This window comes from Calonectris borealis, chromosome 2 (genome assembly GCF_964195595.1).
Source record: "Calonectris borealis chromosome 2, bCalBor7.hap1.2, whole genome shotgun sequence".
NCBI lineage: Eukaryota > Metazoa > Chordata > Aves > Procellariiformes > Procellariidae > Calonectris > Calonectris borealis.
In genome coordinates, this window is record NC_134313.1 from 136,257,040 (window position 1) to 136,329,128 (window position 72,089).

Consider the following 72,089-nt stretch of genomic DNA (forward strand, 5'->3'; position numbering starts at 1 on the left):
AGAAGTCCATAAAGTCAAAGCTTTCATGGTAGAAGCAGATGAACAGGGACTATATCAGGCTTGTCCTTGGCATTTTACACCTTGAGATTTTAACATTTTTTCAATAACAAGCTTCCAGACTTACTACCACGAAACCCCCAATATTAGTTAAATACTGGTAAGTGCACAGCCTAGATCTGAAGTGAAGGCATATGCTAATGAGTTGCATCAGGCAACAGCTTTATATCTGTTAAAAATACTCCCACTCTCCCCCAGTAGAACCTTCTTATTGCAGAAGGTATTGCAGAAGGTATTGCAGAAAATGTTGTTTCTTTGAAATATTTTTGAAAAACTGCAGGGATAATGTTTTTTTTTCTATTTTCAACCCTCCTCACAAGTTACCGTTTCTCAGTGTAGTCCACTGTGATTTATTGAGCCTTACCCCTTTTTTTGTTTTCAGTGTAAGGTCTGGAAGAGGAAAGAGAGGACTGAAAAAAGGAAAGAAAGACTGAAAGTGCAGAAACCTTGAAGAAATTAAGTTTCAAAATTTCTCAAAAGAGGTTGGGTCAGCTTTAGTAATAGAGGTAATGTTCTAAATTCACATATGAATCCAAACCACTAAGAGATACTCTGTCATTTGCTTTCTGATTGAGGGCCAGAAACTGCTCATTTTGTAAGAACTTTTTAAAAAGCTATTCATATGTACAATGCAGATAAGACTGTTGCCCTTTTTATTTGCTTGCCCTTAATTATCTAAACCAGAGAGGTTTAGAAACTGCATGTGATAGTAGGTATGTCTCAAACTCTTCCTAATGCTTTTGATTTCACATAAAGGTATCCGTCTACAAAGGCAGATATTAAATGATTATATAGTGGTCTATATTAAAATGTCTACAATTCTTTCTTCTTTTTTTTTTTTTTTTGTATTTCTAGTATTCCCTATGCAAATGAGTGTAATACCACAGGAATACAACAATTGTTATCTGCAAGTAATTAAAGGGTGCCTTGGTGACTGATGTTGTATCTTCAGGATACTGTAGAATATCCCAAATCCTCTATCCACAAAATGGTGCATAGTTTTCATGTGCGATTACAAAGTGAGCTAATAATTTATATTTTACAATATTTACTGAGTAAAAGGGGTCATGCTACACTTTTCCCATTCACAAGCTTCAGCCCCAGACTTTCCAACCCTTTATTTATGAAAAATGAAATATTATGCTAACCATGACCTTTTAACAACAGCCTATTCACAGTGGCCAAAGGTTTTTATTGCTGACCTATTAATCTATTATAAAACAATAATTTCCATGGGTCTCCTTTTTTTAAGGAGAAGCAAAACAAAACCACAAAGATTAAAAGAGTAAGGATTAAAATTCCCTGAAACATTCACCGAACGCAGAATTTCTTCTTGTTTCTCTGCCAGAACACATCAAGCAAATACTATAATTTATAGCTTTCCCCCCATATAAATCAGGAATCTACACAGAAAAAAATTCAGTTCTGTACATACCTCTCTTCTAGTAATTTTAAGTTTTCCCATGTCCATTAGGCCCTTACAACCTAATCTTGCTCTGCCAATTGCTCCCATGGTGAGATCATTAAGTAAATTATTTAAAGATCAAACAGCCTGCAGTGACAATGGAGTTCCATGTAAGGTAAATGCTTCAAAGCCCCCCTCCCCCCTTCTCAAATTATAGCTCTACAGGCTATTCATCACCTCTGGATGGGGCATGCCCCACCATTACTTGGCTTTTTGCTGCAGGCTAAGGTAGCACCACTAATTGGCCTTTGTAACAAAACTGACCTGTGGACAGGATAAAACTTGTTTGGAGCTTTAGAGACAACAATTATTCAAGGTTAAAAACACATCAATGCCACAGCTACGTCACTATAATAAGGGTGAATGAATTTCTTCCTCTTGGGTCTTAATGTGAAAGAATGCGTTCATGTTGTGCCCATGCCAAACAAAAGCTCCTTCAGGTAGTTGAACTAGTCCACTTTTCTTTCTTTCCCCCACCCCTTCTTTTTTAGCTCAAGGACAAGTAGGTCTATCATTTTCTTTATTTCTTCAGAGCCCCTCACAGTGAGGGCCCTTTGATCTCCGAGAATAATGGTAGATGGAACAATTTAACTGCTTCATACAGGTGCAGGAGTTTATTTGACAGGTTGCGGCTTTTATTTCTAGCACATTAGCTGCGTGCATACAAATGGGCTCTTGACAGATTCAAGCAGGTAGATCAGAATTTTATGTTTTTTTAAGAAGCCTCAACAAAAGCCTGGCCACACCTGCAATGATGGCATGATTTAAAATGCTGCATAAATTAAAGACAGGTAAGGCCACTGCGTTCCCTGCTGTGAATGAATTTTACAACTCGGGAAGACAGCATGTAGGAAGAAAAGCAGCTCAATCAAGTAAACAAAATGGGATCTGGTCACTTGCCTCTTATTAAAGAGCCTCTACTTGATCTGAGTTATTTTAAAATAAATAATTCCGCTAGACAAGCACTTACATTGTATTGCCTATAACAGAGAACTGAATGCAGGATAGAAGCAAAGTGAAGGAAAACATGTTCAAATCACATTTACTCAGACCAGCACTTTTTTCCCAGAGGAAGATTATCTGTATGAATTATCTTACATTTGCAGTTACTCATGATTATAACTAGTGCAGTGAAAATCTGTCCTTAGAAGCTTTGTAAACTAAGGGGTTTTTCACTCTTTTTTTGGCTTTTCACTTAGTTTAAGTGTTGTTGAAATGGCTTGTGTAAGGAGACACTATTCAATAGCCTACCAGCTAATAATAAGTCTGCCTAAAGATTGCTTCTTCAGACTGTTACCACTTAATGGAAGCGACACATGCATTTTACATTTATTTGCCTTCCCTGTCCTGTTTTGAGCTTGACGTTGGTTTTTCAGTGCATTGCAGTTCTTTAAAGAATATCCTGCCCTTAATGTCATGTATTCAAGAAAAATAAGGCCTGGGAATGCACAGATCTTGTGCTGGCATAAATAATTTGTTTGGAAGTGTTATATCAAAACTGGTAGTACAGACGCAGTTATGCTAGCGTCAAGATATTTTATACTGGTTTAGCTTATTTGACTTGTGGGAATATTTACTCTAGACTAAATGTCTTTATGGCAATATAAGTGCTTTGGCACTGCAGGACTATATAAATGTAAGTGTGCCACCGTATTTAAAATGATAAACCTCGAGGTCACATTTACATTACTCTCCATCTCCGCTGACACGGCTGTGACAGAGTGGGATGTGAAGAGGTAAGACAGGCAGGTAGCGCCGAGAAAAACCCTGCGTAGCAGAGTACCAGTGATGGTTCATCCTCTTCAGTCTGAACTACGGCATCCTTAGCAAGTGCTGTGTGGTTGCAGCATGCTGGTAATGTGCTGCTTCATAGCTAACATGCACCTGGGGGACATGTGGCCCATTTTTCACCTGTATGGTAACTATAGTAGCTGTTAAACAGATTGGGTGAAAATTACACCCCAGTTCTCCAGGCAAAATAATGTTCTCAGGGAGGTAACAGAAGCACAAGACTGCACCGAGGAATGAGTGCTGAGGATAACTATTAGTCAGTTTAACTGTTTCAAACTTGTGCATAGTGAGTCACATTTGAATGTAATTTAAACATGGGGTATTTATTCGGGTAAGCTGGTGTTTTACCCATTCCAGAAGAAAGCTTGAGCCACACTTAAATGTTTTAGAGGAGAAGTCCTAAATGAAGGTGAGGTTCCTAGAGTGAATTTTTCACTGATAGAGTACAGAATATTGAAGTTCTGAATGGGATGTAAGCCACGATTTTTTGCTGGCAAAGTATAAGGCCCTTGGACGATGTAACTCTCCTGGGAAGATTTCTGCTATTGGCACATCCCTAGAGGACTTTTGGAATCAGCTGTTGGGAGAGGTAGTTTAACCACGCTGTTTCATGCTCCTTTTGGCTATTGCAGTTCCTCTGCTTACCTCATTGCTGTGATGCTGCAGGGTGAGCAACGGTCTTGCGTAGGTCAGTGTAACTGCCTGCAGTTATGCCTCCTGACAGTTTTCTAAGATGCTCTGCCGCTCACAAGTTGGATTACAAATGGCTGCTGTAAGGCATGCCAACACAGCTCCTGCTGTGGCCACTTCACCATGGGAAGACGCCACCTGGTAGCAGAGCAGAAGGGACGTGTCCTACCCTGCAGAGCAGCAGATCGCTGGAGACCTCACAGTTTCCACGTCGCTGTGGAAAATGCTGCCAAAAGCCCGTAATGCAGAGGCAGGCAGCTCCCCCAGGCCAGCCCGCAGGCTCTGCCGTGGCCGGCTGTCCTGTGGAGGGACTCACTGAGAGATCGATATCTGAAAGCAAACTCAATTCCGTATTAAATTCTTTCTTCTCCACCCTGCACCAGCTGTCCTAGGATGCTGACCAACAGGCACTCCTTGTTCTAGAACAAACAGCCTCCTTCTTTGTTTGTTTGCCTGTTAATTAAAAAGCAAATTCTCATTTGGAAAAAGACGAACATCAGGATGTGGGAAAGACTGGCTCTGAGACACAGCAATGAGTCCTCTCGGCAGTCTGCTCCTCTAGCTCCCACAGCCAGAGTCCAAGAAATAAATGTGAGGTGTTCCAGCTGCCAAAATAGTTTCAATAAAAAAGGGGACGTGAAATGCATTAATGATCAGATATTTCAGAATATCTAATGAAAAAAAAATCAAAGACTTACCCTGCTCTGCCTGCTTTGCCTTTTCTATTTTAACATTGGAAATAAAATACGCTGCTGCTGATTGTATTTCTGTTAAAGACATTACAGGTTTATGACAGTGCTAAAACAGTGCAACAAACATGGAAATTAGTGTTACAGTTTTTTGGGTTCTTTATTGCTCTTAATTAACCAAATATACTAGCTTTGTGGCACTTAAATGTAAGTAAGTAGGTTTGTTTTTCAAAAATATGAATTTGTGTCTGGTAGCCGATCAATCAAACTTCATTTCCAAGTATTTTTCATATAGAAATCTTAAAGGACTCTGGAGCACCAGTTTCCTAATATCCAGTGGATTAGAAGCTGGGCTACAAAACCCACAACTTCCAAAAGAAGTTGGTATATGATGAGTTACAACAGGGGTCTGTGATAAATACTTTCTCAATGCTTCATTTTTTCTGAGGAAGCTTGTAATTTTAAATGAGTGCTGGTGCAATATGGCAGTCAGAGATGACATCAGATAATTTTTTTCATTATTCTGGGTTTCTTTGCAACGGATTTAAAAAAAAAAGATTGGTTCTTCAGTGGGCAGCATTTGCCCCTTCAGCAGATAATTAGTCAACAGCATGGCTTCATGTTTTGCATCACTGGCCAAGTGAAATGGGACTCTCTTTCACACCATGGCACTGGCCGTGGAAACATCCATGAATTGTTCTCGTGGTCTTAATGGTCTGTCCAAATGCTGACTGTGACAAATATCTGCAGTGGCTGTCCCTGGAATGACCCTGACTGAGTGATTTCAGCTGGATTAGTATTCTTCTGCAGTGATTTCCGTGCATGTGTAGGAGCTACTGTATTTCCATGCAGAAATCCATTAAGAAATATGGAGAGTAAATAATTGCAATCATTATTTCTAGCAGAGATAGGTTCATATCGCAGAGCGTACAGGTGCCTTACACAGCCATCTCCACACAGTTCAGCTGCACACTCTTGCAGGGTCATGCTGCAACTACCTGTGGTTCCCAGAAAACATGACAGCTCCACAGTGCTGCTGACTGTACCACTTTTCTCTGTAATTTTTGCACCTCATCTCAGTATGGATCCTGGCTGGACAAAGCACTTTGCTGCACTTCTGGAGAGCTCTACTTTCAGGACAAGGAATAATTGATTCAGCAGGTCTTTTTCTTTCTAAATTCCCCATCTCTGCCAGCTGATTCCCTATAGAGAACTCTGGGAAATAGCCCAATGCTCCAGTTTTCAGTTTCACTGTTGAAGGTTGAAAAGTTGTCTCCCTTCTATGTTTTTCATAAATCTGGGTTTATTCTGCTATTTAAATAAGATATTTAAATGAGAACTGAAATTTATACTGGCCCTATCAATTAAATTCTGTAATCTTTGCTTTCTAATTCCAGTTGAGGATGTAACCCTCTTAACCCATAGTAAACAAAGCTGTGTTTGAAGTTTGAGAGAAAGTAAGAGAGACAGAAAGCTGTTACCTCTCAAATGACCAGTGGAGAACTGTATGACTTGCCTGTCATAAGACAATGCTCCAGATGAATTTCAGGGATAAAGGACCAAAACTGGATTTGGCATGAATGGTTCCCCTCAAGCAATCAGCTAAAATGGTAAAGACTTTGGCTTGCTATGATCAGTATAGCCATAGTAAAAGAATTATTAGGGCTATTATTAATTAATTTTCAATACATATCTCCCATAAATTATATACTGTATTCAGTTCCTACATCTAAAGATGACAGGTTAGCATATCTAGTGTGTCTTTTAAGTTATGATTTTGTCATCAAAATTAATATAATAATTATGCATTGCTCTAGAGTATTTACATATAGAATATTAAGCAGCACCGAAACAAGATTTTTCTCACCTATACTGAATAACAGAGATTTTTTGGGTTTACAGCTCTTTGGGTGTCTATTTACTGCATTAAAGGCAATGTGTCTTTAAGCCAAAACCTTCTTCATAATATTCCAGATCAGGATCACAAAGTTTTTCTATGAATAATTCAAAAAAAGTGAATGCATTGCTCACAGTTAAGGTATAATCAGTTGACCATCCTATAGCCCATCGCACACACACCCACATCTAGCACAGAATGGCAGCGTGTTACTACACCGCCGTCACAAACACAATTGCAGTTTGAATATTGCTGATTGATGCAATGCTCATTTTGTTCTCTTAGAGCTGTGATAAAAAATCTTGCCCTATTCCTGAACAGACCTATAGTCATCAATTATACTTGAAAAAGTTTATAAAGCCCAGATGTTTTGCATATCTCTTTATGAAAAATCATGCATCTCATCAGTTTTAAAAATGGCACAGTGTATGACAGGTACTTGCAATGCTAAAAGATACCCAACATGTTGGATCCTGCAGTTCCTATTTCATGTTGCAATACTTTTCCGTTGAGCGGTTTTTTCAATCGAATTCAAAGTCAATGAAATCAATGAGAATCCTTTTAGTGACTTCAAGGGCTTCAAATCTGAGTTCTAACTGAGCTTGCAATTTTCCAGATGTTTGGATTCGCATACATATTCAGCCAATTCACATAACTTGGCAGTCTTCATTTCTCAAAACTCTTACCTGTCCTGTATTTGGTTTTGTGTGCCAAATAACTTGAGTAGCTTTTTTTCCCATTTGTTTCCTTCCTCTTTCGCAAGTCTCCTCCAAGGGGCTTTTGTGTTAGGTTAGCTGTATTGTCAACCTGCTCCTGAAATTTGTTGTCTACTTTCAGCAAATTTTGTCTTGCAGACCCAACTGTTAATTCTGGTAGTAGAAGAACATTTTCTCTGGTGATTCCTTAAGGACAGAAACTTTGGATTTTGCAATAACCTTTACTGCTATTTTGTGTCCTTAAATGTGCAGTTACATCTTGTTATTTACTCTAGCTACACTTCTGCGTTCTTGAGTGCTGTCCAAAATCTCCTGGCAAAGTTGTAACAGATCATAAAGAAGATACGTGGGAATGTCTCCGCTCCTAACTGGTGATATGCATAGAAGGAAGGAGTAGGGTTTGATTTGCTGCAAGCCACTTTGAATCTAGGACCTCATGTCTGCCTCATAGCTTTACTGGCAGTGAAGTTTGCTTTGGCCACTGGTCCCAGGCATGCACTGTGCGTGCGTACAGGGCTAACTGCTGGAGGACATTGGCTCTACTTTGCAGGTTGGGTGCTCTGCATGGTGCCCCTGTGTGTGACTTCAGCCTTGCTTCCACCAAGGGGGAAATCATTTGGGTTGCATTAATGGTACATTCAAGCACATGTCACCAGACTCCTATACATACAAGGCAAATTTCCACTAAAAAAAGCCTGTCAGCTCACTATATCACTAGTGTAGCTGTACCTACTAGGTCCAGCAGTAAAGAGGTGTTGCCAAATTGTAGGATTTTCTATTGATGTCTCCAGGTGAAACTTGTCTTTGCAGGCATGAGCAAAATTTCTGTTGGCTTAAATGGGAAAAAATGTCACCTTCTGTGCAGCTTAGAATTCTTCCTTCTCTAACAGTTGTCTGCAAAGAACTGGCTGGCCGCAGAGATCTTGCTGTTCTCACTTCCAGTTGATAAGCTGCCCTAAAGAGCTGCCCTACAGCCCTGACACTCACCCTTAATTTAAAAAAAAAAAAAAGAAAGAAAAACGACAGAACAAATTAAATGGACTGGTTAGTCTTGCCAAGGTGATATCAATTTCTTAGCACTTTTAAACAAATTTTGATCCTGAGTCTTTCACTGCAAATTAATAGCAATTTAGGGTATTATACGAGCTGAAATATCATTGTTTTGGCATCTCCACATGGAAAACATTAGATTTTTTTAAAAACAGTTATATTCTTATTTCGCTGTTTTGACACAGTTTGGTTTGGCTAGCACTGATCACTGGCTGTGGTGAGTACAGTTGCAGGACTAACAGCGAGTCTTTTATTGCTAGTTGATTTCTTTAATAAAAACAATGCTATATTATTTATAGTGCTATAGGATTATGTAAGTAGCCTATTACAATTAATAGGAGGTACGTTTTCCTGAAAATATGGATTTTTCTCTTCTTAGCCTATGAATACTATGGAGTATTATCACTTTCACCCCTGTAGACTGAACCATAGCACTGCATAATGCTACTCCAGTCCATTTTGAGATGACTGCAAATTGTCATTTTTTTTGTTAGAGTAATGATCAAATATTGATATTTCTTCAGTTCATACAAATGGATACAACCTTTTTACATGCAACTTAGCCAATATATTCTGATGTTCACATTAGGGATTTGGAAATCAATGTAGTTTTCCTGTTATTCTTTTATGATTAAATCAATTGGAGTTATTTACTCATAGGAGAAAATATGGGTGATTGCCAACCCTTCGGCTTGGTGAATTGCTTTCTCACTACTGCTGCCCTGTAATGAGAAGGTACAGGTTCTCTTCAGGGGTTGACTAAACTTGCTCATGTATAGCAGCAATTTGAGGTGCAAAAATTGTTTGTTATTAAGGGCTAGCAATGTTTCCTGCCAAAGTGCATCTTCATCATTTGCCATTACATTAACATTGACAAAGCATGGTAATACTAAAACCCAGCAGTGCTGATCATATGGAGGAAAATAGCAGATACTTGGCAATTCAGCTTAAACCAGCACACTTCATACTCCTGGGGTTGAGAGACCAGTTAAAAGACAATGGAATAATCAAACAGATGCACAACAGGACTTTTGGAAATACTGTTCCTGAGATCTGGAGCTATAAAAAGACAGAAGATTGTGCATTAAACAGATTTGTATTAAAACTTCACATAAAAGCTGCAGTGGTGTAATCTGATATTCTAGACCTGGCAAACAGATTTTGTTTGTCTTTCAGAAGCAAGAGTAAATATTAGTTTGCATAGTAGGTTTCAGTAAAGCTACAGTTAATATGTTGGAATACAAAGCTTACATTGCTGGAGTCTAAGTTTCCATATTAATTTTATTTCTGTATGCATCACCCATACTTTTTTTTTGGAAGGGTAAGTGTGTGTATGCATGTAATGTATGTAATTGGCAGTTCCCTTGATGCATTTAGAGAAAAGCACCTCTCATTCATTAAAATTATGTGAATTCCACCTATATGATTAACCTAAAACCCAATTAAGCATGAAATCCCACTATTCTTATTTTGTGCAGCTCATTCCAGAACCTTAAATTTGGAAGCACTATGATCTAACAACAACTGTTATGGAAAAAAAAATCACCTAGAAATACTTTTTGCTATAGTGCCCTCTGCTTGAAATTAAGGCAAAGAAAATGACACGATGATCAAGGTGGTGAGCTTCCCAAGCCTTAAGCAAACCACCTTTTTAAAAATCATCATGACGCACACTCCTGTATCGCAGATACCATTACTTTTACACATGTGATTATGTAAGAGGGTTGCATATCATTGAGGAAATCAGTTTAGGTTCTTGTTCAAAAAATCTTATAAACATATAGGTGCCTGCTAAGCATACATTTCCATCTCACTAACTTCAGCAGTATTTAAGAATATACTTAACTAACTTCAAATTAAGGATACTCCTGTACTGCTACACCATGGAGATAGCTATTGGCCTTGCATTCATCTGCTCGCTTCTCCGCACCAGACATGTACAGTGCTACACATGTGCAGCTGTGGCCTTGCTCTGTACAACTTTGGGCTCACTCTAAAAACCTTACTATCCTAAAGATAACAAAATGTTTCAGCATTTTTTTTGGCTGGGCAGAGGTGGTGCTAATAGTAACCTAAGAAAGTTTAACTTTTTATGGGGGAGGGAATAGCAAGTCTCATACCTGATGGAAAAATAGGTTTTTCAGCATTTAAACCACAGAATATATAACAATTCACAGACAGTTTATCAGAATTTAAGAGCCCAAAACTTCCAGATCAGATTCTCTCCTGAAACAAAATGCTCTCCATAAGTGAAAAATGGAGGAACACAAGTAGGTGAGTCATAGTGCCTTGATTCACCAAACTTTTTGTAAGTTAGAACAGCACAAGTCTTCTCCAGGCCTCGCCAGCTGGAGGTCGTCCCTGTCTAGTTTTGTATGCAGGTGACTTTTTTTCTATTTGTATGTAGGTGAGTTTTATTGGATATGGAATACATCTCAAAAGGCAAAATTTGGATTTTAAAGAACAAAGGAAAACATAAAGGCTTTAACACTAAAACATAGTCTTGGTTTCGCATGAAGGAAGACAATGTCTGCTGTCCTCCCTGATGACTGTATAATAAGCATATAGTTCTGCCATTTAACAATCATTATTATGAATGCTTAGAAAATCTTCTGGTTAGTTATAATTTTGAGATAACCAAGTGAAGAGAAGGAAATCCCTGAAAAAAAGTAAGATTTTAAAAGTGAAATCCTGGAAAAAGATCATGTCTGCCAATTCTTAATCAAAAGTGATTTTTATGGCTGAGTTTTAAACTTCTTAAATCTGAGTCTGTAATGAAAGTGCTTACAGGCCTTTAATTATATCAATAAGAATGAGTGCCTCTACAATAAAAGTCAGGTACCAATTCATATTACTGCATCTTAAACTTAACACACAGCCAAACACGAATGTGAACAATTACAAACTTGACAAGGCAGCAGTGTATTTTGATCTCACTTGAAAATCAGAGGAGGTAATTTCTGTTCCTTGGCAGCCGTGATCCCATAAATTGAGCTCATTGATGAATGTTTTAAAACATATTTTCTCTTTCTTCCTCCTCTTTTGACCCAAACAGGCAAAGATTGAAATCTCCCATGCATTCAGCTACTGAAGCCAAACCTTCCCAAAGCACCACTGGAAAGCTTTCGTTCCAGTGGAAACTGGCCATCCAAGTCTCTTAGGTAGTTTTAGAAACTCAGTCAAGACCCAAGACCAGGAGGGACAATGAAAACGTATGGATTTTCATGCAGTTTATAACTCTGGATTCAACAGCACTTTAAAATTAAGAGCCAGATCTCAAAATCAATACCAGCATGAACTTAGGCATTGAAGGAATGACTTAAAAATGTGAGCGTTATGGCCAAAATATTTGAAATGGACAACAGTGAGTGACTGGCAGCATGTAGTGAAGTCTGCTCACAGGGGCTGCCAGGGCCCCTATTAGCAGGAATGGTAGTAATTCAGGCTGGAGGTAATGAAGGTATATGCAGGTGTCAAAACATCTGAATGCTTAAGGAGCAGTGCAAGTGTTTTTTAGCAATGGTAGAAAAGTGACTGTGTAATATACTGAGCTGATTCCTACCTTGACTTGTGCAACTGCAAATCTAGTGTAATTCCCCTGATTTCACCGTTGAACCAGAAAAGCAGAATGTGTCTCTTAAAAAAGTGATGTCAAAATTGACCACACTTCTGAAACAGGAGAACACTGCAAAATTCATTCATTTAATAAAACGACTTTTCACTCCTGCAGGTGACTCCTTAATTTCCTTCTCTCCTTCCCCTCTGTGAAATGACCTTGCATACCCTTACATCTCGCTAGACAGCGAAGGGAGGCTTCCCTCGCGGCTTGTGTATGTTCAGAGTCCCGTGTTAGCGGCGTGCTGGAAGAGGGCTGCTTCCCTCCTCCCCCAGTACCGTCAGCACCTCATCAGCATCCTCCTTCTTCACCAGCCTGAATCTGGCCAAGCATTCCAAGATCATTTCCAAACCTGGCTGTCCTTCAAGCCATCATCTTGGTACACGTTGCCAATAAAATGCCGGTGGCCAGCTCTCTCTGGGTAAGCAATCTTCCTAATGAAAATAGGTCTGAAGTCATTTTCAAAAATAGCGTTTTGCATAGAAGCAACACAGTTAAATACCTTGATGGAACCTAGTAAATTTTAAGTACAATTTTTTAGGGTGTGAGTGACAGGCTCTTTGAAAAGAGTTAGGAAATGTTAGTGCTCTGCGACTGCAAGCTCGATTTGCTAATAAAGACAATACCTTACCCCGAAGGTTTTTTCCAGCTGCAACCCCTGAAGCACAAACATTGAGCATGTATCACACAGAACTGTCAGTTACCACTGGAGCCAGAAAATTGTTGTTTCAAATGTTACAGTACAGGAAAATCGCCTCTCTGCACTTGCTGCCAAAAAAATGACAGCTTAATTTATGCCATGCTGAAGCTACATTACAGAGCCATTCAGCCTGGCAGTTAAGTACACTCCATGCTCACATCTTCCCCCTGTGCAAGTGCACTGGGGAGAAATACGCAGGGACTGTAATAAGGACAATTGGCTGCAGTGTTTTCCATGTCACTGGAACTAAATACAGGTGAAACAGTATCAGCAATAAAATACATCACCCGAACCTCATATGCAAAACACAATTCGGTGTGTGGATTCACAAATAATCAGGAAGGATGTGTGACAGAATTGTTATGCATGAAGTGGATTATAGAGAGGTTTCCTTGTGTCAGACCTCTGGGTTTTATGTTGAAGGGAGGTGCTGAGGTATTACCCATGCCTTTGAAAATTATGTCAGTATCCTTGGTTCAGACCTTCAAAACTTGGCAATGTTTACACTTTCTGAAATTAAAAATCTGACAGCATTAAAGCACAGCCTAGTGTCGATATTTGTCATCAAGGTTTTCACAAGATATTAAAGATGCACATGACATTATTTAAAAATGAACCATCAGCCAAACAAACCCCATAAAATTATCATCCTAAATGCATCCTAAGATTGCTATGTAGTTTTTTAAGGCCAAAGCTTAATTTTGTTTGACATTGAAACAATGATCATCCATGTAATAGAATGAAAGGAAATTATCATGTCTGTTCTTCTGCTTAGTTTATTCATATTAATCACATGGTAATTATGTCCAGAAAGATTGATCTTAAATAATCTTGCAAATGAAGAATTGTAATTCGTTTCATAAGCTCATCAAGATCAAAACCAGTTGATCTGGATGTCAGTTAATTTATTTCCCCTCTCCTTCCTTTTCTACTCAATGTTTGTACGAATATTAATGCATGCAATATTAATGCTTACCACTTACCTTTAGAATGCTCTTGCTAACAACTAACTCATTCACCACAGACTGGTTTCACAGCTGTCTTCAGAGGTGGACGGCAGTAAAACAAAAGACTTCATGAAATAAATCAAATGCACTGACTGAGATTTTTAAAGGGTAAGAAGTCTTCTAATCTCCCAGTTCTAGGTTTTGCTATGAAAGCTACCCACAGTGAGTAGGACTGTGTATAAAGCCATTGTGGGTCGTTTAAAGAAAGTCTTTCTTACTAATTAGTAAGGACATACTTGGAAATTCTGGGTATGACGAAATAACTTCAGAATTTATCGTAACATCAGAACAATGTCAGGCTTAGAACTGGCATGGTTTCTCCAGGAGCCCTTGTGTCTTTTGTGGGCTTGCGTCCACATTTATTTTGGCCTGAATGAAACATTTCCCATTCCTGTTTTCACAGAGTTTACATTTTGAATGAATTGAAAATCAGGAAAAAGATCTTAGTTGAAATGAGTGAAATGTGTCTGTTAAACTAGAAATAGCCACCAATTTTCATGGTCTTCATGCTGAATTGTAAATCTTGTTCTGGTTCACTCGAAAGAATCAAGTGCTGAGAAGTCTTTCAGCAAGGTGGGATGAAGTCTGTCATTTAGTAAGGCAAACCAAATGAAAATAATATAATTCCATAATTTCACTTAAATTTCAACTGCAATTTAGTACATTAATACTAAAATATATTTTAGACTTTTCTTGAAACCTCTCATGAATTTCTAAATGCAAGCCTTTTCAAGCTTCTGTCATGTAAAACCCTATTCACTCCAAATTGGGCATATATCAAGGTTTTATCTTACAGTACTTGTTTTTTTTTCTCGCTCTCTCTCTGTAAAGTCCTTGAATCGAGTCACTATATTTTTTGTGCCTGTTCATAGATTGACACTATCAGATCCATAATCTCTTAAGACATACAGGGCATTTCACAGAAGGCATTTTCTGTGTGATTAGGAATGCTGTAAATTATCCATTTTCATTTAATGAGAAATAGGTTCCTGTATTACAAAGGTCTATGCCAATCCTATTCTTTGGAGAAAGAAACATGACATTCTGTTTCTTAGGAACCATAACTCATTGCTAGTTCTACCACATAAACAACAGGCTTGTCTTTAGCATGTGTATCTCTACTTCTATGGACGTGTACAAATTGTCTATACTTCAACTGTGTCGGGATTTAGAATATTATTATCACACATGAAATAGAGGAGGAGATGCACTACTGAAAGAATGAGTTTCACACTCCTCAATGATTAATGACCAGTTAATCAGACACTGAATGTGTTTCCTCATAAAATTAACCAACAAAGACATAGGAAGGTGCAGAGATGTCCCAGGTTTCAACTATGTAGCCCTAGTAATTCAGTATATTAACAAGAAGAAAGGAGCTTTATAAATATAAGACAGTCATATTTTACAATTTTTCTCCTGAGAAGAGAGAAGCACACTGGTGCTGGAACTAAAGTCGATCTGAAGCTCCTACTTTTACAGTATTAGCTAAACTTTCATGGTTTAAGCAAAGGATTAGAACTCCGAGAATCCACTTTGTCCTAGGAACTCCCCCAAATCAATGTGTGGCTGGTCATCAGGAAGAATCATTAGATGAAATTTAGCATTGTAAGAGTACATTGGGCTTTCAAATTTCTAATTAATGAATTCTAAGTATACCCCAACCCAGTACTGATTGGAGTGAGGTTTCCTAGACTGGGAGAGACTCTTATTTTTACGCTAAGATGCTTCAAATCATGAAGTTGTAGGTTGTGCACCTACATAGATTTTCTGTGTCTGCCTTATGCTCTGAGGGTATTTTGAAGTATAAGAATAAGGATTCATATGAAATACAGAAATGTGTATGTATAACATCACATCCTTTGTTAGATTTTATGAACACTTCAAAAATTACACGTGCAGCAAGCATGCGATTTTGGTTGTGTATAGTACATGCCAATATGGAACAAAACTGCTTTCTTTGTGTTTTTCTGTAGGAAAGAGAACAGGAGTGATTGTGGATGAGGCTGAGCCATTATTTAATTCCTCTGTGCCTTAGTTTACCCATCTGTAAAGCAAGATAATGGCTTATTTCACAGCTTGGTTTAAAAACTGATTGTCATTTTAAAAGCATTTCAGGCTGTTATTATGATTGTATAGTGTCAGAGATATTCCTCGTTCCTCATGGAGGAATAATAAAATAAAGATACTTCTGAGTCCACAGAACTTCAGTTCCCCTATAAAAGCATAAAATTGTGAAGATATTTTTTCTGTTTCTGTCATTTATTTATATTGTTTGTCACTATTTGCCAGAGAGTTTATGGTAATACACTTCAGTTCATTGGGTGAATTATTCACTAATCTTGTCTATTATCCTAATGGACGTGTGTGATTCATTGGCCACATAGCATATTTCTTTTTCTAAAGCTCTTTAGAAAAGATAGGGACTAACAAGTAGTGAATGATAAGAGATTTTCAGGAGAATGGCTGTTTGCACTAAAGTGACATGACCCTGCATTCAACATTTTAATTGAGTAAATAATGCTGGACAGCGGCTGGCTACTTCATGAGATTCACTGTGTTTTAAGGGCTGCCTTTGATTCACCTAGCGTTAGTCAGAAAAGTGTAAGAGAATCAACTTCATCAAGTTAGAAGATAGTCGCATGAGTCACCAAAAATTTCAGCAACATGAGCGCTAACCACAGAGCTTTTGGACCTTTTCAGTCATTTGTACTACACATAGACCATACACATTCCTGCAAAGATAAGCAGTTTAGGTGTGTATTCTGCAGAGTCATTATGGGTGAAATCTTGGCCTATTTACATCAGAAGGATTGCAAGGGCCATCATTTCTCCCATTTGTCTGGCATTTTTTATTTGTATGACAGCACACCTTGCATCATCTAGGACCTAATGTAAAAGGGGATGAGTTAATCTGTAATGGTTCAGATGAATGTGTAGTGTGGATGAAATACAGTATTTGTAGAAGAAACATACATGCTGTCCCTTTAAACAGTATTTTATCATATGAATTCATTAATTCCGTTACTCACTGGAAGACTGACAACTAACTTCAAGTAAGTATCAGTGTCCAACAGATCAGAAAGTTAGTAATAGCATTTGCACAAATAAATTATATGGTAAAAAGTGATAAGATGCGGCTTAATTGTGAATATAACTTATTTAAAATGAGAAATGCAAAGCCTGAAGACTGCAGTTAAGTACTTAAAAGAACATGTTCAACGTACTTTTTACCTGTGCATTTCACCCATTTCCACCAACCAAAGCTGATAAAGCTAAAGAAGGTGCCTTGGAACTTCAATGTGGCAGACATTCAGTTTTACAAGAAGTAGCAGAAAAACAACTTCCAGAGCAGAATCAAATCCTGCATCTTTCAACAGGAGATGACAGGACATTAGAGCTGGGTTTGGTTTAACCATATATAGAACATACTTTGCCCTTCCAAATGAGCACTGCCTACAAGATCTGCATGCTTGCATTGGACCCCCAGCGTGGCTGGGAGATGAGAGTCCCCCTGTGAAGGCTGCATGTCTCCGTTTTCACTGCTATATCAAACTAGTGGGTTATCAGTCACTGTCATGAAGACTTCGGTAAGTATCACAGTTTTCATTTTGCTCATGTTTTAGTAACAGAAACCTAGATGTAGACCTCCCAGAGGTTATTGATGAAGAGTCTGAGAACTGCATATACAAATCAATTAATTGCACAGATATATGAAAGAATTAATTGCATATTAGATTAAACTGATGTGGACATACCTGATGATAAAATTATTGAAAAGATAAAATTCTTTGCTTTCATTTGTCAGAGTCATTACTGCATGTTTAATTTACATTTTGGAGGAATATAATTAACCAAGATTTTTTAGCAACTGGAAACAGATTACACCATTTTTCTTCCTTTTACTGATTGAAAAATATAGATGGAGTAGGTTTTATTTAATGTCAACAAGCAAAAGCTACTCTGTGCTATGCTCTGTAAAACAACACTCAGATAAACATTAGCTGCTATGATGTTAATACTAGGATGCAATTTTTGGGAGCCTGTTCAGGACTCAAAGCTGGAATGCCCTTGCCCATGGCGCAGGACAGACCTACGCTGCCTCGGCTGGCCCATGGCACCCTCTGGTCTGACTGAGGCAACTTGCCATTGGCTGGAAATACCCTGGCCAGAAGGTTAACTGGCCGTATTGTTGGCCAAAACAGCTTTAAATCTGGTCATGGTGAGCAGATGGCTGGAGGCATTCGTCACTTGTCTCTGACATTTTTGTTGCAGTTCGCTCTTTGCTATATCTATGTTCACTGGCTAACTTTGAATTCCTTTTGTATCACAGGGTCTCTCAAACTAATAGCATTTTCCTTTTCTAGAGCATCCAGTCTTGCCAGGTAGAGAATGTGCCAAACAAACTTCCTGATTGGGTTAATTATTTAGGAACGGGGAGTGTAACACCTCAGGCATTCACTGGGAAAGCCAGATTCTGCTTTTTCCTCTTGGGGTAGTCTAATCCTTATGATATAAGAAGTGTCAGGATTCAGTTGCAAAGGAAATCGGTGGCTGTACACACAACTAGATTTGCGTGTTGACAACCTCAAGCTGACTTTTCAAAACTGGAGACATCACCCAAGTATTGCAGTATCCCACAAGCAATCTTTCAATTGGAGCAGAAGATAGTGGGACACAAGAGAGAAATCCTGTTGCTATTCTCCCTTTTATATTAGGAATTTCAGCCTTTCCTGCACCTTTCAAACCCAATTCACATACCCCAAATCTCATTCAGGCATGTCATTAGGAAAATAAGGTACCAGCAGATGTTTCTTCTTTCAGGAACATGACCCATAGCCAATATCTCTAAACTACAAAAAAAAAAAAAATCTTTGTAAGGAAGACTGAAACTCTGGAAGGCTTTGATTTGTCATGCAAATAAGTAAATGAATGGCAAAATAGAAGAAATGCATCTCCACAAGCTACCTGTGAAATTGTGTATTGAGAGAGTGCAACTGTCATAGTACCTATCGATTTCTGTAATACCATATAATCTATTCAAATATTTCAAATAATTGAATTTTACTTTAGTCTTAGGAAAGATAAGTTTTCTAGAAAAGCTATGTGAAAATTTCAGAAATGTTATTAGTACTAAATATGCCTTTTCTGATACAAAAAATATTTCTTAAAACAATTTAAATTATTCATGAATAGATCTTGTTTTAATAACATGGTCATAATATCCTCTAATAAAAAGGAGCAAATAATGAAATAATAAAAACTCTAGTAATATGCCCACATATTATTCTTCTTAATGGCTTATGTTTCTGAACAGCAGATCAGTATGAACACCAACACTAGACCCGGTCCCCAAAACTCTCCTTGTGTAAATTTTCCATCTTCAAGAGTATGAAATTAATGGGCTAATGGGACTAATTATGGCTACTCAGGTAACTGTTCGCTTGATCAGGCACATGCACACTGTAAGTTTGCAGTAGATGATCAATGGCAACTACATATTGTTTACAATTGTTATCATAAGTTTATTAAGCCTTAGAATGTAATATTTTCAGAATTACAATAAAAAAGCACAAGTTTTATTGTATGCAAATGTGTGACTTGTCTAATTCAAAAAATGCCATGTAGACAGCTGGAATCTTCCTTCTGTATCATCAACTTTGGAAAATAAAAAATATAAAATCAATTCATGGACCTCGCCACCTCTACTTCTGGCTGAACTATCCTCCTTCTGGTTAGGCTGCAGCACCACTGCTTTTCTTTGGCCCCAGACAAACTGGATAGATTTAACTCCTTTACTGAAATACGGGCTGATAATCTAGTCGCTTAAAGCCCAAGGAGCAGGTACCCGGACACCCTTCTCTGTACGATCGATAATGGTATCACAAGCAGAATGAACACCTACACAGGCTCTTCCTTTCCTCAGTTTTCCCACCACTTGAATATACTTGGGACTGTTTTCACCCAGAGCGCAGCATTCCCCCTGTCCCCATCTTCAGTGAAAACCCTCTGGTCTTATCTGGGTCCTCAGAGAAGCACTGATGAAGACTGTGTAATTTTGGCCTCTTATATTTTGTGCTTTTTTTCATAAGTTACCCTCTCTCACACAAAATTATTTTTTGCTTCCTTCAGCTGAAACAATGATTAGGCCATCTCATCTCAATGGAAGGAAGTGTAAGTTACATTCTTGGGTTTATTGGTCAATAGATATAAGTGGATTTTTCTGCAAAATGAAATAGTAATTTTCTACCAAAATGCTAGTTTCAAATACAACGGCTGTCTTTACTGCATCAGGAAGATACATAAGCTTATATACATGGTTCAGTTTAGGACAAAATTCCATCAAGTGTTTAAACATGCCAGTACTCTAACCTGTTTGAAGGCTCAGTAGAAAATAATGTAGTTTATTGTCTTAATTACATAATTTTGTGCACAAAGATACTTTGCTTTCATTAATTTTATCAATCACACCTTAAAATAGTAGCTTATACTAAATCTAAATCACTACAAAACATAAATTGTAAAATTTATTTAGCAACAAAAATTATGTTTTTCTTTTTTGAAAGTGCTAGACATTGAAGGTACTGATCGTTTAAAATACCATTAACAAAAAAAAAATCTCTTAATAGTAAGTATTAAGATTTTCTTGTCACTCAGAAATATTGTAACATATTTGGAAACAACATTTTTTTTAATTTTGTTTTAGGCTCCATTAAGGCAGATGGAGAGGAAGACAAGGAGAGCAACTAAAATGAGAAATGTAAATTCTTTCCTTCAAAATTGAAGTGTTTTATAATAAACAAAGAGCTAAATTTCTAGTTGCTAAGAGACCTACATCAAAACAACTAACTTTTCCTTCTAAATAAGGACCCAGCATAGGCTACTATTTAACTCTTTGTGGTCTCCAGCTTTCTACATCAAAATGTTGAGAATGAGCAAGGGAAAAAAAAAAAAAGATTAATGTAGCTACAACAAAGACAGTTAATAAAACATAAGGTACTTAACTATTTTATTCATTTGTATTTAGGATGCTATCAAAGCTTCCTTTTTTTCCTCAGGAAAAAAATGCAAGGTCATGTCAGAGTACATAAAATTACTGTGTCTCATTTAAGTAATAAGATAAACTGTCTTCAGAATGTGAGCCTTTAAAAAAACAAAAAGGAATGTTTTGAGCAATATGTTTAAGTAGTGCCTGCATTGTATTGACTAGCTCTCACAGTGTGGGTGTCTTTGATCCACCATGTAAGAGAATGTGTGGCTGCAGGCCAGCAATAACAACCACAGAAACCTTTAAAGAGTCAGGAGGTTTTCCTTTTTTTCCCTCCCCCCCTTTTTATGTCAAGGAAATCAAACACACAGCTAAAGGGCATCATAAATATATCTGATCACTGTTCAGGGGGTTTCCAAAATGAGCCACTGGAGAGACTATCTTTATTGCAAGGCCAATCCCAGATTTAATCAAAGCAAATGTGCTTTAAAGCCTAGTTGATTAAACCGGAGTAAATGTCAAAACAAAGACCAGAAAACAGTATTTACACAGAAGGCATGTCCCTCTCATTTGTGCAATGCCAAGGACAAGTTTCTGCACCATTCTGAAAGCTGTCCCATTCATCAGGAGATTTGTCCAAAGTACCCTCTTCTGGGCTTTGGGAAAGGATGAAGAGGAGGCACTGTACTTTCAGTTAGCTTTTCAACTGCTTCAGTGTCTCCATAGATACTTCTCATGACTTTCTCATTCAGCATTCAATGAGCCTCCCTCACTTAATCACAGAACTATGAACTATAGTTATGTATAACTTTTTGGGTCCAGCTCTTTAAACAGTCCCGCCTGTGAAGCCAAGCTTCCTCACCTAGGATCAGCGTGTGTGGTGGATATAGTGCTCCAACTGACCTTGTCTCATTGCAGGTCTAGTGGTAGTGAAAAATGCCAACTCTCAGTTTGATTTAACTTGAGCTCTATAGACAACATGCCATCTAGATGATAATTTCTGGTACTGGAAGAGGAGGAAATCGACACCTGCTTCCAGATTCTTGTTGACTGCTAAGATGCTTGAGACTTTTTTCTGACAGAGAAAAGAACATCAAAAGACAGGAGATCTAGATTAGCAGCCCATAGGAAGTTTGATTATTGCCAGTCTGAGCCACATTAGGGCAAGTCCTGCACTTGACCCATAACGAACAAACAGGGTATAAAAATGTATGCAAAGGAAACTTAACTGGTAAGAAGAGACAAAATATTCTGAGTAATCAGGTTGTACCCGGCAAAAAGCTGAAAGGCAGCAGGGGTGTCACGTATATTGCAGTCCTCCCTCCAAACGCTGCCTTTGTCTCTTCCAGCTTCCTAATCCACCTGCAACCTTTTAGGAACAATGTGGTTTTCCAGCTCCTCCTCCCAGGTACTTCGAGTACCTTGACTCTCTTAGAGAAATGGGCTGTCCATCACTCCATACTGTCTGGTGAATCTTCATTGGGAAATACGTGACATTTCAGCTCCTCAGCCTTGTCTGCAACTCCAGCTCTTTGATAAATATAAATAACCTCTAAATTCTGTCCAGCCTTAGGACAGTTTCACTCATAATAAGCATAACACTAATGAGTTGTACCTCAGTGTACACAAGCCTTCAGTGTCAGTGAAATGGATTCCACGGGCCCTTTGTTTCCCATCTTTGCTTCTAGTATTCATCTAAGTCCATCTTTCATTCCTGCTTTGTGATTTGTTACATCACATGCAAAAATTTTGTGGAGCATGGTATCATCGTATTTCTGATGCAAACTGCAGTGGGGATGAGTCATCTTTCCCTCCAAACACTGTTGCTAAGTTCACGCTCAATAATTTCAGTGATTCAAAGGTCACCACAGCGGTGCAACGCAGTTAGTAAAGTTAGTTCAGATGTATAATACAATAAATGAAATTAGACTTAGCTCAGTAATTAAAAAATACTTGTCAAGAGAAGGGAGAAGCTAGCAGAGAGAGCTCTGAAAGGCCAGCCACCGAGTCAGGTGTATGACATACCTCTCAAACACCCTAAATACTTTGATGGTGAAGTTTGAGGGAAGAAAGGAAGAAGGGGAAACATTTGCTTTTGGTTGCTGCCAGCTCTCTTTCAAAAGTACTGTGAGAAAAATTGTGTGTGGCTGATCCAGTGCAGAATATAGAACTGCAGGCATGAATTAGCAGGGTCAGAGACATGCAAGATGTGTACATTTTCTCCTCAACAGCCAGCATGAGATAGTCTTTTGTTTAGATGTTATCACCATATGGACTACCTTATAAGTACACATGGAGGTATTCTTGTTCTTGGAATCAGCTCTCCCACAAGATGAATTCCTGAATTAACCTATTAGTTAATGAACTGTGGGCTATTTAGTATTAAACACGGCCTCTAGAGGACAGCACTGCATATTTGGGAACAATGCTAATAGTATAGTGATAATCAGTCACCATTTTCAGTCGTGATACTTTAGTCTTCATTTTCTTAGGTGATAATTCTGTGATCACTGTAAAATATTCTTATGTTATTTGTTACTCTAAAAGAACAGATAAAACAAATTACGTATTTAATCTTCAGCTTACATGCACTCTCATCATGGTAATATCCATCTTCTACCAAAATCACAACCTCAGTGCCACCTAAATGCAATTTTTTTTGATCCAAAATTATTACGGGATCAGGGCCAAAACAAGTCACCAAATCACAAAGGATGTCCTTATTGATTATTTAGGCCTGATTGTTTTGTAAAGCATTTGCAGATGTTCAAGTCAGCATTTTTTTTTAAGCTGAAGAAAAAAGCTCCCAATACTGAATGCTATATCAAAGGAAAAAATTAGGTGTTTTCCACTTCCTATGGTGGCCGACTGTCACTTGTGTCTGTCACATAACCATTTTGTGCCTGCTGTTGAATGATGTGACACATCTGAGGGTCTGTGTTGATATTTTCAAATCTAACACTGCTGGCCGGTGTCCACAATCTGTTAAAGAGTAGAGGCTGAGCTGCTTCAATGAAATTGCATCAGAAATTTGCAATGCGATAAATGAAATCAGAACCTAACCCTCCTCATGGCAGGTGATGGAAGGATAAGATAACAGAACAGCCTTGAATCTTCAACCTCCTTTCCTTCTCCCTCAAACCAGACAGATAGCTATGGGAAATATTTATTGTAAGAAGATGCCTTTTAGAAAAATAGCAGATGCTTAATATTTATTCTTCCCTGTGACAGTCTAGAAATTTATGCATAACTTACAAATTCTGACTTTATGAACCCTTCATGTAACTATAACCGTCAATGTTAAGAGTTTCTGGCAGGGTCTGTGTCACATATCACATACTTTATCCAGAGGCAGCTAGAGGACAACTGAAAAAGTTGTTAGCATGGGATAAGTGCCTTGGAAAACAGTAGTATGACAAAAGACTGAGCAAGTCATGGAGCCTACAGAGATAGCTGTGGATATTAACTGGCATGGGAGTTAACATGTCATGCCTGCCCTTGGGATTGAGAGCATAGCTGGTCAGTCAGCTGGATACAACCAACAACGCAAAGCAGGAAAGGAGAAGAAAAAGTTGTTTCAAACAGAGCTGTTTAAAACGAGAGTGGTGTCTTGGCTCTCTAGGCCAGCAGATCTAAACTAAAGAAGGAGGGCTCTAGGCAAGGAGACAGAATCTGAAGTTGAGGAGAAGATGAGACTGTGGGGATCAAAAGGATGTGGGGATAAAAAAAGTGTGGGAAAGTCAGAGGACTTCCATACTGGAGAGGAAATTAAGCTAAATGTTTTTATGTGCAGATTTTGCTACCTTTGTATGGATCTGTAAATACCTCTTTTTGCATATGAACAGTGGGAATGTGTTTAAAAAGTTAGTTTAGAAAGCTTGCCTTCTTTGTTGTGAATGAACTGAAAGACACAGAAAAAACTAGTCCTAGTGAGAAGGTAGCAAACTTCAGAGCAGAGGTGGGGGAAGGGACGGTGCCAACACTTGTTTGGGGGACTAAGGAGACTGAAGCACCTCCTACCCCTTCTGGGCAGGAAGGCTGAAGCGGAGTGACTACCCCTGCAATGAGCCAGGGGTACACACCTGGGGTGCTGTCAGGCTCAATAAACCCAGAAGTGCCAGTCCTAAAATCATTTGCTAAAACAAGAAGGTGTTCTGAAGCCTCCTGCAGTCCATTTAAGAAGGTCCTTTTCTTGGAAGTAGGACTTGCTGCTTTTCGTTCACTTTTGAGGAACTGTCGACTGAAGCCAATTCCCTTCTGGGAGTGCTGGGTTGAAATCCTGCCCAGCTATGGGTTGAGAAGAAAGGGCAGCACAGACCCTATTTCTAAATAAGCACATTCATGCAGAGCTGTATAGGAGTCTGTTCATAGAGAGCAAAGTCAATATTGTTTATAATTAAGCTAATGATATATCATGTTTCTTTTATTATATCAGAAGCCTAATTGCTTGTTATTAGATATGAGTTTCAGTACTGCATATGTTAAGTATGTCAAATATTCAGAGGAGTGGCTCACAGAAAGCTTTACAAGATTAGCTTGGGTGTTTGGCTATATCTTATTTTCCAGTTTTTGTCCCTTGTTTTTAAATGCACACATTGACTTTAGCATGTCACAGTGCTTCAGACACATTCGATGGTGTGGTTCAGTGTTAGTCTAATCAAAACATGTTAGTCACATGAATATTTGTGAAATGCACGGATGACAGCTTCACTATATGCATCCAGGATGAACTATCTCTTCAAATGAATGACATCAATGTAATCTCTCTGAATTCAGCAAACTATAAGTCATGTCAGCTATGTTCTACCAACTTTACAAGACTGTAGGACCCTAATCAATCTCACAGTCATGTTTTTAATCCAAAATGTTTAACCTTGCCCATTTACAATGTCATGCCTTGAAAGTCGCATAGCAAACCAGACTCATTTCCTTTCTTAGAAATTGTCTTTAATAATTTCTGTACTTGCTGACTTATAAACAATATGATTGTCAGGGAAGTGTAACTACTTCCTGAAAATTACTTTCTTACATGGAATATTATTTGGGGTGTTATTTTAAATTGACTGAAAACAAATATAAAATGTAATATCAAATATTAGAAAGACACATTATTCTATACAGGATAAAAATATTTTTCCTATACATTCACAATTTAGGAGAACAATTTATTCTTCTAGCTACAATAATTATATACCTCATAATCCTTATATGTTAAAGCCGCCTTGTGTGATGGAAGCATAATCCTGTCAAAAGAATTTGCATACGGCATGCTGGCTTAAGTCCTCCATCATAATTAACTGATTAATTTTAAATTGTGTGATTTTAAAAGAACCTAGAAAAAGACCCAATAAAATACTCAAAATTCAAAATACCACATTTTACAATATGAGACATGATCAAACAGAGAATCACACAAATATATCACATCAATGAAGCGGTTAAGTATATTTTTGCATTAATTTCAGGGGCTATGCTATTAAGGGATTACAGTATAGGCAATATTTTCCAAGACTAAAGAATGTTCCACTGTATGGTAGGTGCTGAAGAGAAGGCTAATGAGAAAAAGAGTGATTGTGACAAGCAATTATGTCACCTATGTGAATGGCTTAATTTTCTAAATTAGCCACTTTGATAATTATGACATCTCATTTGTCTTTTAATTCCATGAGCTGTGAAGTTTACCTTTGATTTTTTTCCAATCAGATAAGGGGCTTTGATAAGCCAAGGGTCTATTATGTGCCTGAAAAACTCACATTTCAGTCTGATTGTCTGCTCATCTGCTTGCACTGGAGCAAATAGCACTCTTCACAAGAGCTCTCCAAACAAGGCTTCCACTCCTTCTATTTGCACTAGCTATTAAAAAATATTTGCTAAGCAAATTAATAATGTAAATAAGACTGCAAGTGGGAATGTTTAGTCTGCTTAAGAGGGAAGGCAAACAAACTGTTTTCAAGCACTTTTTAAACCACTCGAACAACAGGCCGTTTGCATACAAGCAATTAGTATGTTAATTACAAATGGTTCTTATCCACTCATTAGAACAGTTCTGAGATTCACTGACAAATATAGGTCTGTCTTTAATTATCTTGACTCGTAGGGGAGTCATGAAACTTGCATTTAATTAAATTAAAAGGAAAGAGTAGTATTTTAAAGAATTAAAAGGGAAGAGTAGTATTTTAAAGAATCAGTTCTGATTTGGAACTTAACTACAGTAATTCTTGTAACTTCTGCGTAAGACACATGTAAGTTCACAGTGCTGTGCATGGTTTATATATAATATGGAAAATAAATATTTCAGGCAATTTTTTAATATATGTGTTACTCAGCCTTCATTTTCCTTCACTGAATAGGTATGATTTTTTTCTTTGCAGGGGCTGGGTTAATAACTCTGAGGGAGAACACAATAGTTAATGACTTATGGAGGAATCTGACAAAGTAAAATGCCATTTAACATGTAAACTCATTTACTGCCATCTTCTCCTCTCTATTTGGATGCACTGGTTACTATTCCACCCCAGAGGGAACAAGAGTGAACAGATTGTTCTTTTCAAAATAAAAATACACTGTACTGTCATTATTTCTATGTCATGCCTTCATATTGGCAGGAAATCAGCAGGAATCAATGAAAAGTATGCTTTACTCTCTGGTAACAACCACAACTGGGCAGAATACAGTCCAATTACTTTGATCAGGATATCAATATTTGTGATATTGAAGCACAAGACATACAAGCTTTGTAGTAGGCAAAAGCTATGATACTCAGTTGAAATGCAACAGTACATATGCCTCCTTGTGTAAAGCGTTTGTACGGCTCTTACTCAAAGAGCCTTTTGTGTTTATTTGTTATATAGCCAGGGAGGTTTTTTATTGCTTGTTTTTGCCAAAAGCATTTTCCACTTTTATTCTAAAGACTACACAGATGTAGGAAAGACATTACAAACTCTTTTGGCCAATGCTAAATGACTTGTGTGCAAAAGTTATTGCTGTTCCAAACTGTCTTTTAAATGATATTGAATCCCTCTGCTCTCCAATAAGTACCTAGGTGAGACACCAGTTAACACTGATGATAGACTAAATCACAGCTTCATGAAAGTAGCCAATCTATTTGAAATGTCATGTGAGTTTTTGCAGTATATTCTTTTTCTGACAAGTTGGAGTGATGATAATGCTTTTGGAAGTGTATTTAAAACAAAGGTCTATTATTTTTTAGAAAAACATATGCATTTCTGTTGGTTTACCATATTTTACCAAAAAGTAATTCAAGTTGTGTTCTTCTTTAACTTCCCCTTGCAAACTCAGGTGAACACCTGGTAATCTCACCTATAAAATCTCATGTGGCATGAGATATTGTGAGATCCTCTGTGTGCCCAGACCTCCAAAGGTTTTGTGAAAGTTTGCAAAAGAAATGCTATGACATGTTACGACATGGCTGCCTGCAACAACATGCCACTGAGGCCTTTTCCATCCTCCTCTCCTACATTTCTCTTTTACCATTTCTCATTGTCCTTCTCAGTCTAGATCTTCTGAAGTATCTGAGCATCCTACTCTCTGCTCGATGGAGTGAGCCATTCAGGACTGAGGCCTGGACCTCTCATGTAAAGGGTTTTGATAACTTTTATGGTTTTGTTTTCTTTTTTTTTTTTTTTCCCAGAGCAGTTCCTGAGGCAGTTTGGCCTCACAGAAGTCATTGATCATAATTTCATTGCCAGCATTTTGCTTCCACTTGCCTACCCCATGTTTCAGTACTTTTTGGGTTGAATGCCCCAGGTTTCTGTATTTTTGTTCAGTGTGGTAGTTACTAGAACATTTATGAGCTTTCTTAAAAAGCACACTATTATATGGCACTTCAAGGCTTCTTGCTTGTCAAACTGCCTCAAGAGAAATGCAGCTAGAGACTTTTATAAAGCTTAGATTAACTCCTGCTTCTGAAAATCAACTCAAATCTTTAGTAGGAAAAGGCTCAGAGTTACTGAATTTCTAATGACCCCCAAAATTTGTGTCACTCTCATCCTCTCATTCTATCCTTAAAATCCTGAGTTTGTTTTGCAATATGTGAAACAACGGCACAAAAATGGTACAGTCCTGTGTACCAGAGTTAGACTAGATGATATCAAGAGGTCTGTCCCTTCCAACCCAAATGATTCTGAGATTACCATTCCCTTACTGAAAAATCTTGAAAGAGAAACATTTGTTTAAAACACCTGGAATAGAGAATGTTGAACTATTAAACAGAGTTTCTACCACCTGCAACTCAGTTTTGTAGAAATTGAGTACTGAATAATTATAATACAACAAGTGTCTCTAAATGCTAAAAAGGAAAATAAACAAAAGACCCTATTATGTTAATATCTTAATACAAATATATAGTAATCATAATTATATTTTTATTTCTACAGAACACTCTTTTCTTGCTCCAGAGCTAGGCTATTAATAGTTGGACATTAAGTAAAGCCATCATATGGAGATTATTACATCTAAATTGTACAGTAGAGCAAACCTTGGATGCCAGTACATCTTTTTTATTAAAACCATTGATAAGGCAAGGTCAACTATTTAAAAAAAAAAATAGTGTCTTCACCACATAGACATTGGGAACCTAAAAATATGAAAGAAATATTGGAGTTATTTTGCAATGAAACATAGATAGAAAAAGAAATCAACCATATTTGGATAGAAAACCCACTCTGTTCCCCTGTAATTCCATTTTAAAAATGCAGCACATATCCATTAATTTCCTTACCTGTTCAGCTTTCCACTTAAGTCTCTGAAATTTTTCCCTGGTTTCTCAAGTTTACTAAACCAACTCGCTGGTTCTCCCCTAAATTTTCATGGCCCTACATATGTGTCTGGCTTTTATTTCCGACTGTCTACTCTCGAATCCATTCAGGATACCAGACTTGCTATTTCAACCATCAGCTTCTCCTTTCCTTGGTTCTGCATGCCTTCCCCTCAGCCAGCAACAAGTTCTCTTTATTTTGTCACTCACAGATAGTGAATTGCTAATTTAGTAACTGTTCCTACTTCTTGTAGTGTTTCTTCTGAAATTCCTACCGCATCTCGACTTTCCTGTCTCAGTTCCTGTTCAAGCTACTACTTAGATTATTTCCATTATTTCCAACCATGATCACATATTTGAATGTGGCCCTAACTTTTGGTCAGGTGTGAGCTTCACAACACCAGACTTTTTCAGAGTTCAATTCCACTCAAAATCTCCACTAGTGACTAAATTTTAACAAGTGCTTGCCACAGTAAGATCCAATGACTAGAGCCAATACACATTACATGATAGAAAATAAACTTATAGACTTTTTTTTTGCGGATTTATTTCCCACAAAAGTTAAAGGGACTTATGCATGCATTTATGAAGCAACCCCAAATCCACTAAAACTGAATGGTCAAATAAAATAACAATATGTAGTATGGAAAACTGGCATTTTCAGACATGCAAGCGGACAATCTGAATTCTGCAGAGTAGTGAAGCAATTGCATGCTATTTAATACTTGGGAGTTATTTGCCTGCTGACTTACCCAAGCTTTCAACAGCTGTTTGTGCTCTCTCAATTTTTCTGTTTTATTTTCTCACAACTGCTCTACCTTGACCACGAGGAGCCTTGAAGAACAGCTGGAGTGACATATTGAGTCTGATTGATGGCTGCAGCACCCAGATGGTGAACTCTCAAAAATGTGGCTGACCGATACTTTTATTGCTGGAACAGTTTGGTTTTTTCTGTGGTTCCCTTAGCTGAAGCTTTACTAAATGCTGAGCAGTCACTTCTTGGCTAAGGTCCATTCAAGCTGCATTTGGATCTTGCTGGGATGGCTACAACCTCATAAAAGTTCATTGTTTATACTCTCTCACTCATGGAGAGTTTGCCAGCTCGTAAGCACTTGTATTCTTAGGAATTCTTCAAAATAGCTGCCATCAATGGGATGTTTTGACTTTACTTTTACTGCAGAGAAAATCCTTTCAGAAAATCTTTGTCATGCTGTTTATACATACTGTACATTTTATGTGGAGTTATTTATAGAGCTGTGAGAGTTTTGAAAGACTGGAGCTCTCTTTGTTTAACATGTCTTTCAAACCAGAAGCATATCATAGGTCAATAAAAAAGTCTCCAAGACAAACATTTTCTTTTGTAGAGTAATTCTTTCTGACTAGTCTTCTGAAACGTCCATTCATATCATAATATACAAATTCTGGTGGTTTTCTTTTGTCATGCTTAGACTTACAGGTGAATAATGACTAGTTTTAATCTGTCTCAGACTGATCATTTCAGCCAAGTAATTTTGGGTAAATATGATATCCCTCACTGACGACTCATCAAGCAGGGTTTGTCTACAGAATCACTGCTAACAAATGAATGCCACTGAATGGTGAAATTTTGACCTATCATATTGAAAATGCTGCTTGTGAGGGAAAATATAAAACAAAAGTCTGCAATCCTCAAAAATGTTTTGCAATCCTGAAACTGTCACAACAAATTGTGCATTAGTCTGTGCAGTGGGATTCAGTTTGGCAATTTTTTTCTTCCTCTTCGAGTAACCTCTCTAAAAGCTACTTACAGCATCAGAAGAAATTGGTGTTCTTCAGTTCTTCTCCTAGATTTCTAGGTAGTGCTGCTGTGTTCCATTCAACCTCAAACAAATGCCCCAAATACATGAGATGCATTTTGAAAAAGGCAATCAGGGATCTCTACATCTCTAATATTACTCTATGGAAAATAATGACATAAAGAGAAAGGTTTTAAAAAGAGCCACTCATTGAGCGACCATAAGAGGTGAAACATGAGAGTGCTAACAAGCAATAAAATAAAATTATGCCGAACTATTTGCATCTAAGGGCCCAATATAAAGCCTACTAAAGTCGATTGGTTTTTCATTTTCTTTGCTGGTTCAACTTCTGAAAAACAACAGTTTTAGAGACTAATCCTGGGCAAGTAGCCATTAGTCAAAAATATATAACTTTAATAGATTTATTGTTACAAAGTTTTTGAAATTAAAATCAAGATTTAAACAAAAAAAATAGGTAGATTTCGTAACTTTCTTTGGTAGACTAACATCTTTCTTTCAACTTTTTAGGAACACCATTTTTAACAAATCAGTCTATAATATTAATGCCAGTTTTTCTTATAGTAAGAGCCTCAGTTTCCCTGTTCCTCTCTCATCTTTGAGAGATATGAAAAACTGGACCTTTAAGTCTAAACTGATCCAAAATGGGGCAATTCAACACAGGTACTTCAAAGCAGAATGCAGCAGAGGAGGAGAGTTCCCCATCTCTGCAGGTGTTTGGGAAGAAAGGAAAAAAAATTCTGGCAGGTTTCAACAATCCTGACAGCAGTTCTGTGCTGCTTAGAGAAATCACCAGCTGAAAAGAAAAAGAGAACATAGCGCAGGTAAGGCAGGCAAAGGGTGTTAACTACAGTAAATACAGTTTATCATATAGTTATAGAAATTTATTACAGGAATATCAAAATATATATTTAGTATAAATATCTATAAATGTATATCCAGAGGCATAAATATAAATCTCTCCGTATAAACTCAAAGATTCTCTCACTCTCTGTTGTCACCACACTCCCTATCAAATCCACATCTAACAATAGCACTATTTCCTGTTAGACTATTCAAGATCTGCTTAGAGTGAATTTTCTACTGTTCCTTGTGATCTTTTATCTAACTCTCTTACCTGCATTAACACATTCATCATTCTCTCTTTATGCTGTCATCCCTGTTTTATTGTCACTCTCACCAGCACATTGTTTGCATCCGTCCCCTGGTGTTTTTATGCAGTGCCCTGTCACGGCAGGAAAAATATATGGTTTGTTATTCATTCTTTCTATAGCTTGTTGAGCTCTTCCATATTGCCTTTTTAGACTCTCACATTTCAGTCTCCTTCTATTAATAAATCCTAACATTAGAATCAATTCAAATTGGAAAAAAAAAAATCCAAACCTATCATTTTTTTGTCTCTTCTTGCAAACAAACAAGTTTTCCTGCAATAAAGCCTAAAGTCATAATCAGTATTTCAGAAGGTAAAGTTTGTAATTTTGCTTTTACAGTTTTAATCTGCTATTAGCAGGGGTGAGGAATGAAGATAAGCTGTTAGAAAGGAAGTGAACTAATTAAGCTCTCTGGCCAGAACATAGTACACTGTGTGGCACGTAACTTACTGCATTTCCTTCAGTTACTCTCTCTCCAGTGATTTTTACGGTGTCTTGCTGTATTGGGGAGCAAGACGCATTTATAAGGAATTTCTACAGCTAAACATTAATAAATTTGATTTGGAAATGTCAGATGACGTCTTCTTGACCATCAGCTGTGGTAATAAATTGTTCAGCATTTCAGATGCAGAAATAGTATTTAGTGATTGATACGTCCTTGTGGGCTGGCTCCTTGAGACTGCAGTCTCATCTGCAGAAGAGGTGCGTGCTGTGGAATGCCACCTGTGGGACCTTTAGGAACACGAAATGAAATTTGTTAAGAGATAATTAGTTAGGTAGTTAGTAAGAAAGAAAGAAAAAAAACGAAAAGAAAAAAAGAAAGAAGAAATAAATGAATGAACAAATGAATTAACCTAACTATTTCTTCAGTATGTAAGTGTATCTATTTTTTTAATTCAAATTTGTTGGTTTAATGAATTGCTGTGTGTGTAGTGTGTAGTGTTGGACACATTCAAGTCAATATGAATTTTGCCATTACCTCTAATGGAAACTTAATACAGCTTGCAGGTTGTTTTTTTATTATGGAATTTGAGATACTTTGTTTTCATCGGTACATCTTGATCTATCCACTTTTATCCCTGAAACCTGAAGGCTGTTTTCAGGACAAAAAGCATAATAAAAACCCAATAATTACATAAACCCCTCAAAACCAAGTTTTCACTTTTTGTTTCTTAAAAATTAATTACCTTATTTGTGTTTATTTTACATTAACTGATTCACTCAAACAGTGGAGCTGTTTGATACATCTTATTCTTGAAAGTGGTAGTTACATTATCAGTATTTGAAAATGGAGCATCCTGATAAATAAGACGCTAATTTTAAAAGACTAATTCTTATGTCTTTTTTTTTTTTTTTAATCATGGTAGCATAGGTTTAGTTTCATTTTTGTACCCAAGGAAATAGATGCAAGGAAAAAAATAGACTTTTGCTATGTGATATTTTCCTGAAAGTCTGGGGTCTGATTCCAAGGGAGATGAATAATAAGCCAGGTAATGCCAATATATTAACAATGCTGATGTTGTTGTCATGTACGTTCTATAAAGCGTATGCCAAAGAAAAATGCTGGCACTTGCTGTGTTGAAATATCAGCTTAGTTAAAGGATTCATGATGAACCATTTGTCCTTTACCCTTACCTCACTAGTCCTGCCAGCAACCCTCTGTCTGCCAAAATGAAAAAGGGACAGCTGCCAGGGATGGATTTCAAAGTGTGATTTTTTTGTTTGTTTCAGTTTTACTCTCTTCCATCTTTGAGATTTTTTTTCTCCTAGAAAATGCAGAGTGTTGGATAATAAGATGAGTTAATCAGGAAAGCTGTTAGCTTTGAAAGCTCTGTTTAGGCTGACTTTTCTCTGAGTCTTTACACAGAAATGGATGGAAGACCTGCAGACATCATTGACTTTCTCTAAAACGAAGATCTCTGTTTCCAAAAAAAATTCAAGCCAGAAAATATATACTAGATAGAAAATGCCCACAAATCTTCCTCTGCCAAAACATTTAAGGACTGCATGGTCAAAAAGCAGTGGGTCAGGAGCTCTGGCTCTGTGCATACCTTTGTGTAGTATTTGCAAATTTGGCCAGAATAAGACCGTACTTGCAATTTAAAAAATGCTTTCCGCCAATGATATGCTGTGTTGAAGGGATGAGGACTAAGTTTGCCCTTCCCAGTAGCACAGGAGAAACATGCTGATTTGGTAGGTAGTTGGACGTCCTGAGTCAACAGTGAACCAAATCCATAGATTTAATATAAAGGTAGAGTATTTTAGCTGAGCAGAAACATGGTAGAGGCAGCCCTAGAACAGGGTAAGTGGATGCCAACTGTCTGAGCTCTCACTACTCATACAGAAAGGTTTGGCCTTTCTATCAATCAGATTGAATGCCTTTCATTCTAGATAAAGGGGAAAACAAGACAAAACAGAGCAGGGTGTCCCAGAGAGCACGTGCACATCATGTGGAAAATTTTCTACCGTGGCGGCAAACGATTGCTACTTTTGCCCAGTCCTCTTATGTCTTTAAAAAGGATAAGGGTACAGAAAGAGTGGCTGAGGGAACAGTGCTTATACCACAGAAGGATTAACAATATTAAAAGTGAACTTTTTACATAGGGCTGAATTTTCTAGAAACAAATGTTGGGTGAGTCTAGAATGAAGAAAATGTTCCTACGTGACTGCAGGTTGGTGTTCAGGTCCCACAGCTGCAGTGTGCCTCCCCTCCTGGCTCCTGCACCCGGCACAGATCCGGCATGCTCCCCTGTTTCTTGTGTCTATGGCCTGTCTTCTCCCAGCTCCATAGCAGGCATTCCTGACATAAGAAAGCAAGCCAGAGGATAGCACCCTTCCCCTTGATAACATCCTTCTGTAGACAATATTCCTCATTGCTAAAACAATAGCAGGGAGAAGGCCTAAGAGTGAGATTTGAATCTTGAATGTCTGGCAAAAATTTTGCATGGGGAAAGCTCTGAGTCTCATGGTAAAATATTTTTCACCATTAAACTACTTTTTCAACCCCTCTCTTACTTTCATGTCCTGGTGGCTTATGTCCTCACTTCGTGGGGGAGAGAGGTGTTTGCACCTGTGCCCACCTAATAACATTCTCAAGTAACAATTCTAAATATTCAAATTGATGAACAGACCTGTTGCAACCCAAAGAAGAGCTGAGGTATAAACACGCCAATGACTTGAAGCCAATGTTTGTTAAAATATCTGGTTGAAAAACCCAGCAGTGCTCTCCATGAGAGGAAGACTGCAGCGTAAACTCGCTTCTCAGACTAGTTATTGAGGAACCCATATGGCAGAGCAGCTGTAAGACAGAAATTCATAGCAAAAGGTTGTGTAATGAAAAGTAGTAATTGTGTTTCTCATAGAAGTACTTGTTTTTCTTCTAAGGCTGGCTGCAGAATTATACTTGCTAGTGGAATATTTCGTATAAATGGAATATTGGTGTAGGATGGACAACACTACTGATGAATCTCAAAACCAAAATTGGTCCCCCTCCCATGCAAGCTGGCTTACACAAGGGTCATATAGAAATGCAAATTCCTATGGAGAATGTTGATCTCAATGATAAAGAATAAAAAAATTAATTAGTTTTTATACTGCACTCTGGGGATGACATTTAGACTTAATCTTGCAAATAAACTTGTAATGCCTCGCTGTTATTGTCACAAAAGTTTGAGCTATGGCTCATAAAGGCATCCAGAATACCTTTACAAGGCATACAGTCCCCAAGCTATTTACTGCCGACACTACAAGCCTTTTGTCCATTCTGCCGTAAACAAAATGGAAGGTCCAGAGTTACCGGCTGTTCAACATATAATGGCAGGGCTGCTTTTTTTATAGTTCACCTACCATACTCGTGTGCAATTGAATGTGTCTCCCATATACTGCTCTTGCCAATTCTATCTCCAGCAATTATCTTGTTCTAGTACTCCATTGCAAAGTACCTGCCAATAATGAGAGATTTGCAGGTGGTAGATACAAAGCACTGCTTCTCTCTCTTCTTTTTGCAGGCACCCTGCGGTGGCAGCTGAAAAGTGATGGCGCTGATGTTGTTCACATAGAAGGCCATGGCACAGGCCAGGGAACAAAAATACTGCCTCTGTTTAACCTGATCCAGATGACAGTTGTGCTCTCTTTTGCCCATTATTTTCAAGTGAAAGTGGATGCTGTCTTCAACAAACTAATTTCAAGCTACATGCTGATGAAGTTAGGATTTTTTCCTTGGTTTTCCATTTTTCTTATTTTAAAATTCCATTTAAATGCATGTTTTTTGGGTGCAGGAGTTTTCAGACGATGTTTTAGCCTGGAAGTGAGTATGTGACTTTTACTGGCCACTGAAATGACTCCAGCATCGAGCAGCTCCACTGCTGGGTATTAATCACATGCTCACAGAATAATTGACTCTGGAAGGGACTGCAGGAGGTCTCTCGTCCAACCTCCTGCTCAAAGCAGGGCCAGCTTGAATGTCAGATCTTGTTGCTCCAGGGCTTTATCCAGTCTGATCTTGAAAATCTCCAACGGTGGAGACTGCAAACCCCCTCTTCTTCCACTGCTAGACTGTCCTCATGGTGAAAAATGTTCTTTACATGAAGTCTGAATGTCTCTTTTTTCAAGTTATTGTCTCTTGTTCTCCTAGTACACATGACTCTGAGAAGCATGGCCCTCTTTTCAGTAACCTCCCCGTAGGCCCTGGCTGCTGTCAGGCCCCCTGAAGCCATCATTTCTCTGGGCTGAACGAGCCCAGCTCCCTCAGCCTCTTCTCATTAGGCAAGTGCTTCAGCCCTGATTATCTTGGTGGCCCTCCACTGAACTTGCTGCAGGTTATCAATGTTTTAATTGTACTGAGGACCCAAAACTGGATGCAGTATTGTATATGTGGTCAAACATACACAAACATAGTAAAGGGGGATAATAATCTACTGGCTAATAATCCTGTTAATACAGTCCAAGATGCTGTTGACCTTCCTTGCTGCCAGAAGACACCCTAGCTCATGTCCAGCCCACTGTCCACCAATATGTCCTGTGCCTTTCCAGCAGAGCTGCTCCCCAACCAGGCAGACCCCAGTGCAAGGGGTTTGTCCGTTTCAGGTGCAGGACTTGGCATTTGCCCTTGTCGAATTTTATGAGGTTCCTGTTTCATTTCTTGCAGACACGCTACAAAGACCCCAGCATCTGCCACCAACAAGCAGCAACCTCAGAGAAAGAGATGGCCTCTTCTGTGGCCTACAGCTAGAGAACTACAGTGCTCAGAAATACAGGAACACCAATTTGTCCTTCCCGATCTCCAACCAAGCCTATAGGCTCTGGGTCCGATAGTTCTTACCACAACTAGGCAGTCTGCATTTAAAGTCAAGGGACCTAAGTAATCAAAAGGCAACAAATATTGGTTAGGCTGCAAGTTAGCAGGCTTTAAAATCACACCTTTCATTCTGGACAAGCTACATAAGAAAATTTTTATGAGTCATTTTTCTCTCTCTTCTGAAGCCTGTACCCACTTATGATGCCTGATTTTTTCTGGTAGATGCCAGAAAAATGTAAAACAGAAAACAGTTATCAAATAATTTTTTTCCTCTGAAATGTGTGAAATGGCTAGAAATCTGATGATAAGGTAAGGAGTTTAATAGCATAGACATTAGTGCCATATTGGTCTTGAGTAAGGCAACCAACCCAAAGTCTTGTTTTAACTCTTTATTCTGAATATTTGCATGATTGTGCTTATTCTTACCCATTGTATTCCACCCAGGGTGACAAGAGCTTAAACCAGTGACAGCAGGGTACTTTTTAATCAATTCCTTTGGAAAATTGCATAGGTCTGTACTGTTCCATACAGAAAATAGAAATAATATTAACCATAATTCAAAGAGGGCTAATCTGGGGAGGGGAGGAGGCTGATGAACTGCGACAAGTTCTTACGTTAGTTCTTCCAGACTTTCCATCTTCTGCAGTTATTTAAGGAGAGTGAGTACTATCACCACACAGGGCTTTTTATACCTGCAGTGTCTGACCTGACCTAAGCAGCAATGAAAATGGCTGCTCACAATCATATCTCAAGCGAGGTTAGTACCAAAGCAGCGTAAAGTGGCATTAGCTAAAAGCTTAAAGAATAAAAGCAGGTAAAGTGAAACTGCATCAGCCCAGCCTTTCTGGTCCCGGCCTGTCCGAGGGGTGAGTGATCACTTCTCATCCATCAGACACTGTGGAGGTTTGTGGTTAACTCTTTGCAGGTGCAACTTCACAAGGGCTGTTTGTGTTAAAGTAGCCTCTCGTGGAGAGGTGTAATTCCTATCAGCTTCTTCCTCTTGTTTGGCCAGAGGCTGCTTTTGACCTTTACAGGCTTTGAAATTTGATTCATTTTGTATTACAAAATATCCATTCCTCTGGGCAGTGAATAAAAGGTCTTTGAAGTCACCACCTAGGGCTCCTTAAGTGTTTTTCCGAAGGAAGTAGAGGTGCCTGCTGGCTGCCATTTCAGTGTCCTTGCCTGCTTCCCACAGAAGCACCAAGCAGCACTACCAGTGCTGCTCTGCCCTGCTTGGGTGGAAGAAGGTATCCAGAGAAGAACCTGCTACTGACCTTGTCTGCTTCTCCTTTAGGAACGAAACAGTGGATAGCAAGGGCTGTTCATACTGATGCAATGGGAATTTGAGGAGAAAGAGGTGGCAAAGCAGAATCAAGACAGGGACAGGGCAATGACATTGCCACAGAGACAATACCTAAGCATGACTCTCTTGCCACCCCCAAACACAATGACTATGAAAATCGCTTGTAGCCACAGTATGATGAGAGCTGGAAAGCAGCATCAACAATAACAACAGTGTTTTCCTTCCTGGGAAAAATGATTCATTCACCCCTTATCCTCAGAGACAACATTTCTGCAAAATCCATTCATATGCCAATATAAAATCTGGTCTTAAAAGCTGTGTAGTTGTAATATTCTCTGCTTAATTCATGCAACACTTCTCCGCTGCAACTGACTGACTCCCCACCTTTTCCCAAGTAACTGTTTTTGTCTCCCCTGGACAAGAAAGCACATTATGTCCAGCATTTTTACCTCCTTCACAGCACTGGAAAACATCTTAATAACAATCTCAGCAATATTAGCTGATATTCAAGGCTGACATTTGTACAGGTTCAAATCAGAGCATGTTAGTGAGTGCTGAAGTGGTAACATCCTAATGGAGTCACAAGGAGGCAAAATGTCCTACTGAGGCAAAAAGATGAACTTGCCATCATGCATAAAACTATGTTTTTACATCATCAGTTGAATGTTTGTTAGTTTTAAAACTTCTTTTTTACATTCTTAACTTTTTATTATATAGAACACCATATGTTGCTCAAAGCAAATTGGAAAAGGTAGGCATTGCACGTAGCACGGGAATTAAAAAACAATTATTATGCAGAGCACCAGAATTATTTGATTACACTGTCACTGAACAGGTCCAGGCAAATATATAGTAAACTCATTTAAAAATCTTTCTTATTAAACCTTTGCAAGGAATAGTAAAAATTCTTAAGCAGTTGTTACTGCAAAAAAGCCACGTTCACACTGCAGAAACTAATGCCATTGTTGTTTCAACCTTTTTCAGTATGTCTTCATCAGCTGTATGTCATCACACAAATTAAGGGACTCATTTTTCATTTCAGTCATATATTTTTTTCAGTTTAGAGATCACAGTGAACATTCAAAACAAGTTGATTTCTTTGCATACTAACAGCATTTGAAATAACTCAAGCTGTCTCTACATCTCAGTGGTAAAATGTGTTTTTAAAGCCACAAACTGGCTGAATGGGAAGTTATTAACCATATCTCATGTATAATAACTGAGCAAATTCCCCTTTTTTTACTAACACAAGACATTGCCTTTCACTTGTCTGCGTGAAGCATTGCAGCAGATTCTGGGACTTGTAGAAGTGGCACATGGGCTGCAGTGGGAGAGCTCAGTTCTGTGAAAAACTCTCACCAGCACCCAGTGAGTAACTTACAGCCCGGGAAAAGGGAGACCTTTGGTGTGCAGCTCCATGGTATGGATATCCACTGGTCTCCATTTCCACTCAGCAAATGTGGAAGAGGCGGAGGCAGCAGGCACACAAAGGTGGAATTCAGCCACCCTGACCTGACCATCTCAAAGGCAGGTGCCTGTGGCTGAGCTAAATATGCTAAATTACTTCTGTAGTCATCAAGAGCAATGCACACCTCCAAAAGATGATTCATCTGGCCTATCTCAGGATGTGGTGAATCACCATGTATTGATATGTAGTGCCTCTTCATAGATTCCTATAAACCAAGGCCAGGATGACTAGTTTAGACTACTATACCTATCTTCTAAATGTTTAAAATCAGGTAAGAAAATCTCTTCTAAAATAAGGGCTCTCCTAAGCCTGCTGATGCTGTTGTACTGCTGCTGCAAGGTTTGGAAGTGGAAACTAATTCTCTTTTCCTCAGAGTTTTGCTGCAGAGGTAACCACACTGTGATTCAAAAGTAGGGAAAAGCAAGATTTTCCTTAGAAAGATTTCAGTAATGAAAAGAAAGTATCTTGGATACTGTACATATAACACAACTTTTGCTTTAGCATGAATTTCCCGAAATAAGTTATACAGTACCTATCAATGATACATGCAAATAGTGTTTTAGCTTAGTTCATTTAATCTCTACGGTGGCCACTTATGTCATTGTCTTTATGTTTTGTAACTTTCTGATTATTTTTATCCCTGATACTGGGAATAGTCAAAGCAATAATAATTATTATTTACAGGAGGTCAGTCTTTCACTTGAGATTATCTAAATCAATACTTAGAAAAACCTAAATTATCTCCTGGATCCAGAACAAAATCACAAGATCTAGCAAATCGGTATTGCCAAATTGCCAGTTCCAGATCTAGGGTAGAATTAGCTTTTCCTTTTACACTGATGCTGAGAAGCTAGACTAAAACATCTGGAACAGCAAAGGAAGCCTGTTGGTATCACACATGAAATTAGACTGGAAAAATGTGCCTGCCTGTGCAGTCATATCTTTTCATTGAGAGTGAAGAAGAGAATAAAAAAGGGAGAAAGAGTTATGGATAGAACAGCGTATATCAGAGTTAAAAAAGAAACATGTCTTCAAAGGAAAAGCCACAGAAAAAAAGTCTTTGTGGAAAAAGAATCCTGATTAGAAAAATACAGCTGTAAATGTACATTATTTTAAATGGAAATACAAAATAATCTATGGGTGGGAAGGAAAGGGGGTTTTCAGTTGCACTAGCAATGAATAGCCCGAACCCTTCAATGCTGCTGCTGGAGAAGATTCAGTTCTGGTCTTTGCAGAGGCTGTTAAACATGTGCTAGTGCTACTCCTTGTTATAATACTGGGTGCTACACCATCTGGAAAGCCATCCTGTCCCAGCAGTGGTAGCTGCAGCATGACAGCACCTTTCTGGAGACTCACCATTGCACCCAGGTCAAACAGGCATGTTCTATGGCCACAGAGCCACAACAGCACTGATGGCCTCTCAGCGCTTGCAAAGGCAGTGACGGTCATCGTAGCCAATACAATAACAGTTATGCTATTTCAACACATAGTAGCAAAAAGCTACAGATTACCTGCTTTATTTTTTGTTTTTTTAACTTACGGCAAATTTTACTTTTACCTGCTTTAGAGATGTAATGATGCCACATTCCGGTAAGCATTGGTTCTCACGTTTACTTGATAGTCTCCATTGCCTCTCTGTAAAGGGAAGGTATTGACATTTATGTATTTCTTGTGATGAGGAGGTGATCTCAGAGAAACTGCTGTTGACAACAATCTGAGTGAAAATGAAGTATGTCCTGAGGATATAACCTGCCAGCTACTTAATAACACCAGGAACAGCACTACCCCTCGTGAAGAAGGGACCAGGCAATAACATGCTATAAGCAGTAATTTTACAGAAACTCTGCTTGAAAGTCTCCCAAGGCCCTCTCTGGCAGTAAGCATGCAATAAGACAACAGCATGAGTATTAAAACTTTACCATTCTTGGTAGGTTTACAGCAGAACAGCACTGATCATTTTTTAAAAACACCTCCATGGAAGACTGTTGAGTGAACTACAAGGTATGGCTTGTGTCAAGCAATGCTTTGCAAGGGCAAAAAGGGAATAATCATGATGCAGGTCAGTTTGTGCACACCAATTATAGGAGACAAATGACATTGGGTGCTAGAAAGAGCTGCTTCAATTGCCAAAGTCTCTTCCTTCATTTGTTATACATGGAAAAGCCTTATTAAATGTAACACCTTTATTACCATGGTGCCTGCTAGTGCTATTGCAGTCAGGGAGGAGTCAGTCATTCGGTGTCTACCGTGAGCTACCTTTCTGAGAAGTATTTCCCCCTTTGGATAATAAAAACATGTCCTTGTGCTGACCAGAGCAATATAAACCCACCAGGCAGGAAATATTCTATTAGTAACTAAAACATATGTAACATCTTATTTTCATTTTTAAGTCAAAAGAATGAGGAAAAATATGTTTATTCCTGCACTGTGACTCTCTGTTGTGTACTCAGCAGCATGGATGGGTACTAAAAGGCAGCCACAGTAGGAAAGCTCTTTTCTCTAAGAAGTTTTATGTCATGTTAAAAGCTGCTACAAGCCACAGGAACTTCCAGGCATAAAGAGAAAAGATGGAAACCTCAAGCCAGGGAAGCAAAACTAAGAGTGCAAGGGATCAAATAAACAGAGAGTTTTAGAAACAAAACAGATAATCTCTCCCTATATACGTTTCTAAAATATAGGTCTTTTTAAAAGATATTGAAATGATTAATATAAAGACCTGTACTAACAGAACATGATTTGAAAATTTGGTCTGTGGAAGAAAAGCTGAATTGTTCTTGTATGGGTCTATTGAGTTCTATCCTTTCCTATTCAAATAAAAAATCTATCTCACACCAGATACCAAATCTGCACATCCTCTGATTTCAAAATTTGAAGTTTCACATATATCGTAGATCCAAGATTTGTAAACGACCTCTTTCTTCCTGGTAAAACAAACCAGAAGTCTCAAACCATTGTCTTCTGCATTTTGAGTTGTTTGAAACTGTGGTTTAAATTTAGATTTTTTTTTTCAGGAGCTAGATCTATAATGTTTTAGTTAAAGGAATATTGAAAGCAGACCTTAAGAAGTAAACCTGAGGAGGAAAAATAATGTGTACTTAAACCTTGGAAGTATCCTTACAAAATAAATGTCACTAAAATATATAAAATGGCATACTTGTTTTTCTAACTACAATTTAAGAAATTAAATATCTATCTTTTATATCACAAGCCTTGGATAAATTCCAAAATACATTGAGAATTCTATCCAGAATTCCCCATTAGTTACGTAATTGTATTTATCAGAATATTTACTCCTTTGTTACTAGAACTTATCCCTTGCGTTTTTATAAGCACAAAGCAGAAACAACAGGTTGTGAGGGCTCATCACCTGCAGCAGTGACAGCTAAAATGAGCACAAATTTCACAAAGGGATTCGAAGTTCACATATTCCTGCACTGTGATCTCACACTGAGAAAGGAGAAAATGTACTCATTGTAGCTGTCACTACTTTTCAGCCTCTTCATGTTGCCTTTTTAATTTATCATTTACAGCAGTATTGGCCTAATAACAGCACCGCTTTTCTTTTTGGCAATTTTATAATGCCTTTACAGGATTCTTACTAGCTGCTCTTCTTCTGAAACAAGATTTTTATTTATTATAAAATAAGAAAACAAATGTCAGGTTAAGCCCAGATGAATATCAAAAATGGAAGTGTGTTGGTTATTTCATGCCAAATTATATGTCTGGTTGTGAAGTTCCAGTGCATCACTGGTACTAGAAATAGGCACATCCTCCATGATTTCAAGGAATTTAACCAAAATAAATTAAGAATTTGCCCCCCAGAGATGTGGCTGCATTATCATACTATTCTCTCAGATAGCTCTATCACAACATCACACATTCTTTCAAAACAATAGCTCGCCAAAGGTTTATACCTGTCTTGCTCTGACTGCCTTAAATCACTACAACAATGCTGGTGTTGGACTTTTAAGAAATCATTGTTTTTAACTACAGGCCATTTGCTGCAGTGAATCACTCGGCGACAGGGAGAGGTTTTGACAGGTTTTCTGAAGTAACCTTCAGAGATGAACTTGGAAGCCAGTTACTTCCGTTTAAGATGCTGTCCCGTTGTAAAAAACAAGGTTTTTAATGGACACATCTGTTGTTTCAAAGCATTTTCCCTGTGAGGTGTTTGTATATTATCCTCACTACTACATCCAGACCATGAAGTATAGCTCAATGAATAACTAACAGATGATTACATTTATGAGTAAAGACTACTCATAGCAGACAGCTACTTCCTACAGGTGACAAGCAATCTTCGGCTAGGGCTTCACCTGACTAGTCATTTTGGGACATGATCACAAGGGCTGGAGACTGATGAAATTATCCTGTCCAACATCAAACACAAAGTGGTTGTAAATCAGCTGGGGCTGTGGCAGGAGGAGAACAACTCATTCTTTATGCAGTACTGGCAGCTCTTTCACCTAGAAGCTACATTAAGAATCCTAACAATGTCATTAAGTGACCCCAGGAAGAACTTGGTAAGTTTTTATTATTGACATTCAAATGAATTTAGCATTCATTCAAAGGGGAAAAAAAATCCTATGAAACGCGAAGTTGCGTTATTGTAAAGCAGTAAAATGGTTTATTGGGGGGGGTCGGAGGGTACTGGGACAACACTCGCAAGATACATACATAAAATATGCCCGTTGTAACTCTCTGTTTGACCTTGTAGAGCCATGTAGGTGCTTAGCTGACAAACCATTATAATATCCCAATGGCTTGCTCCATAAAAAGAAAATGATAAAAGTCTGACCTCTGCAATATAACCTTCTCTTCCCGCAGAATAAATAATTGTTTTTCAAAACAAATGTAAGTTAAAAAGGCTGCATCTGCTGCTGATGACCTGACATAGACATGATGTAAAGAAACACATTTTAGGAAAGAATTTGGATGTTACTTTTAGAAAGGTTCAGATTAATAAATACATCCATACTTGTCCATATGCCTAGGAGCTTATTTCTGTAACTCCTGCTGATGCTACTAGAGACACGATATGTAAATCTGCCCACAAACAACAGAATGATTAAAAAAACTTTCTCTGTATAACTACATGGGGAAAAAAAATACCTTGCAGACATAAAATAGCTAACCAAATCTTCATTAGAGAAATATATTCTGAGGGGGAAAAAAATACCCACAAAGACAACTATCCAGGGTAGACAGAGATTCAGTAAAAACCATTGTTTTGATCTTTGCAAACACACACACCTGCTACACAAGAACATTTGAGCGGATCTGCATGACAGGAAAATGCACATTGTGATCAGCTCCTTGGTTTGGGAATGAGAATGAAAATGATGTTTGTACATTTGTGTATCCTTTAACTCCAGTAGCTAATTCCCCAGCTCCCTCCCCCCTTCCCTCTCCCACAGTCTTTTACCTATCTATCAACAAACAGACTTCAAAGTAATAAATGTTTCATCTCTGTTGGGTTTTGTTAGTGAACGTCACAAAACGCAGTGTCGGGATTATTTGTGGAGCATTTAGGGTATTAGATATTCAACACAGGTTACCTAAATTACTAATAAGGTGATTGTGAATTCAGTTTAGTAATGCAGACCTGTTTGGAGGACAGGGGGGCACATCTGACTTTTTAAGGGCTTTCATTTTGATGAGCAGAGTTACAGGCCTTGTTTTAGTGTTTATACATAGCTGTGTGCAAAATGGTTGCTCTATATAACATCCTGCAGCACATGGTATGTATATAGCGCACCCAATCCACGTATTTTATAAAAAGCTCCATTTCATAACACACTTCTCAACGCTCTTTCTCTCTAATGTCCTCTTGCCTCAATTCTCATAATAGAAAAATCCGTCTTCCCTGCTCCCCCCCGAAAAAAAATCCCCTCCTCACCAAGGCATTCCCAAACTTCTCTAAAGCATAAAAATACTGAAGAGGGAAAAAAAGATGCCGTTCAGGGGAAGACATCAAGGGAAAGAAATGAATGGATGGAACAATAATACTCCAATATGCCAAAGAAATATATTTTCCAAGTGCTTTACTTGATGGCTATTTCTGTGCTCTCTCTCGGCAGTGCTCCTTCAGCGCTTACACTTTAATTGCCCTGTACTTTGTTCGCAGAAGGTATGTATTGGCTGGCCGCCAGTGTTGGCTAAGGTTCGTCTTGTCACTACAGTGTCTAACAGCGTGTACAGAACAATATCCCAATTAGATCCCTAAGTGCTGGAAACATGATACACCGCTGTTATGTCTCTCTGGGACCGAGAGGTAGGAAGTTTTGAAAAACAGATTAACCGTGAATATTCATTCTGATCTCTTGCAAGGTAACAGTAAAAGCCTTGACAAAAATATTTTTTTAATATTATAAATCATGGCGATGATCCTGCATTAGCGCTTCTAGTGTGGATTAGAGGAGACTGAGTTTAGTACCCCCCTATGTAGACCTACATCATTAACAGACCTATGTCATTTTATCTTTCAAAAGATCGTGGGTTAAAATTAAAATTGCAATCCCATCAGCATTTTTCCTGAAGATTCCCCGTCACATTTTTAGCAAAGGGATCTATTTTATCCCTCACTATACAAATCCCTCCTACAGGCCTTGCGGTTATTTCAAGGGAAAAAAGTTTAAAGATCTGCTCCATTAAATTATTGTTGAAGTGCATTCTCCAAAGTGCCATGAGAACCGGGGAACCCTTCTCAGTAAAACATAAGGAATGGAGAACACTGAATATTGTGAGGAATTTGACTTGGAGAATTTCCTTCTGTCCTCCTTTTTTTTTTTTTTTAATTCTGCTATGAAAATGACTAAACAGTTACATTAATCCTTCCAGAGTCAGTTCTGATCTTCACTGTAGCATCTTGTCTGTTCCAAACAGTCACTTTTCCTTTCATTTTTAAGAAAAAAAAAATCTTAGAAGTGGAAAATAATTTAGGTTCCTCACATTTTCATTGCTAAAACTCACATTTCCAACTTTGTTGTATCTTTAAAAATGCACTGATCTGAACACTTTTGTAAGCCTATTTGAAAAGTAAAGTGAATTGGATATCCTGCATCCTTCCCAACTTGCTCATGGCATCTCAGGAATAGACATTGACAGGACAACAATAATTTAACTGCTGGGGCCTACATTTCCCCAGGAGAATTTGGGGCTTGTGAATAGCAAAAGACAAAGTCATTCTCTAATGTGGGATCCTATGGATGCGTAAAAGGGCTGGAGCCCCACAGACTTACTTGCACTTCCTATTCAGTGTTCCCATCTACATCAAGGTCTTTCACCGCAGAGGATTCATATAAAAGTGCCAGATGTCTGAAGCATAAACAGTTTTCTAGTTCCCAACTAATTTTTTAATCTCTCATATGAACCCTAAAACTCCTGGGCTACACTCATCCCTTGCTTTACGTGTGGAAATCTCATAGATGCGGTAAGCACTAACATCGTAAGGGGGATGTGGACCACAAAACTCTTCTCCTGTGAAGCAGGCTGAGCAAAGCAGACACAACATGGTCTCACTGGGAGGATACATGAGGGACCTTTGCCTTGAATTAATTTTTGTGGCTGTGAAACAAGAGAGGCCAAGGAATTTCTTTAACTTGCATGACTCTTATCAACCTGATAGTATTAAACTCCAAGACACAAGTATACTTATTTCTGCACCTTCCTGTCCACCAATATTATTTACAAACTAAGTGCACGTAGGCTTAAAAGGTTAACATGGAAAGGGAAGCCAAAAGTGTTACCCTAGACTAATGCCAGGAAGCTGACTTTACCCCGGGAGCTGCCTACAGAGATGGAGGGAAGAGGGAAGCCCTCCAGCCTCTCATCCCTGTCCCACACAGCAAGAGTGTGGAGTATTTGTCCACCGTGAAGTATCTCTTCACCCCTTCACTCCCTGCATGAGCTCCAGACAGACAATGGTGGGGCAGCTGAGGCCACTCACTGTGGAGCTGCTGCCTCTTATTTACCTTCTCTGCTCCTTTCCACCCTGTCTGCTGCCCGCTCATGCCCAACACAGAAGAGGCAAAAGGGTCTTGCCATTTCTGTGCAACCCCTAGGGCGGTACTCACTTTGATGTCAAGGTGTGATCCACATTTTGGTGGATACATGTGAGGCCTTTATCCATCCAAGTTATCCCTGCCCCATCCTCAGTGCCACCTGCACTGGGGTTTCTTCAAGGCCCTGCTAAATTCGTTTTCTGCTGTTGCTTTGCAATTTCCATAATTCCTGTAACTCTCAAAGTCCCATAATCTCCTTGCAGACACCTCCTCCCCATTCGAAATAACCCCAATGCTGCTGCATCCAACTTGCAGCCAGTGGAACAGGATTTGCCTCAAGGAAAGATTTGGTTGTAGCATTTATAAGAAAAAGATACTTAAAACCAGCACGAATATGAAAATGAAAGGTTAGGTGGCATATATCTTAAATTTTCATAATAGGTAAAAGTGCATGATATCATAGAAAATTCACCCACATTAATCTGGTTGAGCTCTAGATAATAACTGGGTATGCACAACCTGTCTATGTGGGCCCACTAATCTTTAAGGAGATTCAATTGGTTATAATTAAAGGTTTCAACCAAAATACTAAAAAGAAAGATACAAACTGTCTATCCCCAAAAGAAGCTAGACTGCGGCAGTGTAAACTACTGCTTATTTTACTGCTTATTTTAATTTGGTAGTGAAGAAGAAATACATAGATTTAACATTAATTCTTAATCTTAACTTAAAAATTTGTCATTTGCCATGTAGCCTATCTTTTTTTTCCTCATTTACAGGCATAAGATTATATTGTAATTTAATGTGTGCAATATTATTGTTTTATTATTCAAATAGCAGTCCTAGATGTTTAGAACAGTCTGCTTTGCACACAGGTTAAGCTGTTTAGTTGAGTTTACCATAAAGTTGAAGTGTGATTTAATATTTTGAGCCATTCATTTGATGCGGTACCTTAAATTATTGTTCACTTCTGTAGCTGTTACGATTCCAAGGAATAAAATCTTCCAGTTAGTTGAAAATTAAGTCAGCCAAATAAAAAGAGTAGTAATGATCTTAGACCTGAAAAAATGGGATTTCTTAAAGTTTTCTGAAGTGCAACTCAGTTTTTAATATAACTCTGAATAGTTTGCATGTTGAAGGCAAACAGTGAAGTCAAGATCAAATAAAAAATAATAGATTCTTGTAGTATCTTAATACTCTAGGCAACTTTTCCTTCTTTTAGTGTATCACATTTTTCCTACTTTGAATGAATGAATTTCTGTGTTGTAAAAGATTTATACAAGCAACAAGGAAAATGATCTAAAACTACAATATTTCAAGAAGAGTTTGAAAGATTAAAAGATTATTAAAATTTAATCCAGAAAGATTAAAAATCTGCACGTGTTGGACCCATTAAAATCAAGCCTGCATGTGGGATTGTAACTGATCACACAAAGCAAACAAGAAAGTGTAATTTTCATACACACAAGTTTTAATGTATTCAACATAAAATATTTTTATAGCTAAAGGTTATTTTAACTGTATGATCTGTCTGTACTAGTAACCTTTTTCTACTATTGCAGTAAAAATCAAAAACTTTTCAAATAGAAATGTGGATTGAATCCTGGCTCAAATGAAGTCAAGAATAAATTTCCACTAGCTACTGACTAGTGGAGTTTCCACTAGCTAGAAAGAAAAATTTCTCCTGACTGGCTTTTAATTTTTTGTTTCTGTCATCAATCTGAATTGCTCACTTTCAAGACTTTCTTTTCCCCCTCCCCCCTGTAAATTAAGTAAATACACAATATTAACCTAGTAAACTATACATTACAATAACATCTTGTATTTTCTTGCAATAGAATTATTGAAAAATAATTGTGATAGTTACTAGCCATTTGGCAAATTGCTTCAGTAACTCGAACCTTAGTGATAAGAAAGAAAAAAAATGAAAACCTGGATTATTTATTTATATATTACATACTCCAGTACTAGAAAGAGCCTTGCTTTGTGGTAGCATATGGATGTATCTGGCAATGAGACCTGTCTTCCAGAAGGACCATTATCTCATTCGCTGTAGCATAGAGCTGACAGTCCAGAATTGGGAAAGAAAGATCTTATTTTGGTGGTTCACTTGCAGCTAGATCTTCCCAACGGTGACATAAACTTACATAGCTGGTCTGATCGGGCTTACACAGTCCCACCTTTGTCTCTGTTGATGAGGAGCAGCTGAACCATTAGCTTGCACACATGAATGGCCATTAGCTCAATATTTCATCTATTTTCAAAGGAGAATGTAGACCCTACCAGCATTTGTGCTTATTTTTATCTAGCCCAGGGAAAGAAAAATGCTCATGGCACATGTCCAAAAGGTAAAGAGATCAGAGGGATGAGCACTTCAGCACTATGATAAAATCCTGAATTAAGAAAGCAGAAATAACCAAGGCTTTCCAGAAGTAGAACAACCTGAGTATCTTAATTAGTGTGTGCCCTAGTGCTGCATTACTTGTACAAAGGAAAGGATTCAAATGTACGAATCCCTCCTGATGTTGATTGGCATTAAAGCTTTTCCTGTCGTTTTTGTGCTGGTTTTGGCTGGGATAGAGTTAATTTTCTTCACAGTAGCTAGTATGGGGCTGTGTTTTGGATTTGTGCTGGAAACAGTGTGGATAACACAGGGATGTTTTCGTTACTGCTGAGCAGGGCTAACACAGAGTCAAGGCCTTTTTGGCTTCTCACCCCACCCCACCAGCGAGTAGGATAGGAGGGGACAAGCTGGGAGGGGACACAGCCAGGACACCTGACCCCAACTGACCAAAGGGATATTCCATACCATATGATGTCATGCTCAGCATATAAAATTGGGGGAAGTTTGGAGGGGGGCCGCTGCTCAGGGACTGGCTAGGCATCAGTTGGTGGGTCACTTGTCTGTCTTGGGTTTTATTTCTCTCTTTTTGTTATTTTCCTTTTCATTACATCATCATCATCACCATCATCATCAATCATCATCATCATCATCATCATCATCATCATTATTATATTTCAATTATTAAACTGTTCTTATCTCAACCCATGAGTTTTCTCACTTTTACCCTTCCAATTCTCTTCCCCCCATCCCGCTGTGGGGGAGTGAGCGAGCGGCTATCTGGTGCTTAGTTGCCATCCGGGGTTAAACCATAACAGTATTATAAAAATTTCACCCATGCTCTCTAGAAGACCTATTTCTCTTGCCTCCACTCTCAGTTCCCAGAAGCCTGACTGCTATGAATAATAGAATCATAGAATATCTCGAGTTGGAAGGGACCCATAAGGATCATCAAGTCCAACTCCCTGCTCCTTGCAGGACTAACACTAAACCATATGACAAAGAGCATCATCCAGACTTTCCTTGAACTCTGACAGGCTTGGTGCCATGGCCACTTCCCTGGGGAGCCTGTTCCAGTGACCAACCACCCTCTCAGTGAAGAATCTTTTTCTAATGTCCAACCTGAACTTCTCCTGATGCAGCTTCATACCATTTCCATGTGTCCTATCGTTGGTCACCAGAGAGAGGAGATCAGCACCTCCCCGTCTGCTGCCCCTCTTGAGGAAGTTGTAGGCTGTGATGAGGTCACCCCTCAGCCTTCTCTTCTCCAAGCTGAACAAACCAAGTGACTTCAGCTGCTCCTTGCATGATTCTGGCTTGGGTAGGGGCGCTGTTACCTAACCATATCCCACACCAGCTGCCTGGAACATGAATGGATCATTCCCGAAGACCCTGTAGCAATTTGGTTGCTGATATTCATTGACTTGTGTGAGGTTACATTGCTCTTTCCCATCTTGATTAATCTCAATCTAGCAAAAAATACTACACTTCAGCTCTCCTCCTTATTGCCCTCCCCCCTGCCCCTTACTTAAAGACAAATGTAACTTTATTTCATTAAAAAAGGTAGAAAGATTCTTGAAGAACTTTAATTGGCGTAAATGCAGCTCAACAAAAGCTCACCCACTTCTAATTGGGCAATACAGAGTTTGCCTCCTTCTTGCATATACCAACCAGGTTTATGGTCCTGTCCCTCCTCCTCCCCTATTTCCATAATGAAAACTTCAAAACAATTTGTTGTTGTGTAGACAGTGGAGGAAGAAGAAAAGAAAGAGGGGGGGGGGGAGAGAAAGACAAAAAGAGAAGTAGAAGTAGTAGTGTTAGTCTTCACACCTGTCGTCTTTAAGTTATCTCTGTTTTCGTGATTCCTGAAAGCTTACATTTTGTGAAGTTTTCATTTTATTTTAGATAACAGTCCCCAGAATGGCAAACCCAGTGAGTAAGAGAAAAAAATCATTCATGTACAATAATAAATGGATTTCTGCCAATGACAGGTCATGATACAGAAAAAAAAATCTGTGATGACCCTCTTTCCTCTGCTCTCATTTATCTCCTACTGGTGTCCACTGATAGATTTCTGCTGTATGATTTATTGCAGAAAAACACCACCTAGAAATGGGCTTTTGATAAAATTGTTCAAGGATTCCTGGACAATAAATCCTAATCTTTACATGCATGCTGCAAGATGTTTCACCTTTCTTATGCTATAAATAATATATGCCAAATGTGATAATAAATCCATACATCTAAGCACTATCTCTGTAGTTTAAGAAATAAAATTACAATATGTAAGCCTGATGTTAATAGCAGCTATATAATGCTGGGAATATTGATGGCAATATTTGTTTATTTGAGATCCAAATTTCCAGCACTGTGTTGCACTGAAATGTCATTGCTTTTATCAGCCTGAATGGTTATGTTGTGTAAGGAAATCTGTGATAAACACAACAGACACTAGCTGGCTTGAATCAACAAAGATGCTCCTGTAGGTCTGCCAAGAACCTTGCTGAGGAAATCAACTGAAATTTTCAGGTCTAGTCTATGCAAAGACCTCTCTTCATAATTAATCATCTACAGTAGGAAGTGTGTGATAGCATCTGTCACCTCCCTATGACCCTACAACAGTTACAGTGGGGTTAAATATGCACAAGCCCAGCATTTAAAGCTCTCTACAAACCATAGGCTCAAGGTCAGGATCTGGGTTAATTTTACTCGAGACTGGGAATGAAGTATAACTTCTGGCTAGAGCATATTTGCTATGGTAATGGGTCTAAGCCCAAAGACTCACTTTAATTACTGAGTCCTGTACAAGCTATAAAATATTGCAAGCATCTTTCCCTTCATGCATCCAGACAAAACAAGCAAGCCTTTATTTAGAATATGAAAACAGGCAAATCAACTATTTGCAGTCAGAGCTGACCATTTGTGATGTGGAAAAGGAGAAGCTATATCAGAAAAATAAGAATAACAATGATTGTAAGAGACAGAGGCAAAAGGTGATATGAGTGAATGACAAAGAAAACAAAACAGCTTAGTGAAATATACTGCTCTTAACTATTGTTTCTGTAGAGGCAAAACCTTTTTTTTTTTGTTAAGAGTCTGATGCAGTCAATTTTGACCGATTTTTCTGCGTTATTTTTGAAAAAAATTGAGCATTGCAAAACTTGGCTGCTTTTTTATTTCCTGACTAAAGGAAATAAAGTGTCTGCCATGCACCTGTGCAAAAGAGAGAATGTTACCACAGTGTTTTCCATACATAATGACTTGTAGAGGATTTTCTGATAACATCTGTGAAAGAGGAATGTATTCTACCTAGGAAAATTGAGAGTGCTAAGTTTGGCCACTGAAACTTAAAAGACAATAATACAGAAATACTGAAGGAAAAAGAGTGGAAAGGAAAGTGCAAGGAAAAAAATCCTTTAATTGGAAGGGGCCAAACCCACATAAACAGTGTGTTTGATTTCAGCTGTGTCCTCTGATCTATACTGAAGGTCAAAGAAGGAAATGCCACAGAAGTTATGATTATGTGAAATGAAGTGAAAAACAATGATTTCGCATAATAAACACTTCCCGCAACTAGAGAATGTTCTGCTCACTGAAATTGTCTCCCAGGTGTCTGCCTGTCTTCAGGACACATGGATAATCCCAGGCTGAAATGACAGCGAGGCATGTTATTTTTAGAAATACATGACTAATGTTGGTTTATATGAAAGGAAACTCACCTCACCCCTCTAAAATACAGCAGAAACCTCTCCCTTCTGGTTTGCCTGAGTCAAAACATCAACTTTCCACCTTCAATTCCTGGATTTGAATTTCAGTCAACCATAAAAACCTATACGATTTTCTTGATAAATTCCTCTGTCCTCTCAGATGCAAGACAGACTAAACTACTCCTATACTTGAACCATGTCCTAAAGGGCACTTATTTCTCTTCGGGCAACAACTCTAACAATCCTGAAAGGAAAAGCTTCTGACAAAGCATTATAGGCCATCAAACCACTGTTGTCATGTTGCTGCGCTTGCAGTTTATGAAACCATTGAGCTCAATTTCTTGTTTTTACAAATGGACCTCAGATTCAGTCTGGGTTCAAATCTGTTTTCTCAGATCAGATATTCTGCCCTCCTCCATGCCAGAATTCTTAATTTTTTTTTTTTTTTTGGCAGTTGCTTTCTGAATATATAACAAGACCATTGATTTATTAGATTTCTTCTTACCTCTCTGTAAGGAATTTCCTTACCCTTATTTTTTTCTGCCATTTGAGTAAATTTGTATCTATTTTAAAAGAAAAAACTAAAATTAAAAAGAATGTGGGTAGAGATGGCTGAGCACAAATTCAGAGAATGTGTTTTAATAAAATAAAATCTTCAAATTCAGAATAATATTCTGTATATTCTCCAAGAAAACACATATAAATCGTACTATAATGAGGCATAAGGCTGATTAAAATCCTCCACAACAAAAAGGAGTTCCTCTGAAAGGTCCGAGCTGAAAATTTTCTCAAGTCTGCTGAAATGTATGTGTGGGAAGTGATCGGTCTCCTTATTTTGCTAGAAGTCAGGTCATGTGGAAGTGAAGAAAATCCTCGCTCTCCTCCTTGCCTTGGGAGCTCCTTCATGAATGCACTCAATGTTCTGACCTGAAAGTGCCAGAAAAGCAGTACGAAGGTGAGCACAGCCGCCGTAACACCACATCCTTCACCAGCATCACCCAGCTTGCCCAGTTCTCTTCACTTCAGCAACTCCAGCCTGAAATACCTATAGGTGTGCTTCAAGCACCATTAGCAGCTGGTACCTAGTACATCCCATCTCCGTGTGGAGGGTGTAAGGCCATATCTGCTTCATCCTCCCCAGGGAGCTGAACAAAACTTCTGTATTTTTAGTTTCCTTATCTCCATGGATGGTAGGGAGATATTTACTCATTCTGCATCAGTCTATGGTTTATTTTTAAATCCAAAGGTGTTGCTATCTGATTAACAGATTTTTGTGCGTGGATGGTACTCTTGAGCCTGCTCATAATAATGCTGGTGCCTTGCAAAAGCAGCACAATTACTATAGCCATTTTGTTCTCCTTAGCTTCATTTGTCTTATTTATGTATAAAACATTTTTCAAGGTTCTTTGAAAAAATACGGATTGCAAATACATATAAACCAAAATAGCCCAAAAGTTTGGTTGAAGCAAAACTGTGAACTGAACTCAAAGATTTCTGGGAAACGCCTGTTTTCCCTGAAAGTTGAGCAATTTGTTTTTGGAAAATAGAAAACTGGAACATGTGAAACTGTTTGGCCTAGTTTTCAAAGATTAGTATTAAAAAATGCATTTTGGTTTTAGTATTTTTATTGTTTTTTTCAAGAAAAAATAAAGCTTAAAGTTTTCTCTGTTTTTTTAAGAAAATTCAGAAATCACTTGACAAATATCTACTACTGCTTAAGCTTTTAGCACATTGTGTTATGTAACTATAATTATATTAATTCTTATAACAGAAATTTCTTGAAGATTTGCAGCTGGATAACATGACAAATTTATCAAAGAATATATTTTAAAACTTGAGTATATATCAAGAAAAATTTTTTTCAAAGAATTTTTTCTATTTCAGTGATCAGTTCCATTGAGAATTGCTAATAAATTGTACATCCACACAGGCATAAGCTCATTGGAAGTAAATACTACCTTGTATGACCATCGTAATTTTTTATTAAAATAGATTGTGATTCATTGAATTAATAATTAAAAATGGAAACCATCTCTTTCCTACTCTTCACCAGACTGGGCTACTATAGGAATTTTATTTAAAATAATTTTGGCTGAGAAGTAGAGAGTACCTTTTGAAGACAGTGATACTAAACACAATAAACTGTTCCAAAAATTAATTTGTTCTCCATTCTGCAGGCAAGAGCAAAGTGGTGCAGGATAGCAAAAAAAGAAGAAGAGTAAAAGGAAGAAACCTCTCCTGTCAATGACTGGTTCAAATCCTGGCTCAGGTACATCTGAGATAATTTATGGGAGCATAATGATCTGCATCAGGAATCTCAAGCTCAACCTGCCGCATGACTGAGCTAGTTTCTATAAAGAACCTAGCAAGCTGGCGCCACGGCAAATGAAGAAAATGAGTTTAATCACTTTACAAGCTTTCTGCTTGTGGTCTTTCGGCTATATCTGAATGAAACATAGGAAGAAAATAGTCACAAAAAAGTATGCTGGATGCCTCTGTAGTTGATGATTGTTGGGATTTGGGGGGAAGGAGGGGAATTAGTGCACCTAAGGGGATGTCAGACAAGTGAAAACAAGGATGTTTTACAAGCAATACACTGGAAGTCTGGGGGAACACAATGGGAATGATGTGAAAGCAATTAAATGTCTGTCCCCTAGAACAGAGCCAGGCAACTCTGGGGATAAGGGCATGACAAGTGGGTAAGTAGTGGAACTGGTGGCAAAGGCAACTTCCAAAGCAAGGTATTCACATGATCAGAAAAGATGTATCTGGCTGTACATGCAATATTTCTAAATAATATTCTTCCCCGACTCCACCGGAACTGTAGCCATCGATCTGCAAAACAGCAATGATTAAAAACCCATCCAGCAAGATCTGTTTTAATGTTACATAGCAGGACTGCAATTCTGTGCTCCGAAACAGCTTTGCAGACACAACTATGTGGTGATTCAGATCAGGTCAGGGTGAATCAGAACGGTTAGAGATCTTAGGCTTAGAAGGGAGTTATAAAGAGAAGGAACATGATTTTGAAAAGGAATGCAGGATATTAATTTGGAATTACTTTGTGATATGGTTTTGAAAAAAGCCGTAACTTTGGAAACATTTCTGAGGTAGACATAAGCAGAGAAAGAACTAGACCTTTCTTTGTTGCTCTCTTTCATATAGAGCTTAAAATTTAAGGAACAAAACTTTAACAATAACCAATGTGTCTGTAGCTTAATGAGTGCAGACATTAAATCAACAAGATTTTATTTTTTAACTTCTTGACAGTGCATTCTTTGGCCTGTTAACACAAATGTGTGCAATCAGGAGCTAACTCATGCTAAGGCTCTCAGAGCCCAGAAAGCTGCATCAGATTCAAGGTCAGTAATGGCCGACAAGAAGCAAGGCTTTGTTCCTCCCAGAATGATTAAAAAGGCTATCTTCCCCATTTATCCTACTTTTTTCAAGTGACCAGAATATTTTAATTTTCTAAGCAAATACTTGATAAATGTTTTTTTAATTAAAAAAATAAGAAGAAAACAGGACAGAAAAGCTGCTACATTGTGATTCCTTCATTGTCACAATATTGAGGCACAAACAGCTTTCATTTTTCATCAACATCCACAAAAGAATAGAATACTTGAATGGCTGCATTGCTTCTGACACTGCAGCCTACACTGCATTGCATCAGCATTGATGGACACATCAAGACAGAGAGGAAAAATAAAGAGGCAGAACTAGATGGCTTAATAGGGTTTTCTGACATCTTTTGTGGTGGAAATATCTCTGTGGATACTGGTGTCGTTATTAACATCTAGTGCTACTGGCCATATTCACAAAAACATTTACAGTAAAGTCAACAGGCTGAATTTATGGTTGAGATAACTCCATAGTAGTCAACACAAACAGGAATTGATCTGATGATTGAATAAACATTGCAGAGTCAAGACCTAGATTTCCAAACATATAGGTATGGCATGGGGAAAATTGTCACTTGTTTTACTGAGACTTTGGATGTCATTGCTTTCATCTGTTTATGTAACTGTGTATATAGATTCACCATACGTACTATTCAACACATATATCCCATACACTGCAAGGCCAGGGTATCCCAGTCCACCTGGAACATGATGCTTTTGGTAGACCCAGGACTCCCCAGCAGTCCCCAGGAGCTCAGCCAAAGGTCTGTTTCTAAGAGCTCAACCAGATGAGGCACTTGATGCCAAAGAAGACATCATCAGAAAAAGTGTCTGTTCTCAGGAGACTGCAATGTCTGTGGTCTGAACCTGAACCTTCAAACAGACGAATGGAGTCACTTGCCTCTTTCACAACATCTGACTCTCAAACTCACTTGGCATTTGATCATGTCGAAACCTAGCGAGCAAGGTCATGCTACCACCAGCTTTCTATCATCAGCCCTCAAATCAATTAGCAACTTTTCTCTTCTGTACTCTATGATTAAAAAACTGTGAAAAAAGTGCACATTTTTTGCCCCGAGGGAGTGGTGTGAATAATGAGGGAGAGCAATTCAGGAGAGAGAGAATGAGTCAAACCCTGGGTGGACAGAGGCTCTCTGATTCCTCTTTGATGGCCTGGAGATTTTAGTAGACCTTATCCTATTTTTTTCCAGTATTTAATCTCCAGAATTCCACTGTCTTCACTGAGTTAGTTAATGTACATACATGTCACATACCTGCAAGTCTTAGAAACTCATATGTATACTGTAATGTATTTGGACTTTAAAGATTTTTGAGTGCCACATGAGCACATTTGAGAACACGATTTAAAGTAATTGTCATTGATAAAAACACATTGGATAAATAAAAATAAAAATTAATTGTTGCATTTGAAAGTTTTTAATGGGGTATAATTATGTATATCTGACCAGGCTTGAAAATATACTTTAGATTTCCCACTTAAATAACAAAGATGTAAAATGTGTCACAAAAAATATCACTTTATACAATTGCCAGGATTGAGAAAGATTAAATTATCATGGTTTCAGGTATATAATCCACAGGTTGTCTTAAAAAAAAGTAAGAATTTTTTGCATGCTCAGGTTGTGCATGAGGGAGTTTACCCCAGAGTCAGCTGTACCTTAATAGCTTCCCTATCTCCATCTCTAGTAATGTCACCTCTCTCCTCAACAGCCCTGTAGCTTCTATCACTTCCTTCTTTCCCACCTCAGTCTTTCAATTTTGTGAGTTTATGATGCTATTTTTAAATGCATAAGGACTATCTAATGGGAAAATCGTACATGGGAAAATAAGAAATTTGGATCCTAATGTACCCTGTTACACCCACAAATGAAATATAGAAAAATACATTAAAATAAATAAATAACTTTCTTTTGAGACCACAGCAAAGAAAGTTTTTTTAATAGGAAACATTAACCAGAGCTGGTTTGCAGTTTCAGAGAGCTCTGTGTGTGGAGCAATAACATCACTTATCAGGCAACTGGAAGTCCTACAGAGGAGCTGAAAGGTAACATGGATGTAACATGGCAACACAAGCGTAGAAGTTACATGTGTTTTCCTATTTGGCAGAAGTGCAGAGATGACCACACCAGGATGCCTACTATCATCCTCTATCTCCTCTTCGTCATCATCCTCATGAGCGTTTCCTGTTCAGCCCACAAGTTAATTTCAAATTTGCTGCTCTTACACATCCCTACCTCTCCTGACTACGTGGCAAGTCCTCTTTTCAATCTCTGGATTGCATCCTGAAGATATGAAAGGTTTTCATGGTTTTAAAAAGTGACCAGACAAATTAATGGAGGAAAAACTCATTCCACAAGGACACTGCTTGTGGTAGGCGGTGCCTCCCACCAGAGGCTGGGAGGATATTCTGCAAAGACCTCACTGTATGATTGCCTTGTTCTCACATGACTCCATGGACAACAGCCCTCCATTGAGTTGGAGACAAGATGTGAGGTTAGGCGGATATCTTTGATGTAATCTGGTACAGACATTTCATGCTCTGATCTCACCTCTGCTGTCATGTGGGAAAACAACAAACTCTCTGCCTTTGACGGCTCAGGGATGTCAACAGCTTGCTTGCTGGCAGAGAAACATGGGAAAAGAAAGAACACATAGCAGTCCACTACGGGGCATAAATAAAATATTTCTCTAATAGTCTGGCTCTCATTGTCAGCATCTGATTTAATAATAAAGAAAGATTTTTCTTTACTCAAGTTTGGCACTGGGGGCAAGATTCTGCATGATAACGGCAGTCTAGTAGGTGCTCAGTCCATCCTTATATTGTATATTTCTATACAACTACATATGTAGCTTTTAAAGCAAACCTATATAAGCAAGTTAATATTTGTGTGGGATACTGATAATTGACTTAAACAAGAGGCTTAATTTTTCAATATAATACCATTATGCTATAAGCTTTGTTGTGAAAATTAGGATTTGTACCATTTCTTCAAATCACAACTGACTTTTCCACCTCTGATCTGTAGTGTATTTCAGTGATTCAGTCTAAATACACAAAAAAGGTAACTAAAAATATAGCAAGGCTTGACTAATAATCGATTTGCAGACTTCTAAGAGCTGTCATGACTTGTCAGCCTTAGAAAAGCAGGTAAAAATTAGTTTTCCACCACTAAACAGAGTCACAAATAGCAGTGGTTTCCTTGGAGACTTAGCAGCAGTTCTCAAAACACTGTACTTGCAGGAAAAGAGTGATTTATAAAGATACATTCCCTGTCCAAACTTTAATTAATCTCCTTTCTTAATAACATACACCCACATCAACTATGTGTATTTGGTGCTTATCTCAATACACCCTACTCCTAAGTCCTCTTTCATGGTACATACATAATATATAATGTAAATATATAACTTGCAAGGATTTTTTCTGTATTGATTATAATGTGCAAAAATAATAATTCTATGGAAAAGTATTTATGAGTTTTTTTAAAATACATATTTTCCTTAATTGTCTACAATGAGAAAAGTAGCTATCAGTTCAGGAGTTCTAAGGTTTCTGACCTAAAAAACACATTGCAGGTGAAAAGAGCATTATTGTCTCTTAAGCAAACATCATGAAAATAAAACCTTGAATTCTCCCTTGAAGACAGAAATGACAAAAAGGCAACACAAACTGACAGGAAGAACATTTCATCTCATCGATCCTCAAGGTGAGCTGTCCGCAGGCTGGTGAGTGAAACACAAGTTTTTGTCACGTATGTCAGTGGGTGCATGCAGTCCTGCCTTCAAGTGCTGCTCCCTGTCTCCTGCTCCATATGGTGGAGAACAACCGTTGAGTTCTGGTTTTGTCATCTACCACCATTTCACAGCTCATCTACCTACTTTAAACTCCAGAGACATAGTAGAAAGCCACATCATAAGTGGTTCTGCAGTTTCTAAAAAGAATGCTTATATTCTTTGTAAAAAAGTGTTTGGGCATATCTATGTGTATATCTACCTATAGCTATCTGATAATTATATATGAGAAAAGCATAACACATTATCTATAGATAAACATATTCAGAGTCAAGGAGCGATCAACGCAATACTAAAAATATTCCAATTACTTTGTCTCATTATAACTGAAAAGTTAATCATTGCAAAGTGTCCTCAACAACTGAAGTAAAATGCAACTAAGACATTCCAGCTTGGTAAGAAACTTCTTTCTTGATATTGCAACTGAAATAATTCAGCTCTCATATACTGAGCGTCAGGAATTTTTGAGGACGGCAAAAGGCATTTTTTAAGAAGATGAGCTAATTAAACAGAGTGCTGATTAAACTTGTAAGGCTGCACCACTAATCATTCAAAAGTTCTGACATTTCAGAGCTAGAATTACACATTTGTAAGTCACAATATACTCAAGGAAAATGTTTCATACCCAGAAGACAAGATCATCCAACAAATGACCTAGAAAGGAGAAAACAGAACTTGCTGTTAGTGGGAGTTTAGTTCCTTGCTGTATGACAATTAAACAACATACAACATAATAGCCTTAATTTGGTCTGCCATGGACATCATAGTCCAGGGATTCATTTTACATCTATTATGTGTACGAACCATTTCAGGCTTGCCCTTTAACACTATGCGAGAGTGTATATGTTCATCCCATGAGAAATCTTAGCTTGAAATTACATTCATTTCATTATTCCATGAAGATTTCATCCATGTTACCTCTCATCTTTTTAGACTGTTAAATTTTTGTTTACACATCAAGCATGTGTACATACATATTTGTGTGTGTACATACACTTTCTCCAGTTCGTTGTTGTCATTTTCAGCTTCTTCTGCTGTCTTTCCTATTACTGAACACAGTGTGCAAGATTCTGTGCAGCACTTGCTTATTAGTTGATTTGGACTCTTATCGAATCTTGTGTTGCCATTTATGTCTGATCATAACCAAACTTGTAACTAAAATAGCAGAATACTGGGTTTCTTTCAATCTCAGTATACACAGCGGTAGGCCCAAACTGAAATCTCTAATCTACGTTGCTCTGACTTTGTAAAGAGTTCACATTCAGATCAATAGAGCTGAACTCAATCCAATAATTTCCTTTAAGGGGCAAAGCAGTTCTGCTTTTTGGGTCCAGTTTTAATGAAGGCACTTTTCACCAGCACAGCTCCTGAATCTTAGATGGTAACCTAATCATCTAAGACAAACCCAATACTTTTTGAAGATTTTGACAGTAGCTAGCCAGACCCACAACATACTTGGTTTTCAAAATCAAAAGTTAGCCTAAAGTCTAACCTACTTTATAAACTGCAAGCCTGATTCTCATGGGTCTCAAACTATCTTTCTAGTCTTGGGTCGTCTTTCAGTGATGTCCAGTAAAATCTACACCCTCCTTCCTCTCCTGAAGTGGCCTCTTCATTCTACCGTGGTGCAGATGGGATTGTCTATAAATAATAATCCACCCCTTACTGTATATTTTTACATACAAGTTACTGCTACAGTGCCATAGTGGGTTCACATTTTGTCATACTTGATCTATTCTGATTCCATTTGTTGATTTTCCAGAGGTAAAACTCTTTCCTCTGTGCTTCATTTTTTCACTTACATGACAATGTAACTTCAAATATGTCTCCTCTGCCCTATATACTTATTATGTGTTATACTTAGGTCAGCTTTCCATGTACAGCGAGCAGATCTTCTGCCGTGTTGTTTCTATCAACTCTTCTGCTTCCACAACGTACATATTAAATTTTTACTGCTGCACACATATATCAGAGAATTCAAAAACAACAATGCCAGGGAGTTGAGGGTGTAAAATCTTTGCCTTAAATCAAGTGGTTTCAGTAACCCATAGAGCAGCCACCTTTTGAAATGCCTCACATAGAAGCCACGTAAGTGCCTTTTGAAGTGAATGATGCTTACGGAGGCATGAAGCCATGCAGTGATACATATGAAGAGATGGTGGAAGGTGGCTCAGGCAGGGAATCAGCCTGCCTTCTGCCACAGCAAGCAGAATGTCTCACATTGGTCAGAGAGCACTGAAATCTCCATGTGCCTGCGGCTTCTGAAGCCGTCATGGCCCAGAATTTTCCATGGCATTTCAGCACACCCTGTTTTAGTATTTTTTTTCTTTTTAGTATGTTTTTGCACCACTTCTGCTCTTTAAGATATTGTCGTGGTTTAACCTGGCAGGCAGCCAAATACCACACAGCCGCTCACTCACTCCCCCCACCCCCAGCGGGACGGGGAGAGAATCGGAAGGGTAAGAGTGAGAAAAACTCGTGAGTTGAGATAAAGACAGTTTAACAGAACAGAAAAAAGGGAAAATAATAATGATGATGATAAAATATACAAAATGAGTGATGCACAATGCAATTGCTCACCACCCGCACTGACCGATAACCAAGTAGCGATCGCTACTTCCTGGATCACGCCTACTATTCATATACTGAGCATGACGTCACATGGTATGGAATACCCCATTAGCCAGCTGGACTGGCTGTCCTGATTATGTTCCCTCCCATCTTGTGTACCTAGCTCAGTCAGTAGGCACGGGAGCTGTCCTTGGACTAGGAGGGCACTTAGCAACAACTGAAAACATCAGTGTGTTATCAACATTCTCCTCATACTAAATCCAAAACACAGCACTAGGAAGAAATTTAACCCTATCCCAGCCGAAACCAGGACAGATATACATATAAATACAACAGAGTTCACTTTGCTGTACTTTGTGAGTGCAGCTCTGGTAATAGGAGTTACACAGACATTTCAATAGCTGAATAGATTCTTGTGTTTTAGTCATTCAAGTAGTCATTCTCAATTCAGTGGCACCCTTCCACCTTGATAGCCTGTAATTATAATAATAATTAGCAAAAATAAATGAGATGTTTTAAAATACGTCATATTTGGCAATCTAAAGTTTCAGTATTTTGTTTTAAGCTTAGACCTGCTGCTTGTAAGGACCCTCTTTGGGGTGGGACTTCATTTTGTGAACTTTTAAATCAAAATTTGCATGCTGTGTAGACTATAATTTATATTTACATACACAAAGCTAGAGTTCCTAATTTTTGTACTATACATCCTTTACATCATAAATGCATGAAGGACCTTTAGTTATAGGAAATGTGATCAGACTGATTCAGAATATTTTGTGTGTTTCCCATCTGTTCCCACTAATTTATTGTATGGTTGGAGTGTACAATACAAGTCAGTGAAATTCTGCCCTTTTGGTTTTTAAATTCCTACTGAGTTCAATATTTATATAGTCAGTATCTTACTCCCGAGTACTTCATATGAAACTTTACTTCAAAACTTGGTTAAAGCCTCACTATGGTTAATCTAGATGTATCAGTTTCTGGGTTTTAGGCAGAAGGTTGCAATTCTACTGGTTAATATACCAACCATTTTTCAAGTGGTCTCAGTGTGAATGTTACAGGACTTATGTGAAAAACTCCCTGTTTATAGGAATCTGGAGAAGAAAGGGGAAAGGGAAGTGGATGGAGGGGTTGGTAAGGTAAGATCTAAGGCTGTAAAGTGCTTACATTATTCCCTGCAGATACCAGTTGAGAAGCAAAATCATAGGTCTCTTTTTCTTCTGGGAGCAGACCTATTGTCTACTTATCCATAGCAGACAGTGGTTATGATTTGCAACAAATAAATCATTCCCATTATTTACTGAATTTTAAACTGCCAAACCTTTACTAAGTACTCTTATGGTAGCCTTTATAAGGTTGTGGGAGGGAAAAAAGAGTCACATATTCCTGCAAATTTTGTCACAATACAAAAATCCTTTTTCAATACTGAGAGTAGATTACCAGTTATACTCACAGCACCTGAAAAACATAGATCCCTAGTGGCATTACAGGGACAGAGGGCAAAAAATTTAGAAGGCAAGTAGACAAAGATGATGTGTTCCCCGTGTTCTGTTCTTCATACTAGCATTCCTCCTTTTTAACATACTAAGAAAACCCTTACAATTTAGAGACCAGTCACAGAACGAGTGTGCCAGTCATGGCTATTTATTCTGGTTATCTGCTACATCCCCACTTCCCAGGCTGCACAAGCACAAGTTAGAAATCTCTTCGGAGCTCTTAGTTGCATATCGTGTTCACCACCAGAAGCTCACTTGAAAGCTCACTAATGGAATACAACTAAAGAATAAGAGGAAAGAAAACCAGCTTTTCATCTTTTTGTCTCCTCATTGTGAGAATAATATAAATACACGGCACCAGGACCGCTAATGAGCTGCTACATCTACTTCAATCAAATATACAACTTAGATTTTAGTTCCATTTTCCCTCTTTACAGTATACTCACTAGGTTCTTTGTTATTAGGAGAAATGTCTTTATGCTGAAAGAGAGAATAATTCTTCTAATGTTCCTATCCCACCCAAATTCAGACTGACACAACAGTTGGGTAAGTGGGGGAAGACAGTGTGGAGGACAGAGTGACTCTCACTTCCCCTGAGAAAGCAGGGCATCTAGGGGCGCATCCCAAGTGCTTGTACTCAAACACATGCATCCTGAAAAACAAACAGGAGGAACTGGAGGCCCATACATGGATGCAGTGCATGGACATCACTGATCTCACAGCGATGTAGTGGAATAACTTGCACAACTGGGGTTCTCTGGTGGCTGGATGGATGAAGACTCTTTAGGAATGACTGGCAGGGAAGACAAGTGGGGAGAAGTCACAGTCTACACAAAAGCATACCTTGAATGCCCAGAAATCTGCTATGAATTTGGTGACAGACCAGGGGAAGCCAACAAAATGGGATGTCCTGGTAGTTGTCTGTTGTAGACCACCTGGTAAAAGAAGGCTGGAAAAGCCTACTTTAAGGCTTAGCACATGCATTCACAGCAAAGGGAAGACCAAGGAACATGTGGGCCTGATGATGAACAGAGCAGGTGATCTTGTGACATAGGACACAGAAAAGGGGTACTTAAAGCTTTCTTTGCCTCAGGCTTTGCTGGCAAGATCTGCTTTCAGATGTCCCAGATCCCTGTGCCAAATAGCATCATTCTGGGGGAGAACAGTACTTACAGTAGATAGGTATTCTGTTTAGGACTACTTAAATAACCTGGACGTATACAAATCCATGGGACCAAATGAGATGAACCTGAGCTGGGCAATGTCACTGCAAGGCCACTTGCTATCATCTTTGAAAAGTGGTGGTCCGTGTTGACCAAGAAAAGGTAAATCTTATGCCCATCCTCAAAATAGACAAGAAGGTGAAGTAAGGGAACTGCAGGCTGATCAGCCTCACTTACATCCTGAGAAAATTAAGAGTAAGTCTTCACAGAAGCCATTTCCAGGAACTTGTAGGACAGGAAAATTAATAGGAACAGCCAGCAAAGATTTGTAATTGACAAATCTTACCCAACCTTCTGTGATGACATGGGTGGCTTGGTGGCTAAGGAGAGGGCAGTGGATGCAATTTACCTTGAATTTAACAAGGCTTTCCACATCGTTTTCCATAATTTCCCTGAAACCAAACTGGGATTTGGACTGGCTGAAATATGAGTGAAAAATGGCTTGATCGTAGGTTCAAAGCGTTTGGGTTAGCTGTTAGAAATCTAACTGGTAGCCAGTTATAGGTGACACTTCTCAAAGGTCAGTGTGAGGTTAGCACCATCTAATATCTTTGTCAATGAACGATCAATGGGATGCTATGCACCCTTCAGCAATGTCACAGCTCACACCAAACTAGGGGTGAAGGGTTGATACACTGGTGGGCAGGGCTGCCACACAGAGGAAGCTTGACAAGCTGAAGGACTGAACTGACAGGAACTTTATGCAATTCAACGGACAAATGCACAGTTCTGCATCTGGGGCAGAATAACCCCTTTCGTTGTTACAGCCTGGGGAGTGCCTAGTTATGCAGCAGCTCTTCAAAATGAATCTGAGGAACCTGGTGAAGAGCTCAGCCACCAGCCCAAGGGAAATGTTTTGGGTTTTTTTCCCTCTACTTGGCATTAATGAAGCTGTGTCTGGAGTACTGTCCAGTTTTGGCTTCCTCAGAACAAACTGGAGTCCAGAAAGGGACCACCGAATGATTAGGAGGATGGGTTTGTTATGCTTCCTGAGAAGCTAAGGGGTAACCTAACAGATGTCTTCCATTGCCTAAAGGGAGGTTAGAGAAGGTTGAGCTGGACTGTTCTCAAAGATTCATAGTGGAAGGTGGAAGGTACCTGACACAGGTTGCAGCAAGCAAAATTCCAGCTGGATATAAGGAAAATCCTTTTTGCCATGAGAGCAGATAAGCACTGGAAGAGATTGCCCGCACAGATTGTGAAATCTCCATCCTTAGAGATGTTCAAAACTGAACTGTAAAAGTCCCATAGTAACTTGATATAACTTTTAAGTTAGCCTTGCTTTAAGCAGGAGGTTGGACTAAGTAAGCTCCAGGAGTCCTTTCCAATCTAAACTTTTCCATGATTATAACGTACATCATTTGTATCCAATTCCAAATACATATTCTTTATTTGTGGGTAAATCGCCAAGTACAAAGTTGATGTCTGTTAAATAATATGTGAATCATGCATCACTGCCACATGGAACTAATGCTTCAGATTCATAAGAGAAGTGGCACTTCCCTGAAAGAAGTTGCCAATCAAATGCTTTAGATCTGCTAATCCAAATCTCTTGTCATTTGTCCACTGTGTTGTAGTACTTGTCAGTACAAACAATGTCATCCTAGCAGATGGAACCGAACACAGGCAACTATCTGTCCATTCTGAATTTATGGAACTGCAAAATCACAGGATATTTCAGGCTGGAAGGGACCGGTTTGGATCTCCAGTCCTCCAAACTCCTGCTCAAAACAGGGTCAGCTATGAGATCAGATGAGGCTGCTCGAAGGCTTTATCAAGGTTGGTCTTGAAAAATCTCCAGGAATGAAAGGAGATTACAACCTCTCTGGGAAACTATTTCACTGCTTGACTGTCCTCCTGGTCAATGAGTGTCTCCTTATATCCAACTGTAATGCCTCTTTTAAATTTATGTCCATTGTGTCCCATTATACACCACTCTGAAGAGCCTGGTTCTTTCTTGTTGTTCTGGAGGCTCTGCCACGTTGCTTCTAAGCCCCCTGAAATTGTCTCTTCTCTAGGCTGAACAAGCCCAGCTCCCTCAGTCTTTCCTCACTGAGCAAGTGCTTTAGCCCTGATCATCTCAGTGGCCCTCCACTGAACTTGCTCGAGGTTATCAGTGTTTTTCTTGTATTGGGGGTGGAAGCAGTATCTAGATGCAGTCTAATACCAAGTAGAGGGGGATAGTCACTTCCCTTGATCTACTGGCTCTGTTCCTATTACAGCCCAGGATGCTGTTGGCCACCTTTGCTGCCAGGAGACACTCCTGGCTCATGTTCAGCTCACTGACCACCAACAGCTGCAGGGCCTTTTCAGGATAGCTGTTTCCCCAGCCAGGCAGTCCCCAACCATATCATTGCAAGAGGCTACTCCTTTCTGGTGCAGGACTTCGCATTTGATTTCACCTCCTCCAGGTCATTGATAAGGACGTAAAATGTTACAGGTCCTAGCCCAGGTCCCTGTGGTATTCCAATTGTAAGCAGCCTCCAGGTGAAGTGCAGCCTCCAGGTGAAGTACAGCCTCTGTGCCCAATGAGCCAACCAATTTTTTATTCTTCTAGTTGCCTGCCTATCCATATTGTAACATCCCAACTTGGGTTCAGGACTATTGGGGGAGTCAGTGTTGAAAGCCTTGCTAAAGTTGTGGTGAATGACATCCACTACTCTCTTCCCATCCACAAATCCAATCATTTTATCATAGAAGGTGATCATATTGGTCAGGTATGCCCCACCCTTGCCAAATTCATGCTGACCTGCAGTCACCATCTTCTCTTTCATATGTCCAGAAATGTTTTCCAAGAGGACTCAATCCATGATTTTTCCAGGGACAGAAGTGAGGCTGTCCTTCCTGTAGTTTCCCAGGTTGTCCTTTCGGCCTGTTTTGAAGATGGGTATAACATTTGCCTTTCTCTAGCCATTGGGAACTTCCCCTGGTCTCCATGACTGTTTATACTTTAAAAGATATGTCATTTTTAATCTACATCTGGAATAAATCAGCTTGCAAATGACAACATCCACAGTTTTCTAAAGAAAAGTTTCTTTTTCCTAGCTGGAACAGAGCAGAATGTCCATAGGAAAAGGAATTCTAAACGTATAGATTTTTTCATCTAAGATTCTTTCTGAGACAGCCAAATATTTAAAATATTAGCTAATTTGTTCTTGCCCTCATTAGAGGACAATAGCTTGCAGAAGCCTGAATTCATAGGCATATGAAATAGATATATTCACCTAAGCTGCAGCTTTTCTAAAACATCCTAATATATTTCATCATTTAACAGCCTGTCTCTATATTTCATTGTTTGATTTTAGCAGTTTAGATGATGCTGTCTGCTCTGGCGGGTTATTTTTTGTTTTAATATAGGAAAAGAAGTAACTAATGATACAGCAATGTATCAAAGAGTATCTATGGGAAGAAAGTTGGAAAGAAAATAAATCAATTTATTGAAAGACTTGTGTGTGATTTGATTGGAGGAAAGAAAGTAGTCAGTAGGAACACAGGTTGTGTATACAGAAGTATCAGAAGAAAAACAAAGTGGAGAAACTACTAAAACTAGCCATAAAACCAGACAGAAATAACAGAATCATACCGTAACAGCGATTGTGACTGAAATCCAACTGTTTCAGTTTGTGTTGCTTGGGAAGATGAGAAATAAAGGAAAAAGGTGGAATAGCACTAGAGTAACTTCCATCCCAGAACTGCCCATCAGTTGAGCATCAATCAAGTAATAAAGGATTTTAAGAAATCTACCAAGTTTCAAGAGAGGTCATACTACTAGAAACATTTATTTCATGAGGAAGAGAACACGGGGATCTGATCCCCTTACTCTGAGGTAGAGTATAAAGAGCTTGAGAGCAAATTTTGGGGAAATTTTAATTAAATTGTTAAGGTGAAAGGAAACTAGGTACATGGCAGCACAGATTTATTAAATGTAAATTGTGCCAGAATGACCTGCCAACTTTACATTATAAGCTATCATCTTTCTAGCAAACGGAAATGTGCTACATATCTTTTGATAAAGCATGACATGGTGACAGACTTATTATGATGGAAAATATAAAAAACATACAGAAGAACTGTAAAATGCATAAGGATTTGGTTAAAAGGAAGATAGCAGGGAGTAGAGCTAGAAGGGAAGGTACATGTTGGGAGGATATTAACAGTGAGTTCCTCAAGGTCATTTCATACCCTTAGACAGGGATCTTGATATAGAATTTTTTTGATGTCTTTTGAAACACTGGGACAAAACAAAGTGTGCTTATGGAATTTGTTAGGACACATATTAGGATATAAAAGTGGATAATGAAACCATACAGAAAGCTGGACTTTTTTAACAATGGGCCAAATTCAATGGTGCAGTATGCAAGGACTTCCACTTGTGGCCTATTAATGAGAGGTGTTGCTGTACAGGTGGCAATAACTGTTTAAGAGGACATGGGTGGCGTTTTCAGGAAGGTCAAGAGTCACCAAACTTAATGCAGATACAATTATTGGATACATCAGCCAAGATACGTCAGTGAAAGTAGAGAAATATTGCTACCATTAAATGAGCTACAGTTGAGATCTCATTCGGAGCACTGTGTATGGTTTTGCACATTCATTTTCAAGAGCAACAAGCACATACTGAAAGAGACACAGAAAAGATGTTGAGACAACACAGCAAAAAAGGACAAGTACTAAATTAGAATATTAGAAGAATTTGAAGTGAAATGAAGAATGAGCAGGAAGATGACTGGAATCAAGGAGCGCGTTGAGTCAACAACATAAGGAAGAAATCTTTAGCATAGATAACAAACCTGGCACAAGAACAAATTTCTATAAATAGGCCATGAACAAATATAGGCTGGAAGTTAGAAGGATCCTTACCTTTGTCTAGAGAAGCGAAGTAGTGGGGCTGCCTTCCAGAAGGAATTAAAAAGGGAAAGGAATGGGGTGTAGGTGCCACCCAGCCTTTATATTACTCAGGGACTCCACTGCACTGAGGGATTCCTCAGGCAGCCAGGTCTATTGACCTCATGGGCAGCTTGTGCTGAATGGAGCGAGCCAAGAACTTGCATGCAAGCTTTTTACTCATACCAACAGAGCAA